This window comes from Zeus faber (genome assembly GCF_960531495.2).
Source record: "Zeus faber genome assembly, chromosome: 14".
NCBI lineage: Eukaryota > Metazoa > Chordata > Actinopteri > Zeiformes > Zeidae > Zeus > Zeus faber.
The window spans coordinates 4,018,459-4,090,076 of record NC_137200.1 but is presented as its reverse complement, the minus strand read 5'-3'; the positions used below and the strand labels follow the sequence as shown (position 1 = coordinate 4,090,076).

The following is a 71,618-nucleotide window of genomic DNA, read 5'->3' as shown; positions in this document are numbered from 1 at the left end:
AAAGCTATGGACTGTACGCCAGGCTCTATTGGTTCATGAAAAAACAGTCTGTCTTGTCACAATATGCTGTTTGTACTAAATACAAAGTAGTCGTTGAGAAAAACGAAAATTATGGGAGTATAGAGTTAACAATTCTAATTGTAATACTAATGCAACATGACAAAGCATTCTTAAAAAAAAAAAAATTACAAAAATCCCAAATAACACAACTGTTTTTATTTTCAAAAGTTAATTTTCAATGTTATATTCTACATTCTATATTCATATTTCAGTTCAGCAAGACTGTGCTGTACAGGTGTTTGACTAACTTAATAGTTAACCTAAAAGTTGACATTACTTTGAGGGAAAATGCACTGACTTAGGTTTTACTATTTAAAGTTGCAATTCTTAGTTGTTCGATCGTCACAACAAATGAACATGAATATTGAATTAAGCAAAAGATATGGGGGGAAAAAGTCTGCCGATTTGGAAAACTATCAATAACAGCAGCTCCCCCCAACCACTCCCTGTGAACTATAGAAATCGTGGGTTACCTGTTATATTTACAGTCTTAAACTAGTTGCAGCCTGCCAGATCCACATATGTAAACAAAACAAAAAAAAACTGGCAATAAAGACCTAAAGTGAAAGAAAATAAAGTGTAAGATATTAAAAAAATAAAATAGGAAATGTGACCACTACTGCTCTATTTTTTCTTTTTCTTCTTCTTTGGTGGCCCTTGGTCTGAACGGCTGCTGCTTCCTGAGTCTGAGTCAGAGCTCCCTGAAGATGAAGAGGACGAGGAAGAGCTGTCATCGTCACTGTCGCTGCTGCTGTCGCTGTCACTGTCATCTGAGGAGGAGCTTGAGGAGTCGCTGCTGTCAGACGATGAGCCATTTGAGGAGCTGTCTGAGTCACTGCTGCTGTCACTGGAGTCTCTGGACCTGGGAGCAAACAGGAGATAACCCGAAATGAAGAGGAAAGAAATATATTACCACCAACACCTTTGCTTCCTACTTCAAAGAACTGTCCACAATCTATGTAAAATATGTTATAGATTGTTGAAAAATAAAAGGCTCCATAGTTTGTTTGAGTATTGAGTTGCGACCACTGCTCTTCTTCGTCACTGCAGTTTGTCAAAGAATGTATATTAGTTTGTCATAAAATGACATTGTGGTCTTCGTGTCCAAAGCACCTACAATTTGGGCACCAAACTATTGGCATCTTTGGGACTGTTGAGCTTCCAGAGTTACATTGTACTGATTGTCAGACTCTTTTATAGCCAACAAATACACTTAATTTAAGTTGACAATTAAAAAAATTGAGTTTGACTAAGATAAAACTTCCTATTAACTTTATTTGACGTATTAATCCCCAAAGGTAAATAAGGCTTCTGTCTGAATTCTGAATAACCTGTATTACTGTCTTCTTTGATAAGGATAAGGGGATCACACTGAAATACTGTTACTTCGAAGTCATTTTTAGTTATGTTGTTTTCAATATGTCCACCTCTATCACACCATAATGCTTATCTTTCTACAGTCTACAAATATCTTGAATAGCATTGTAAATTTAAATTTTAAACACAGTTTAACCACATTCAAACAATCAACCATTATATATCCAATTTTCAAAAGCATTAAAACAAAACAACAAAGATAATTCAGGTCACTGTATTTGTTACCTACTTCTTTTTTGTTTTCTTCTCAGTGGGGCCTTCTTTATCTGACCTGGGAATAAACAAAAATAAAGGCATGGTCATTGGTTCAATTATTTGCACAGAAAAGCTTGTTTAGACATGGCCAGGAGGGTCAGAGGATTTTTTTTCCTGTGAAAATTTTAAAACCATTGTGTTTTACAAATTACAAAATACATAATTACATGAGTCTCGTGGATAATTAAATTATACTGTACAATGAAATAATGTTCAATAATGATAAAGGTCTCAACTTTTTTGTAGAGGAAAACACGTTTTCCTACAGTTGAGCATTTGACATGGACCTAAAAATTACCCATGAGCCACACCGGTCCTTACTGTTCAAACTTTCTACAGTGTGACTGTCATAATAATAATAATAATAATAATGATAAATTCATTAAATTCATGAAATACATGTTAAATAGTAAATAGAAAGGGAGATGTTAGAATGCAGTGCACCTGGCCCTTTAACTTTATACTAAGACCAGGGGTCTCATTTCAGGAAAAGAAAGTGAATGTATTTAATAAAAAAAAAAATAGAAAATAACTCCCTCCATTGAACCTCCAGAAATAGCTGGTCCAGGATTTTTCTCGGAAAGACACGTGTCGGAATGACAGATTGAGATTGGCTTAAAACATAAAGAACGGCTTTGTGATAAATATGCCTTACCCAGCAAGGACATTCTGTTTGTTCTCATTATCCTTCAGTCTCTTTTTCATCTCAACTGTTCTTGATGGTCGGTGAAGATATTTCCGTTTCCCCGTGCATTCATAAGTCCAGTGACCAAATTCCAAACACTTCTGGCAACGGACATTTTGTTTGTTTGCCTCCCTGAATTATAACAAAAAGGAAAATACATTAGAAATGTTTACCAACTATATATTTTTTCTGGACCTATCTACTTGTGAACAAAACACCTGGTTTAACGCCACTTGATATCTTAAAAAAAAATCTGAAAACGAGACTGGATCTATCAAACTGCTAAATTAGGATGCAGATGATTTAGTGCTCATCACTGGTTCATTGGGTCTACCTCCTTTTAATTTACTATGACACAGCAGTATTATTTTATTGTACATTTTTATCAGGATGCATGATCCGTCTGCAGAAACAAAGGTACAGTACAACAGGCTCTGTAATATCGGGGAATCGAGTACTTTTAATTCAACACTTTAAGTACATCGATCAGACAGTATTTGAATACCTTTACTTAAGTATAACGGTCAATGTGGTACTTTCATTGGAATCATTTTGTGTCATGGAATTTTTACTTTTACTTAAGTAAAATTTGAGTACCTCTTCCATCACAACTTTAATCGCAATCATGGTGCAGTATCATAACAACATTGACTGTTCCATTTTTTTTTGCCTAATTAAACGAACATTTTTCCGACACACTGAAGTTAAAGCCATGTTCCCCTCTCTGGCAACAGAGCTGAGCGGCACCACACTGCTGTTGCTGGTCCCCACCATGGAACTAAACGCGCCTGAAGCTCTAAGAGCGCAACATAGTAGGTCTGTCACCGAAACATTCTGTTCAGTAGATCATCTAGAGTGTCAACAACACAACAAAATAAATACAGGACTTTAAAATAAATAAGGGCCACTTACGCCTGCCGTCGGGCTATGATTCTGTGCATGGGAGTCGCCATGTTAGCGTCTATTTTTCCTCCCTCGTTGGTGATGTGTATTTCCGGTAGCACTACTTCCGGGAGCGCCCTCTGCTGTCGAGGAGGAGATCCGCACAGACGGAACAGTTATTGGTCGCTACATATCTCACAAGTCTGATTTTAATGTCAAAAGTGTGACTTCATTCTCCTAATTCTGACTTTCCCCCCCTTTAGATTAACCTCCAAACTACATTTATAAAAGGCTGGAACGGCTCACATATACAATAATAATGACATAATCATTACACTGTATTATCGTCGCTCCACTTATTTGTATGCACTTGATAGGGATACGTTTTTTTTTTCCCCGAAATACCTGGAAAACATCTTCCAGATGTCACTGCAGGTGCGTGCGGAGAGGATCTCCCATGCGAGCTGTAGAAGGGAGGAGGTCCTTGAGGAGGTCCTTGAGGAGGTCCTTGGCAGGAGACCACGCAGACGGACGACGGTAGAGGGAAGCAGTGTTGCCAGGTCCGCGGAAGCGTTGCCACGGGTTGAATTTGTTGTCGGCGGGTTGCGTAGACCTATTTTGTATGCAAATTACATGATTAACATGTGTAAATGAAAAAAAAATAACAATAAAATGGGGCTGGGGATGATGGAACGGTATGGAACGAAACCGTGCGTAATGGGGACACGCTCTCCGTGAGTGTGCCCCCAACCCCGTGCTGTCTTTCCGCTGGTTCTGTCACAAAGACCTGGCAACCCTGGAGCAAAGTGACGGATCAGGAAGTGGGGAGGGAGCGACAAGTACATGGCGGGAATTATGAAGTATGGTTAGAAAAACAATAAAGGCAAAAGGAAGCAAATGGATGACAGCGATCGCGGCGGGGGATAAGCTGAAGTAGTAAGAAGAAGAGGATTACAAGGTAATTGTAATAATTGCGCAAGAGGAACCATCTCTAACCCTATACCTAAACTTAACCATCTCTAACCTTATACCTAAACTTAACCATCTCTAACCTTATACCCAAACTTAACCATCTCTAACTGTATACCTAAACTTAACCATCTCTAACCTTATACCTAAACTTAACCATCTCTAACCTTATACCTAAACTTAACCATCTCTAACCTTATACCTAAACTTAACCATCTCTAACCTTATACCCAAACTTAACCATCTCTAACTGTATACCTAAACTTAACCATCTCTAACCTTATACCTAAACTTAACCATCTCTAACCTTATACCTAAACTTAACCATCTCTAACCTTATACCCAAACTTAACCATCTCTAACCTTATACCTAAACTTGACCATCTCTAACCTTATACCTAAACTTAACCATCTCTAACTGTATACCTAAACTTAACCATCTCTAACTGTATACCTAAACTTAACCATCTCTAACCTTATACCTAAACTTAACCATCTCTAACCTTATACCTAAACTTAACCATCTCTAACCTTATACCCAAACTTAACCATCTCAAACCTTATACCTAAACGTAACCATCTCTAACCTTATACCTAAACTTAACCATCTCTAACATTATACCTAAACTTAACCATCTCTAACCTTATACCTAAACTTAACCATCTCTAACCTTATACCTAAACTTAACCATCTCTAACCTTATACCTAAACTTAACCATCTCTAACCTTATACCCAAACTTAACCATCTCTAACCTTATACCTAAACTTAACCATCTCTAACCTTATACCTAAACTTAACCATCTCTAACTGTATACCTAAACTTAACCATCTCTAACCTTATACCTAAACTTAACCATCTCTAACCTTATACCTAAACTTAACCATCTCTAACCTTATACCCAAACTTAACCATCTCTAACCTTATACCTAAACTTGACCATCTCTAACCTTATACCTAAACTTAACCATCTCTAACTGTATACCTAAACTTAACCATCTCTAACTGTATACCTAAACTTAACCATCTCTAACCTTATACCTAAACTTAACCATCTCTAACCTTATACCCAAACTTAACCATCTCAAACCTTATACCTAAACGTAACCATCTCTAACCTTATACCTAAACTTAACCATCTCTAACATTATACCTAAACTTAACCATCTCTAACCTTATACCTAAACTTAACCATCTCTAACCTTATACCTAAACTTAACCATCTCTAACCTTATACCTAAACTTAACCATCTCTAACCTTATACCCAAACTTAACCATCTCTAACCTTATACCTAAACTTAACCATCTCTAACCTTATACCTAAACTTAACCATCTCTAACCTTATACCTAAACTTAACCATCTCTAACTGTATACCTAAACTTAACCATCTCTAACTGTATACCTAAACTTAACCATCTCTAACTGTATACCTAAACTTAACCATCTTTAACCTTATACCTAAACTTAACCATCTCTAACCTTATACCCAAACTTAACCATCTCAAACCTTATACCTAAACGTAACCATCTCTAACCTTATACCCAAACTTAACCATCTCTAACATTATACCTAAACTTAACCATCTCTAACATTATACCTAAACTTAACCATCTCTAACCTTATACCTAAACGTAACCATCTCTAACCTTATACCTAAACTTAACCATCTCTAACATTATACCTAAACTTAACCATCTCTAACCTTATACCTAAACTTAACGATCTCTAACCTTATACCTAAACTTAACCATCTCTAACTGTATACCTAAACTTAACCATCTCTAACCTTATACCCAAACTTAACCATCTCTAACCTTATACCCAAACTTAACCATCTCTAACCTTATACCTAAACTTAACCATCTCTAACCTTATACCTAAACTTAACCATCTCTAACCTTATACCTTACCTTAACCATCTCTAACCTTATACCTAAACTTAACCATCTCTAACTGTATACCTAAACTTAACCATCTCTAACCTTATACCCAAACTTAACCATCTCTAACCTTATACCTAAACGTAACCATCTCTAACTGTATACCTAAACTTAACCATCTCTAACCTTATACCTAAACTTAACCATCTCTAACCTTATACCTAAACTTAACCATCTCTAACCTTATACCTAAACTTAACCATCTCAAACCTTATACCTAAACTTAACCATCTCTAACCTTATACCTAAACTTAACCATCTCTAACATTATACCTAAACATAACCATCTCTAACCTTATACCTAAACTTAACCATTTCTAACATTATACCTAAACTTAACCATCTCTAACCTTATACCTAAACTTAACCATCTCTAACTTTATACCTAAACTTAACCATCTCTAACCTTATACCTAAACTTAACCATCTCTAACATTATACCTAAACTTAACCATCTCTAACCTTATACCTAAACTTAACCATCTCTAACTTTATACCTAAACTTAACCATCTCTAACCTTATACCTAAACTTAACCATCTCTAACATTATACCTAAACTTAACCATCTCTAACCTTATACCTAAACTTAACCATCTCTAACATTATACCTAAACTTAACCATCTCTAACATTATACCTAAACTTAACCATCTCTAACATTATACCTAAACTTAACCATCTCTAACATTATACCTAAACATCACCATCTCTAACCTTATACCTAAACATCACCATCTCTAACATGATCCCTAAACATCACCATCTCTAACCTTATACCTAAACTTTACCATCTCTAACATTATACCTAAACATCACCATCTCTAACCTTATACCTAAACTTAACCATCTCTAACATTATACCTAAACGTAACCATCTCTAACCTTATACCTAAACTTAACCATCTCTAACTTTATACCTAAACTTAACCATCTCTAACTTTATACCTAAACTAAACCATCTCTAACATTATACCTAAACGTAACCATCTCTAACATTATACCTAAACTAAACCATCTCTAACATTATACCTAAACGTAACCATCTCTAACATTATACCTAAACGTAACCATCTCTAACATTATACCTAAACTTAACCATCTCTAACATTATACCTAAACTTAACCATCTCTAACATTATACCTAAACTTAACCATCTCTAACCTTATACCTAAACTTAACCATCTCTAACTGTATACCTAAACTTAACCATCTCTAACCTTATACCTAAACTTAACCATCTCTAACCTTATACCTAAACGTAACCATCTCTAACCTTATACCTAAACGTAACCATCTCTAACCGTATACCCAAACGTAACCATCTCTAACCTTATACCTAAACGTAACCATCTCTAACATTATACCTAAACTTAACCATCTCTAACCTTATACCTAAACTTAACCATCTCTAACCTTATACCTAAACTTAACCATCTCTAACTGTATACCTAAACTTAACCATCTCTAACCTTATACCCAAACTTAACCATCTCTAACATTATACCTAAACTTAACCATCTCTAACATTATACCTAAACATCACCATCTCTAACCTTATACCTAAACATCACCATCTCTAACATGATCCCTAAACATCACCATCTCTAACCTTATACCTAAACGTAACCATCTCTAACATTATACCTAAACATCACCATCTCTAACCTTATACCTAAACGTAACCATCTCTAACATTATACCTAAACATCACCATCTCTAACATTATACCTAAACTTAACCATCTCTAACATTATACCTAAACATAACCATCTCTAACCTTATACCTAAACTTAACCATCTCTAACATTATACCTAAACTTAACCATCTCTAACCTTATACCTAAACATAACCATCTCTGACATTATACCTAAACTTAACCATCTCTAACATTATACCTAAACATAACCATCTCTGACAGTATACCTAAACGCAACCATCTCAAACCTTATACCTAAACTTAACCATCTCTCACATTATACCTAAACTTAACCATCTCTTAACGTCCCTCAGACATGGGCTGGGTCCACTTAATGGTCTTAATTCCACTGCAATGGAATGCAGGAAGCTTAATTGCAAATGGACAAGAATTAAAGAAGTATATTGATGATTTGGGAGAGAAACACAGTGTTATTTGTATACAGGAGAAATGGTTGAAACCACAGGTGGGCTTGATTATAAAGGGATATGCTGCATTTAGAAGACACTGGGAGTCTGGCAAAGGAGGAGTTGCAACATTTGTACGGAATTTAATGAGTTATAAGGTTACACATGTAAGCACAGATCACAAATCAATTGTCATTACTGTATTGACTGACAGAGGTACTTTGATTATAACTTACTATTATTATTCATGTGGGACACTAAGTCAAGATATATAAGAGGATATTGGGGGACCACTGCAAGATAGTGCAGTATGGTGTGGGGATTTCAATTCACATAATTCGTTATGGGGGAGCAAAAGTACAGATGCAAACAGTCTAGTTGTTGAAGAATATATAGATGACCACTGTTGTATTAATAATTGGGAAGGGAATTAGTTAATGAAATAATAGTGTGCTAAGGAAACAATCCCTAAAAGTACAGGAGCTAGACTTACCAAAATGTACCCTGTTGGAATAGCAACTGTAACAAAGCCATAAAAGCTAGAAATAAAGCATTCAGGCAACTCAAAAAACATCATTCTCAAGATGCTTTGATCCAGTATAAAAGGGCCCAGGCAATAGTAAGGAGAACAATAAGCACACAAATACTTACTGTAGCAGTATTGGAAGAGAAGTTCAGCTGAGCGATGTCTGGAGCATGATCAGAAGTGTGTGTGTGGGGGGGGGGGGTGGTCAGAAGAAATTATGACATACCAGTGATGAACAACAGGGGCACAATGGCTGTCAACAATTTAGAAAAGGCTGAACTTCTGACACAAACATTCAGGAAAATTCACTGTTGAGACACTCTTGTGGGGTGTTCAAGATTCATGATTCAAGAGGTTTATTCGTCACATACAAATACATACTTTCATACATATATGCAGTGAAATGTCAATGCAACACACCCGGTGATTACACACAATGTGACTGAACACAGTAACTATCTAAGAATTTCTACTTGACTAACTAACTGATTCCTAAAACGTAATGCAGTTAGTCGAATACTATATAATAAAATAAAAATATATAGAAAAAAATAAAATCAAATAAGAACTCAAGGGTAATGCAGGGTGGGGGTACAAAATAGATAAAGGGAATAGGCTTATGTATATGGGATAGACTTATGTATATGGGATAGGCTATTTATGTATATACAGATATGTGCATTAAACTGGCATGTGAATAAAGTGAGGTAGTGTGTGTGAGAGATATACAGCACAGTATACAACAGTACGGCGCAGGAATACGGTAACACCGAACAACCCAGAACAGTGACACAGTATGCGGTACAGTATGCTACATACAGTACAGTGAGGTAGTGGAGCCTATGTGTGTGGCTCAGTGAGGACCCCTGGTGAGGTCAGCATTGACAGCTCTTATGGCTTGCGGGAAGAAACTCAGAGGCGCTTGCCTGACCATGGCAGCTGGAACAGTCCATTGTTGGGGTGATGAGGATCCTTCATGATCCTGTGGGCTCTCCTACTACACCTCCTGGTGTATAAGTCCGGCAGGGAGGGGAGTGTAGTTCCAGTGGTACATTCAGCTGAACGCACCACCCTCTGCAGGACCCGCCTGTCCTGAGCAGTACAGTTCCCAAATCAGGCATTGATTCATTGCCTGTCAGGATGCTCTCTACTGCTCCACAGTAGAAGGACTTGATCCTCACCGAGACCCGGAATTTCCTCAGCTGCCTGAGGTGGTAAAGACGCTGCCTCGCCTTTCTCACCAGAGTGTCTGTTTGTAAAGTCCATGTTAAATCCTCTGTGATGTGGACTCCCAGGTACTTGAAGTTGCTCACCTTGTCGACAGAAGTTTCATTAATCACCAAGGGCACGTGCGTCCTCGGTTGTAATCCACGCCTAAAGTCCACAATCAGCTCCTTAGATTTGCTGACGTTCAGGTGGAGGCTGTTGTCCTGGCACCAGAGTGACAGGTCAGTCACCTCCTCGCGGTAAGCCTTCTCATCGCCGTCGGTGATCAGGCCCACAACAACGGTGTCGTCAGCAAACTTGATGATGGTGTTGGAGCTGGACCTGGGAGTACAGTCGAGGGCTAAAGACGCAGCCCTGGGGGGGATCCTGTGTCCAGAGTGAGGGAGCTGAGAGGAAGTCCAGGATCCAGGCACACAGCGGAGTATTCAGTCCGAGCTCCTTCAGCTTGACAGCCAGTCTGGTGGGGACTATTGTATGGAAAGCTGAGACAGGTCTTGTGGGGTGTTCCCATTATGCAGTGGTTAGTACCTACTAAAAGCGGTCCATAGAAGGACAACCGGTGACAGGACCATGGGCACCCAAGACTCATTGATGCGCATGGGGAGCGAAGTCTAGCACGTCTGGTCCAAACCCGTAGAAGACATATTGTGCCTAATCACCGGGTGCGTTGCATTGACATTTCACTGCATGTATGTATGAATGTATGTATATATATATGTGACAAATAAACCTCTTGAATCTTGAATCAATAAACCATCAACATTCAAATTAATGTGCTGCCATTAATGAACTAAAAATAAGCCAAAATAAATTTCTGTAATGTGACAGAAAAAACATTACTCCAGGCTCCACATAACTTCAACAATAGGTTAAGCAACTGGAGAGGGTAAGGAAAAAATGAGATTCACATACCAAAACATTTTAAAATTTAGCTTTCAATACTATATTCCTAATTTATTTATTTCGTTTTTACTTATACCCGTAAAGGTACAACTAATAACTGAAAACAATAAGTCTGAGATCTCAGCAGTCATCAAGCTCACTACAAGGCTGACTGGTGTTGATCAATAACATTTGATCAACTATCCATTATCAATTATCATCATGGTCAATTTGTTTCACCTAAAAAATCACATGAATTATGTGTTAAACTGTGACCTGCTCATTTTACCTTTTGGCCAGGGAGTATTCAACTATAAGTCACATCATTCTGCCGTCTGATTTGAGAAATTGATAGGTTATTTGGCATTTCCAATCAAGTTAACACTTTACTTAAAATATATGTGTGTGTGTGTGTGTGTGTGTGTGTGTGTGTGTGTGTGTGTGTGTGTGTGTGTGTGTGTGTGTGTGTGTGTGTGTGTGTGTGTGTGTGTGTGTGTGTGTGTATATATATATATATATATATATATATATATATATATATATATATATATATATATATATATATATATATATATATGACAAAAACATAGCCATCGTTCAAATTGAGACCATCTAAAACCTAATTATTAACATAGTAAACACAATGAAGCAATCACTTTCGTCTATAATCTGTGCCTAATTCTGTTTCTACTTAATCATTTAATTTACAAACTATTCAAACCATTTCCTAAAATTCGGAAAATTATTTCATTGAAATTCGCCAATACTCATACTACAACATAGTTTTTCTACAAGAACATTTAAAAATCTGTGTACTATAAGGATAGATAGATTGATAAAACAACAGCTGCCAACAAACACAAAAGCAACCCCCCTGAGATCACAAAGATATCTTTTCCAGCAGGACTTGAGGCGATCAATCACCCCACAGCTCCCAGTTGGAGCAGAAAAACATTCAGATTGTAGTCATTCAGTTTGATGTTTTGTCTGATGCAGTGACATCACCGATTGTGGGACCAGAGGAGCATAGTTGATTAGGGTTCTTAACTGTGCGCAACACCTTTTTCAATTGTGCGTTTGCGGTACGTGGTGGCCAAACACTTCATGTTCGTCGGTGGAGTGGAGGAGCAGCAGAAGTCAATGCTTGCATTTCATTTCATCATCATCCAATTTAATTTTATCAATTTGGAATGCTTTGCAACAATCTATTAACAAAGCACAAACTACAGTTTTGAAAATGAACACTCATCATACTCCTCACCCTTACCAAAGTTGCATTAATGAAGCAACGGACACTTTTCCAGCAACTTAATATCTGCTTCAACTCACAGTACCACTATGATCAATATCACAATCAAATCTCTGAACACAATCCAACGGTTCAAACTGTTCAATATCTATTCAAACTACCTCAGCATAGACTTCTGTTGTTATCTAGCACTTAAATTCAGTTAGATTTTCATTTAGTCGGTCTATCAACTCACTTTACAGCTCTCTCTCGCCTTGCTTTGCTGTTTTCAAACTAATTTAAAGCCTTGCAATATCGTTTCCAGCAATCCCACCAGATATTTTAGATTATAACGCAACTGTTACACCAAGGACTCCTGTTTGAAGCTAGTTTGAAATGTTATATACAACACACATACCACGCACATCTCGTGTTTATTGACACACACGCACACACATACTACGCTTATCTTGCATTTATGCGTTCGCTCCTTTCATCGAGATTTTTATCAGTCAATAAAATTCATCCATACGTGTTCCAGTGTGATCTATTGGCCAGACGGTCACACACCCCAGACATCAATAAGATCACCCAGGATTCATGTGAACTGTATCACTGTAAACACAAAAGCCAACCACACAATGGGCCTTTGAACTCTGTCCTCTCCCTAACTATTAAAAACTTGCTAAAAACCAGTTAGAAAGTTACTAGACTACCAGTACGATAAAAATATAAATAAAACAATGAAATAAATTAAAAAATGTTAAAAAGACGTATATATGTATGTATGTATGTCTGTATTTTATTAGTATTTTTGTTTTTAATCACATGAAAGTGTTATCTTTATTTCCAAACCTGTGTCCCAATACACCGCACAACCATCGGTGGCTTTATTCATTATTATTATCAATTTTACTTAGTTATGAATTGATTTTCTTTTATTCCGACAACACCAGAAATTCCTCACCTACCCTCAACACTTTGCCACAGAAGGAAAAGCGTAGTATTGTGCTTTCTTGGCCTCAACGCTTTGCTACAGAGGGGTCAAGAGTAATATTCTGCTTTCTTGCCCTCAACGCTTTGCGACATAGGGGTCAAGAGTAATCTATATACCGATAGTTTAACAATTATGTATTCAATAACATCGACTTTATATTTGATTAACATAAAAAACAAACAAACAAAACCACAATCTCTCTTGGTCGATGTAAAATTGGCCACTTTATCCACGGTCCTCCAGGCCGATATATCCATTGCCCTTCCTAGCCTCTGCTGTCTTAAATCATCAAGAACTGCCGCAATAACTCTGTCCTGTGGATGACCTGTAGAATGACAAGAGCACAGTTTTTGGTTAAAGACAACCACCACCAACCCCCCTCTTTGGAGAACTATTTATTATGTTTGGGTCTATAAACCACTGATCACTACTCCAAGAGGGGGTGAATCACCACAGGTGAGATAAATAAACATAGAAACAAACAACATTTACACAAAAACATAAACATTGGGTGAGAACATGTATTGAAAAACAGTGAATTAGGTCCAGGAAAACTGGAACTACAACTGGTCACGTGGCCTCTTCCTGTCATAATTATGGCAGCAAATGAGGGAGGAAAGGAGAGGAATGCAACCAGGAGGGTATACAGGCCCTGCGCCACCCCCAGCACCCGGGGCACCCACCGCAGAGAAGCCGCGCTGCAGAAGTAAAAGGCCAACAGCTGCCCCCCACTCCCAACCCACACCCACACCCACAACGGCAAGCAGTCCCCCCCAGGGGCCCCGGAAGGCACCCGGCGGCGCTCTCCGTAGCCCCGCCAAGTCACAGCACATCCCAAGCCACCAGGCGCAAGCCGTCAGGACTCCAGCCAGGCCAGGAGGGGGGCCGACCCACCAGCGACCGGCCACCCCAGAAAACTCCAGTGCTCAATGTGTGCTGTTGGTAATTGCAGTTAAAATTGCGGGGTTGGGGGTGTGAGTCCTTTAGGCAAGTTGAACCTGAATCACTCGCACCCCTTCTGCCCCGCAGACCCGGGTTTAATAGAGTGTTGTTCGGAGTAGGGTTGGTGTGCGAGTGTATGTGTTCTAAGATAATGTGAGTGGGATTAAAATTTCGGGACAGACGAGAAGTACGCTTGGTCAGGAGCGTGACAGGCAAGATGGCAGCTGCCCGCCACATCCCCACCCACATAGCCTGCACCCAGACCATCCCGCAAGCCCTCAGTCTATTGTGTGGTGTATGTGCTGAGTATGAGCACTGGGAGAGATAGGCGAATCGCGACCGGATCAATCCAGGGGTGCAGCAGGCCGGGGAGCAACCACGCAGACCCCCTCCCCCGCAGACCCAACCGTGCCCCAGTGCGCCCACCTCCCGTACCTTGTGACAGCCAACCCACAGCAATCAGCCAAGGGCGCAGAGCAGTCCGCTAAGCGACTCCGCCATGTCGGGCAGCTCCACTCCCCCATCAGGCCCCTGGTCAACCCCCAGCCGCCGGGCATGCGGACTACAGAACAGAGGGCGGCAGACGGCACCCCCACCCACAGCCCGACCCCCCAGCGACAAGTGCCCCACGCACCGAGGCGCCAAAAAAAGCTTCTTCAAGGATCCTCTGGATCAATGCAATCTTTAAGCTTATTCAAAGCTATTTCCTTCAATCTTCCCTGATCGGATCAATATCTAAGCTTACTCAAAGCTTTTTTCCTACAATCATGCCTGATGGATACAATATCTCAGGAAGTCCTCACCTTTAATTTGTTCGGGATATTGTGTTGTCCCTTCTGGATCTGCTGTCTACAGGAAACAAACAGTATGAAAGATATTTATTCTGCAGAATAAAGAGAAAGATACAGAGTACCTCAAAATAATGATCTTGTCAGTCCGCCCCTGATCCTTTTGAAGAGGCCTTTATACTGATGAGAGGTTGTGTACCATTGGTCAGCTTGTCTACCTAAACATTGTTTAGGCAGGTCAGAGCTGTTTTGGCAGCACGAGGGGGACCTACACAATATTAGGCAGGTTGTTTTAATGCTGTGGTTCATAGGCGTATGCACAATAGCAGGAGTATTGGGATTATAGTGAAACTGTAAGACATTTATATAATATACACGGACATGTTGGTTCTGGGAGGATGGTGGGCTGGAAACGAAGGGAAGAAAATGTCATCACTCATCTGAGAATAGGTCACACAGGTCTCAACCATATAAAAAGTAAAATAGGCAAGCGCCCAACTGGAAAATGCTCACACCGTAACTTATGGAATGCCATTTGAGTCGATATTAAATAAATAAATAAATATGCCTATGAAAATAAATGTCTATACAATAAATCCTTAAATAAATCAATGACGCTATAAATATATAAATACATGTCTATTTAAATATGTAAATAAGTAAATATAGTTAAATAAACTGTTTTTCATTTAAAAAAGGATGTTTTTCAAAAGACTATTTTTATTAATTTCAGGGGACAGAAGCCGGCCTAAGACTCCCACTGGCGAGGACCGAACTTTGCAGACCCAGGTGTGGGTCTGCTCCCGGAGAAAAAGAGGAGCCTCTCAAAGCTGTCGAGCCAGTGGGCTGGAACAGCTGTAGGACGTGGTGTACAGGGTGCGGCTGGTCAAGCGGAACCGGGTGGTGGCCCTCCACCGTGACCGGTTCGCTGCCTCCCGGCGAGGTTGAGGACCAGCTCCGAGCCACCAGTCCTACCACTGTTGCGTAGGAGAGCACCAACAGCAGCATGGTGTTCCCACTTCCCGTCTCTCCGCCGTCTCTGAATCTATGAGATAACCACGGCCCATTGATTTGCATATAACAGATTGTCAAACAAATGATTAGATTAGATCAGAGTAGGAGTTCTGCATTTTACCCATCGTAGTAACTGACGTATCTAGGAGCCTTGGTGGTCTAGTGGTTAGGATTCGGCGCTCTCACCGCCGCGGCCCGGGTTCCATTCCATTCAGGGAACAAGTCTTTGTGCAAGAAGGTCCTGGGTCTGATTCCCGCCTGGGGCGCTGTTGGCACCGTGCTCCGGCGGGTTATCTCCCAAATAGGAGCCTTTCTGTGTGGAGTTTGCATGTTCTCCCTGTGCTCACATGGGGGTTTCCTCCACCTCACGTCAGGTGCACACAACACTTATCGGTCCCCGGGCGCCTCCACATATGCTGCCCACTGCTCCTGGCTGTGCCCCCAGAGGAAGGACAAGCCAGGATGGGTCAAAAGCAGAGAATCCATTTCACCGGCCACCATCAAAGCATGTGCATGTGTGTGTGTGCAAGCATGTGTTGTAGTGTGGTGTGTTGCGTGACTGTTTCTTTCTTTCTGCCATAAAGCGGCGCCCGGGTAGCACTTGTGGAATAATGAAATGAAAGTGCCCTGAATTAAATAAATGTGGGATTATAAAACAAAAGTGTAATGAATAATAAGTATTTTGAAAAACGTCCCTTTTAAAATAAAAGGCTTGATTTACTGAACTAAAGTTAGTCATTTCTATATTGACATTCATTTATATATGTATTGCCTCATTTATTTGTTTATTTAAGGATTTATTCCATAGGCATGTTTGTTTATGTATGTATTTAATATTGACTCAGATGGCGTTCCATAGCTTTGGACACCACGCTCTGGACTCCTCTGGAAGAACGAACCAGAAGAGGCGGAGGGAGCGCCTGCCGGCGCGTTCCAGCCCAGTTGGTGGTGGTAACCCACCTCCAAGCTGGTTTGCCAACCGCAATTAAACACTGGAGAAGAAGAAGATGATGACGATGCCGCTGGAAAGATCCAGAGCGATCTAGAGCGGCGCAAGCCCCGCGATACTTCACGGGAATCTGCGATATTTCGGTAGACCACCTTTCAGCTGCCTGCCAGTCCTGGTCAGACGCCGGTCAGTAGTCCGTGTGGATTATGAGCAGAGGCAGTCCATCCGAAAACTATAGAATACGGTAGTAGTGGGAAAGATGTCGGTGGTGGGGTTTGACCTGGGCTTCCAGAGCTGCTATGTGGCTGTTGCCCGAGCCGGGGGGATCGAGACCGCTGCTAACGAGTACAGCGACCGAAGCACACCGTAAGTAACCACGTCCGATGGAGGTATCTTCTGCGTTAAATTACACGTATAAAGAAGATAAAGTAAATCATATGATTGAACACATTTTTTGCTTGTTTTATTATTATTTCATGAATGGCAATTTTCTTGTGAATTTTTTTTTTCTCGCATCGGTATCTAGTAAGAAATAGGATAGCTCCCAGCTAAGACGTCTGATCGTATGCTGCGTTCAAAGCGACCTCTGAAATCGGTAATTCCGTCTTTGTTTGTCCCCCGTTAAATGGTTTCTATCGTCTCTGTTCCGGGAATACATGGAAGCTTGGCAATAAATATGCGTTTGTTTGGTAAAATGTGCATTGTCAATCATGTTCACGTAACACTAAAGCTTGCAGAGTACGCGAGATCGAAGTTAAGACTTTTTTTTGTTTGTTTGTTTTTGTTTTTTTTTCAATTAAAACCCAAGCGAAGGCAACTGTGACGTCATGTTGAAATGACGTGTGTCATCCTTATAAACTTGGGTCCGGACGGTCTGCCGTGAAATTCAGTCTGAAATGGTCGTTCCTTTGCATTTTCTCTTGCAGGTTGATTTTTTTTTTCCGAGTTTCCGAGTTTGGAATTGGGTGGAACGCAGCATTTCATACTGTGCGCTACGAAACGGGTACATTTCCTGATCTCGAGTGAGCCGCTCGGGCAGGCTGTGCTTCCGCTCAGATGGTGTAAACGAACCCGCAGGGCGTGAGCTCCTCACACCTGGGACAAGCTGCACTGCAAAACGAACATTTAACGTTGTGTTCTAGCAATTTTGCAATGTGTTCACTGTATGTTCTTATATCGTTTATTTTATATGCCATTTCATTTTCAACAAGGGGATACTTTTTAAAAAGACCACTTGATTCATCCTGAGTAAATCATATTTAACATATCACATTCTTCATCCAAGATTTAAAGTTAAGTGATCTACTTATTAATTGCCAAATGCTACCCATCCCATTACAGAAACGGAGTCTCAACGTGTGGCCCGGTGCCCCTCAGGAGGCTCCATTGCGAAGCAAATCAAGGGTCCTTGATATTAAAGAGAGAATCAATGCATTACTTTGTAAGAGATAGCTGAAGATTTAGTAAAAGTAACAACTGATGTGTACATCAGTAGAGGCCAAAACGTTACTGACAACTTAATCTGTCATGAAAAATAAATGATTGAAACATGAGAAACTTAAATACAAAATGATGTCCCAAGTTTACCACAGCGTGCAAAACCGTTCCACAAATCAGCGCCTCAGTTTGTAGCACTCATTTTTATTTTGGTGTCTTCTAGATCGTTTGTGTCGTTTGGACCACGAAATCGAGCCATAGGAGCAGCAGCAAAAAGCCAGGTAACATAGTCAAGCATCATTCCACTGTCTGCCTTTCTGCATGTTGTTCCCATTCCCTTAAATGTGAAAGACGTGCCAAAACCCACTCCTATGTTTCTCTCCTCGTCCCACTCATTGCTGCCGGCCAGGTGGTGACCAACTGTAAGAACACGGTGCAGGGCTTCAAGCGCTTCCATGGCAGGGCCTTCTCCGACCCATACATTCAGTCAACAAAGTCCAGTCTGGTTTACGACCTGGCAGAGATGCCTTCGGGATCCACCGGTATAAAGGTACGATCAACAAGTCGGTTTTGAGACGGATCCACTCAGAGCGGATCGTTTGTTACATGGATATAAACACTGATTGTTGACCTTGAAGTTCTTTATGCTGCTGTATGCTAACATCACCTTATAAACACCGTCCGTGATACGTTATCGAAGTCATCCACCACAGAAGTAATCTTTATTTATATTTTTTTTGTTTTCCCATCTGTAATCATTACTAGGTGATGTACACAGAGGAAGAGAAAGTCTTCAGTATTGAGCAGATCAGCGGTATGCTGCTGACCAAGCTGAAGGAAACTGCTGAGAGTGCTTTGAAGAAACCTGTGGCAGACTGTGTCATCTCTGTGAGTATTCCCACTTTCACCGCTAGCCTGTGTAGTTTCAACAGAGTGTACGCAAGTTACACTCTCCGATGAGAAATTAGATGTTGTAGATCCGATAGATTGAATTGTTTTATGTCTTTGTATCTCAATTTGCCTCAAATCTTTATCCAACTGGCATCAAAATGTCTTTGCGTATTATCTTCAAAGGAAAACTTTCTGAAACCAGCGGACCCCCTCTGTCTTAAGATGTGTTGGAACAAGTACTGTTCAAGAGACTTATGAGTTCAAGAGACTTATGAGTTAAGTGGAAAGAGGATGGTAATGACAATGCAGGAGTGCGGACTGTGACAACCGACGCCGACTTGAGTATCTATCCCACAGGCATATTCAGGCGATGCGGTTAAAAATGTTCAATAAATCAAATAACTTTATGTTATGTAATTCAAATAAAGATGAGCTTTCAACTTAGTCAGTTGGTTTACCTTCAGCAATCAAAGGGACGCTTTTAGAAAATAAGTGGAAATCTTTGTACCCTTGTTTAGTGGCCATCGCAGAAACATGCAGCAATTTTTGACCCTCTTAAAGATCAACTTGAGTATTTTTTTCTCTTTGGAGTGCCACTCCTTGCTGCAGGTCCTTGCCGTCACAGCCTTACATCTTTGACAGATAAAGATTTTAGCGCCATAAGTTTGACATTTCAAGCTCCTGTTCAAACTGTACATTGCTAAAAGTTTAATATGATCATCCAAACTGCCACGCTTGAGGTGGTCTGTCTTGTGTCAGAGCACACATGATAACCCAATACATGACAATAAAAGTGAAACAGTTCTTCAATAATTGGTTAGTCAATCAGCAGAAAATTATTCAAATCATATTTTAAGGGTAAATGATTGTATTTTTTGTGTACAAAGATTTTGATCTGTGCTATTTAGAATTCAAAACCAACATGACCAAACCCAACATAGTATGTCTCTTTTGATCAACACTTTTTTCCGTATTTCTTATTAATGTCTTTATTGCTGGTAATGTTTCACCACGTTGAGGAAAAATAGCCTGATGTCTGCTGTTCTTCCTCCATTAATGCATACTGGAGTAATGTGTAAACATGTTCCTCCCAGGTCCCCATCTATTTCACCGATGCGGAGAGGCGGTCCATCATAGATGCTTCTCAGATTGCAGGTCTCAACTGCCTACGACTAATGAATGAGACCACTGCAGGTAAAGAACAAACACAATTTGGTGAACTGGTGATAATTTGAGTTTATTTAGTTAAGTAGTAATTTAACAACTAATTTAGGCTTGCTTATTTTCATTTGATTTTGTCTTTGTCCTAATATTCTGGTATAAAACTTGATTTGTTGATGGTCAGTATTCTCTGTTTGTCCTCTGTGCCTTGAGAAAAGTGTTACCAGTAGATCTATGTAAATATGGCATAATGTTGTCACAGAATACTATGACATGCATGATGAAATGCCTACTTTTATTTTCCATTCTTGTTCCCCTTGTCAATAGTAGGAGTTAAATCAGACTACCTTTTAAACTCACCTTGTCCTTGCTGTTTATATTCTGTGATTATACTGAACAGGTACAGTTCAATTTAAAGACATGGTGAAGGTTTAGCTTGGGATGGGCAATTGGGCTCACAAAGCCTGCAATTAAAAAGTTATATAAATAAAAAAAGTGGGGTTTTTTTTTTGTATTATGTTACACAATCTAACCAGTAGGGCTGTCCAGGGCCGGCTCTTCCTATAGGTGAGATAGGCGGTCGCCTAGCGCACCATCCTAGGGGGGAGATGGGGGCACGGAGAGGGAGCGCACCTGTCTCCCTCTACGACGGCACCAACGATGAGGTGCCCGCGATCGCTCCTAATGGAACGAAACAACACCTATAGAGATTGTTTTAACCCTCCACGCGGTGAGATCCTGTGCTCCGGCCGAGGTGCGCTGTGCTCCGGCCGAGGTGCGCTGTGCTCCGGCCGAGGTGCGCTGTGCTCCGGCCGAGGTGCGCTGTGCTCCGGCCGAGGTGCGCTGCACTGTGCTGTGCGTGTTCTGCTGGCAGAGCCCAGAACACCTGTAGAGTCTGGATGGAGCCTCTTCCAGAACAAAGCGGCTGTTCTTTGTTTTGTATTTTTACCTTTTTATTTATTTATTTATTAATGGCCGTAAAGCTGTCCCTGAGCACATGGAGCGGTGCTCGGTGTATGTGGACGTATGCGTGCAACATTATTATTAAAAATAATAATCTCTACTGGTACACTGCATATTTTTTGAATATAAATTTTCTGATTCGAACAATAACAAGGCTTGAAGGTAAATCATTGGGTCAATGTTCTACTGTGAAGGAAGATTTTTCTTTTTACAATTCAATAGTTAAATAAAGATATATTATTCATATAAATTTATCATAACACGTAGGCCTCGCCTACAGGAAAGAGCAATTTATATGTTGACCATCCATTTGTGCTGGTCATACCATAGAATGATTTATTGCTTGTGATTAGTGCAATAATACAGAAGATAAGGAACTTGAAACTACTAAATCACAATATTGGTCCAAAAAAATCGATATTTGATTATCTTTCCAGATCATTCAGCCCTAATGGGCTATAGAATTGTAAATTAAGCATTAACATGACTCACAAAATGGAATTGTGTGAGTTAGTTTTGATTTTGACCTAAAATAATGGTGGTCGCCATTGTTGACATAACTTCCAAAGCAACTCAAATACATGTAAAGCACAGCAGAACTTGCGAGTGAGGCATGGGCTTCGTTTAAAAGTGAGGTGCTCTAAACACTCTCTGAATATTAAGAAATTAAAATCATTCCAAAATCAACACAACACATATCATTGTCACATCAATGAGAAGGTTTTTACTAATACTCATCTAAAGGCTTAACTAAGCGACAACTCAAATTTACACAAGAGTATGTCCATGTGTTTTTAGGTTTTTCCCCTTTCTCTTTCAGTGACCCTCGCCTACGGTATCTACAAACAGGACCTTCCCGCCCCAGAAGAGAAGCCCAGGACTGTGGTGTTTGTGGATTTGGGGCACTCTGGCTACCAGGTGTCAGTATGCGCGTTCAACAAGGGAAAGCTCAAGGTAAGCCTCACCTGTCCGATGAACATTTATTTTGGACACTTTTATATCTTAATTATCGCTCTGTTTATTGTTGTGTGTTTTGCCTAGTATTGCTTATTGCCAGAATACCACTGGGGCTGCCCCCTTTGTCAGTCAGTGTGCATTACAATAACAAGATAAAACAGAAGCTTACAAAATGCACAGGGATAATATTTAAATGAGGAATTATAAATAAGGGGAATCATAAATATATTTTTACATGTGTGAATCGTCCGTACATGGAAGCAAACACTGTGTGCCCCGATGGCGGAGAGCAACACAGAGAGCTAAATCCCATTCCTCCAAATAAAACAACTAAAAACAGTGTAAGGATGGTGCACGGAGGAAGGGGCAGGACTCGCAGACTTGTTAGATTATTTTCTGCGCATTACGCATGAGGAGGGGGTGATCCGGGAGAGAGTCAGAGAAAGTGTCCCTATTACACAGGGTTTCGTTCCATACTGTTCCACATGCACTTGTTTTGTTTCATAAGGAGATGTAAAATAAAATAGATAAAATAACCTACATCTAACAACTAAAATAAAAACACTGTTTTGGCGTGCCAATCATAGGTACCCCATCGCTGGCGCGTATCGCTAGCGTGCATCATCTGTACCATCAGAGAGGGAGAAAGGTGCACAAAATGCGCCCCAATCGCTCCCTCTCCGCACCCCTCCTCGGGATGGTCCCTAGGCGGCTGCCTACGGCGTGCGCAGCCGCACGCAGTTGAGAAAAAAAAATTAAATTGACCTCTCGCCAAAATAGAGAAATCCTGTGCAGCTCGACGCGGACCCCGCACAACTGACGCGGTCAGTGGAGCGCCAACAGTGGATTCAATATGAAGCAGCACTTGCGGCACGCATGCGGTGGACTTCTGCCGTGATACCATAATACTGCAGTTCACGTGTGCATATTGAACTGAAGGGGGTGTACCGAACAGCTGGATAACATACCGTGTATTGTTGCATCACTAATTATTATGGTATTACATTATCATTATCAGTGGCAAAAAATTGTCTTCAAATGACAATAATATCGCTTATCGCAATTATTCCTCGGAAAATATATCGTCCAACAAAATAACTTATCATGACAGGCCTACAAAGACACAGTCAACAATTAAGCATTGATTGTCTGAAAAAAAATTGGAATGAACTGTCAGTAGCTCATGCCACCTATTTGAAAAAGGACAGCACAAAATAAAAGGGGGGGGGGGGGGTGTGGGAATGGTGCTCCTCTTGTACTACTGTCGTGTGGAGACAGAAAATAACTCCTCCTCATCTGTGGTCAACGCCATTTTGTTATTGACAACAAACGAAACAAAGATTGTGGGAAATGTGGGTTTTACTGCGGGCTGCAATATGAACAGTCTGTCTCTGTACTGAATATAAAGCCTGTATTTAGAGACCATGTGAGGGCCCTGATGTAGTAATCCTGTTTGGTTTGTGGAAAATAAAAGAAGGCTGTATTGGCACTGTGATCACACAAACACACACTAATGAAATGGAAACGTAAATTATGATGAACACATTGAGTATTTTACAGGTAGAAAAAACATAATCAAATAAAACCTCCTACTGACCTTTTCTTTTTTTAACCTGTGCTGTCAGCATGCTGGGAAAACAACACAGAGTATTTGTATGGTATTGCATCTAGGACAGAGTTAGTCTGCAAGTGGAGTTCAAGTTCTCAACCTGCAATGCAACTCTTTATTTATTCCTGATGACCTGTAGGATGACAAGAGCACAGTTTTGGGTCTATAAACAACTAATCACTCCTCCAAGAGGGGGAGATTCACCATGGGTGAGACAATTCAACATAGAACCAAACAACATTTACACGGAAACATAAACATTGGACGACAATATGTATTGAAAGTTAATCAGGTCCAGGAAAACTGGAACTACAACTGGTCACATGGCCTCTTCCTGTCATAGTTATGGCATTAAATGAGGGAGGAAAGGAGAGGAATACAACCGGGGGGGGGGGGGGGTGTACTGGTGTGTGTACTGGTGTGTGTACTGGTGAGTGTACATGACTTATCCCCATTGGTTCTTGTGTATAAGGTCGGTATTATGTCGTGTTGCCGCCAAACAGCGGGAGGGCCCCGTAGCTTCATAGACACTCCAGCAACCACAGAAGACCCCCGGGCCCCCAGAGAATCCGGAAGCCCGCAGAGCAAGCCCCACGCCCAGCCACGAGGAGCATAACCCAGAACCAGGGAGCACGAGGAGACCCCACACCCCAGGGGCACACACACATAACCAACCCCCAAGTGCAGACACCAGATGCAGCTGCAGGCGCAGAACCCAGGCCGCCGGCGCCCGGCACAGACCGCAGGCCCGGAGCCGACAGACTGACACCCGAACCGTCCGCCCCGCAGGCGAGCCAGTGGGACCCCCACGCCACGCCCCACCCGGCCGCAAGCGCCCATCCACGCTGAGTGTGCTCAGCGCGGGGCACCGGGATGTCGAACCAAAATCACTCGCACCCCTCCTGCACGGCAGACCATGGTCTGGTGGAGTGTTGTTCCAAGTAGGATTGGTGTGCGAGTGTATATGTTCTCAGCTAATATGAGTGGGATTAATATTTTGGGATGGACGAGAAGCACGCTGGGGCAAGAGCGTGACTGGCAAGATGGCAGCCGCCCGCTACATCTTCCCCTGCATAGCTCGCACCCCACCCATCCCGCAAGCCCTAGGCCTATTGTGTGGTGTATGTACTGAGTATGAGTTTTGGCAGTGAGAGAGAGAGGCGAAGCGCGACCAGGTCAATGCAGGGGCGCAGCAGGCCGGGGAGCGGCCATGCGGACCCCTCCCCCGGACCCGACCACGCCCAAGCACGCCCACCTCCCGTACCTGGAAGCACCCAACCTACAGCAACCAGCCATGGCGCAGAACAAAAGGTGGCAGACGGCCCCCCCACCCACAGCCCCCCCCCACCAGCGATGAGCGCCCTGCACACCGAGAGCGCAAGAGGACAGGTACCGTGGCAGGAGTCCGCCCCCCCACCAGAAGGACACGCAACCCCCTATGGGCGGCAACCCCAGCGGCGCGCAGACCACAGAGCGAAGACCCCAACCCACAACCCACACCCCCAGCCCCAACCCGAGCCCCAAACCCGCAACCACGCCTCAAACCGACACACGGACGCCAGCTGCAGGCACTCCCTAGGAGCATCCCCCAAGCCGGGAGACAAGCCGGCTCATTGCCCATATTTCATTAAAAAAATCAACCTTGTTTTTGGATATCGCCAATAGTATTTACATTGAGATGTATCCTATTAATAAATGTAACCATTGGGATGTGGTAAGATGTTCTATGTTTTTCCAATTGAGTAATATTTTATTGGCAATTGTTAAGGCATTCAAAATGGGTTGGTGGTGGGTCAACTGAGGAGAGGTCAGCGAGACATAGTCGGGTATTCTGGAATGCTGCGACCCAGAAGGGTTGATAGCTTCTTGGTGATGTTGGTCTCGAATGCTAGGATAGGTGGACAGAGCCAGAAGGCATGAAAGTAGTCATCTCTGGTATCAAGGGAAAAGTGAGAGCTAACGTCTTTATCCACAAAACCCAATTTTAAACATTTTGTGTTCCGTGATATTAGCTCTGTGCAGTATCTTATCTTGGATGGGTTACATTTTGGAGTTGCTGGTCATAGAAAAGGTGTTGTGCAAATAAACTTACACAGGTTCATATCGGTGGGAACAGCAAGGTCTCTTTTCCCCATTCCATTGGAGGTAAAGATAAAGTGTCATCTGTTTTCAATAAAACTTTGTATGTCTGACCTTTTCATAAACTTGCCACTTTATCTTCCCCACATTATCTCACCACAAACATGTGATAAAAGCTTGACAACATGCTCAAACAATAGCCTATCATGTACTGCATGCACTAACATTTATTTGCATGTTGCCCCTTGACCTGAGGTAAAATGGACCTTACACAAGAAACCCCAAGAAAAGGTTTTTTTTTTGTACCCCCGTTGAGGCGAAATATTTTTCTCTTGTCACTCAGGATTTTTTTTTTTTTTTGTTTTCTCTCCATCAGATCTTAGGTACAGCATTTGATTCTGAGCTTGGCGGCAAAGACTTTGACCAGGTGCTTGTCAACCACTTCTGCGAGCAGTTTGCCAAAAAATATAAGCTGGACGTCCGGTCGAAGCCCCGGGCGTTGGTGCGGCTCTACCAGGAGTGCGAGAAGCTCAAGAAGTTGATGAGTGCAAACTCATCAAACCTTCCTCTCAACATCGAGTGTTTCATGAACGATATTGATGTCAGTGGCACACTCAACAGGTCAGTAGGGCCGTGTTGGGCTGGGCGATAAATCAGTATTATGATTTATTTTTATTCTATTGTAAGTCTGAATTGAAGTTCATACATTAGCACTTTTGTGGGGAATGAAGATTTTAAAAAATTCTCCCTCTCCATTCAGCTTATTTATTACAGGCTTATTTATTACAGGCAAAAACAACTTGGAAAGAGTTTAAAAAGAAAAGGAAGCATGGCACATAAGCGTTATATTTTATATATTTAGGATATATTACTTATCAAATTAAATGGGGCAAAATCAAAATAAAATCTGAGACAAACAGCCATATCTAAAGTCAGATATGAAAGAAAGTATGTTCAAAGCATTCAAAATAATTGATAAGGTGTGTGTGTGTGTGTGTGTGTGTGTGTGTGTGTGTGTGTGTGTGTGTGTGTGTGTGTGTGTGTGTGTGTGTGTGTGTGTGTGTGTGTGTGTGTGTGTGTGTGTGTGTGTGTGTGTGTGTGTGCGTGCGTGCGTGCGTGCGCGCGCGCGCGCGCGCGCGCGCCCATATTAATAATTCCTGACTGTGTTTCCCCAGAGGTCAGTTTGAGGAGATGAGTGCAGCGCTGCTGGCCAAAGTGGAGGCCCCCCTGCGCAGTGTCATGGAACAAGCCAGTAAGTCTCTCAATCTGTAACAGCAGCTGGAGTATCAGTACATCTCTACACACACACTATACTGCATACAATCAGATGGAATGAACCTTCCCTCTGGCTGAGGCAGCGAGTAGGCTTTGTCCCCTAAGGCCCTAAGCACATAATGGGAAAAGCTTCACGTTTGCATTCACTTCAACAACCTTTTGCCTGCTCTGACTCCATGCTCATCCTGCTTCCTGCTTCCCTCATCCAGAGCTGAAGAAGGAAGACATCTATGCAGTGGAAATTGTAGGCGGAGCCTCCAGAATTCCCAGCATCAAAGAGCGGATCAGTAAATTCTTTGGCAAGGAGCTGAGCACCACTCTGAACGCAGATGAGGCCGTAGCACGGGGCTGTGCTCTGCAGGTATACTTCCAAGCTCACACACTGACCGGGGTTTGAATTGAACTTGAATTCCATAAAATGTACAGTCGGAAAACATTTTTCAAAGGCCAAAGGTTTGTGTTATGTTTTGGTTCATTACAAATTACAATACTTTTTTGTATCATTATCATGAAAATGTTATCCTGAATTACATTTTGAATACCATATAATGACAAACTATTGCAAAGAGACCTCATTGAACTATACCTATTGTTGTCTTTTATGTAACTTAATTCTTAATAACTGACTTAATTGTTTTCTCTTGACAAATGAATTACTGGCGTTTAAGCAGAAACACCCTCTTCCATGTTCATGTTTTTGTTGCCTTTGTCTTCCATTTTTCTTTTTGGTGACCTGACACCAGCAATGTCTCATCCTAAGAGACTTCAGACGTAGTTTTGACAAACTAGATATTTTTGGATAAATGTAAGAGTTTTAGCCTTGTAGAACAACAAATCACATCCATATAGTAATGTTTTCCATTGATTTGCCACCGGTCATTGAGAACAAACTGTGGACAGGAAGGACTAAATATTCATATCAAAAACAAAACAAAACTTTTGCAGGTGAGCCCCATCCCCTCATTATTGTATCCACCAAAACAACATTTTCAGCTACATTTGGAAGGTTTTCAATCACTGGACAAACTGACTTCCTCTGTGGAAATGTCCCATGTACATTCCTCGTTGTTTTACACCACATCTCTGCTCAGTTGCGTGCCTTGTTGTTGTTCGCTGTTTCTGTTTCTCGGCCACGACTAAACAAGCCTGATGAACCAGCAAAGACCATTTTTATCCTGTCACCATTTGGAACAGGGTTAACCTTAAATACACTCGTAACACAATGTAGTTTACATTTAGGTGACCAACCTTGCTGACTGATCCTCTCCGCCCTCCTTTTTTGTTTTTCCCCAGTGTGCTATCCTGTCACCAGCATTCAAGGTCCGGGAATTCTCCATTACAGATGTTGTCCCCTACCCCATCTCCCTAAAGTGGAGCTCTGCGACAGAGGAAGTACTGAGGTGGGTTCCCATGTTGGCATCCCCCTGGGGCGGGGCTTTAGGATACAATGATGTGTTTCATATTGTTTCTCTTCCACCCACATATTGACACTGATATTAACATACAAATGGTAATTAACGTTTTCACCACATTTTATTAGAATTTGATGTACTCCCACATTTTGGTTGAATGGGCAAATGTACTCATATATTATAATATACTCGTAAAGTTTATATAATTTTTGGGGTAATTGAACTTTTAATACTCTTACTTTTAATTTATATTTGCTTTTTATTACCATGGTATGTCTGTCTTTAACTTGATTCCATCCAGAGCTTGTGTGTCAGTGATTTTTTCAGAAAAAAGAAAATTGTGGCAATACCACAATAGAGCCCAGGTTATGCTCAAGCCTCTGTCTTTGTCTCTTCCTATGCTTGTGTTGGGCGATTAATGTGTCAATTTAAGGCAATAGTCAAGCTATTTCACATGCTCTTATTTTTTACTTTGCCCACATTGACATGTCTTGTTGTTTTTTGCAGTGAATGTGAGGTTTTCCCAAAGAACCACGCAGCACCTTTCTCAAAAGTGTTGACATTTTATCGGAAGGAGGCCTTCTCTCTGGACGCCTTCTACAATACCCCCAAAGAGCTGCCATATCCCAACCCCACCATAGGTACTGCTAGACCTTCAGTTCTGTCTTCTGTTCTGTCTAAATGGTCTATATAAATCAGAATATGTTATTGACTTAAACGATTTCTTTATAAACAATAATGATCGAAATTTAAGTAAACCTTTCCGCATGTGAGTTCTCCATACCTTATCGGCATTTTTTAGTCATTCACAATGAATATATGTATACAGCAATCAGTTTCAAGGATTCTAATATGTACATGTAAACATATTAGATAAGAAGAAGAAGAGAGAGAGAGAGGGGAGGCAGGTGGATGTAAAACAGCACCGTTTGGCATGTATTTATTACAGTCTTTTAACAAAAGGTGACACGTGGGCCAAAGGCAAAATCATAGGATCGCTGGCCAACAGGGGGAGAGTCCAGAACGTCCGTGCATATGTGCGCTGCCGCAGTAGGATGCCCAGTCTACTGCGCTTAGACTCCATGGTTCTGGGTCTGGTTCCGTCTCGAAGCCACGCACGCCTCCCTATTGCGGGGAAAAACAAAACCTAAGTTGCTTCCTGGTCCAGGATCAGACGAATCAGCGGAGCCCCTCCGTTGATTCACCCGATCCCCAGCAGCTGAGCAGCCCTGGCCTGTCTGCAGCGGCGGCTTGACCATGCCCCCACACATTTAATATAAAGAAGAAGACTGACCATATTGTTTTAGTTTTCCGCCCCATTTAAATATAATCCACCTGACATTTGCATCGATGTTCTTAAGTATTTCTTACCCACTCATCCCTAACCATTGTTTCCTCTCTGCCCTCCCCAACAGGCCAGTTCCAGATCCAGAATGTCGTCCCACAGGTGTCTGGCGAAAGTTCAAAGGTCAAGGTGAAGGTACGGATCAACATCCATGGTGTGTTCGGTGTGTCCAGCGCCTCACTAGTTGAAGTCCTCAAACCCACGGAGGGGGAGGAGCCAATGGAGACGGACCAGAATGGAAAGGAGGAGGAGGTAGGGGTCTGCATTGCATGGTTGATGGGGTCTTCTGCCTGCAGATTTGATATGTATTGTATTGGGATTTGTGGGATTGCGATTTTACAGTATTACATTTTTATTATTGACTGATTTTTAAATATTCTGCTGCAATTCATCAGTGTCCTTCATTACAGTAGCTTTGGATGTTGTCCCCCTTTCATTGTGGGTGGTCATCTTTAGTAAATCTTCATCTTTATTTAAACTGTTACAAGCAAGCTTAGATTATTTCCTCTCCAAAAAGTCAGCTGTTCTAGTTATAATACCATAATTCTCAAATATTTCAAGTATATAATATCATTTGAAAGCACCAATAGTGACCTCCAAAATATCGTCACATTTTTGATATTGAGGTATGTGCAGAACTGCCAACCTGCACACATTTTGTGTACCAACTACACAATTCTTTGTGAAAATACGCAGGTATGAAATGCCAGCTGAAACTACGCAAAAAGAAAAAAAAGTGTGTGCGTGTGCGCGTGCGCGTGTGTGTGTGTAAATTGCAATTAAATGATGGAAATCAAACAATACCGTTCTGAACAATACTATTGTTCCATAGTGAAATATAAACAATAATAAACAGTGTCAAAATCAGAAATCTCACTATTGTGGTAACTGAAAATTGCAGTGGTAGTTTGTATGTGCAGCTGTCCAATCACGTGAGCGTGATCAGATCACGCAACGTATTGGTCATCGATGTACAGTAGACCGAAATCGGAAACTACAGACAGAAAAAAAAATCGGAAATAGGAATCTAGCTGGTAAACATGTTCGGTAACTTTACGAGGTGATGCATTTCAAGGGGTATATCCTAATAAGATAAATTATATACTATATATACTTAGCCGTAGTATCTTTTAGTAGTAGTATATTTTAAATATTTTCCCAAGGTTGGCAAGTCTGTTATTGTCAAAACATATTGTGATATTCGATTTTTGTCAATATCACCCAGCCCAAGATAAAAATTCTCAGAACAGAAAACCCAGATTATTCTGTTATAAAACTCAAATAAAAATATGTGTATGTGTCTTTTCATGGTGGTGCATCTTGGTTTGTGTGATGCATGTAGCATTCCCTTGGAAAGCTCAAACTAAACACAAGCCACACCTCATTTCTTGTGGTTGATTAGTCATGTTGCAAATATGAGGCTAAGAGGATGATGGATGTCATGCCTCAACAAGCTTAAAAACAACTTGGTTCTTCTCTTTAATGCCTGTGTTTGGCTCTTTGTTGTGTTCATCACCCTATCTTCTACAGAGAGAACTGTGTGAACACGAGAAATGTGTTTACGCCTTTCTACTTTTAAAGTGCTTAAACTGGTTTTAAAGTGCTAGCAGAATGATTGTGACTCCAAAAAATGATGTGACACATATTGTGCAAAACATCAGTTTAAACCTAGATTGCATCACATCAGTAAATTTATTCAGAACATCACCAGAGGTCCATCAAAAGTAAATTAGTACTAAAGTGTGTGTTACCAATGATGCTACAACTGGTCAATTATTGCTGTTGCAGTCAGCTCTAAAACTACATCGGTCTGTAAAGTGCATTGTTGTTTTTTTTGTCAGAACCAAATACAAGTGGACCAGGAGGAACAGAAGTCCCAGGGCGATGTAAACAGAGACAAGAAATCAGAAATCGAGGAGATGGAGGTGACTGAACAAGATACAGCCAATAGGGCAGGGCAGTTATTTCATAATAATGTTGATTGTCTTTAAGTGAATGACGCAACATTATGAAAACATTATGGGATTTTAAATAAATAGGCAGATTTGTAATATATTGATGGGGTAGAAGTCCCGATGATTATTGTGATTATAAATTCCTCCTTCCATTCCTAAATAAGCAATATAATGTGAGAGGAAGGTCTAATGTATGTATATAGTGTTACCTGTATGACCTTGAGTGTGATATTGCTTTTATGTAAGTCGTTTCGTAATGTATACTATTAACAAGTAAAGGTAATTTGAGACAACAGGTCATTATTATTTATTTATTTGTTTGTTTGTTTGTTTATTTAATTAGTTTAAAAAAAATTGCCTGTGTATTCGACTCCATCAACAAAGATAATTGCTTCAGGATTCTTCTGTTTGTCAACAGACTAACAGACAAAAAGCTGAACAGCACAAGTGGTTTCCTGGCTGCGGTTTTGAGCCATCAATTTATACCAAGACATTGAAGGATCACGATCACTCCTCATTAAACTGTATACCAGTGCTCATAGTATTCCCATTGTTCAATCAAATTACTCGACAGAAACGGTTGTACAATCTCACAGAGACCAACCTAGGTCTCATGGAATGTGGCTGTTTCACACATTTCCACTCCGCTGATGAAGGAGGGGTGCACATAAAATGCTCTGCTCGTCTTCAAAGTGATCCACAAGGTGCCCTCACTCGTCTCACTGACTGGTTCTATTGAGCCATCATCCTGTCAGGGACTCCCACACAAAACTTATCTTTCACTCCATTACCCAACTATTAAATTCTGTCTATGTTGATTCAGACTTGAACTTACCTGAAAGCCTATGAAAGTCCCAAAAGGAAAGTTCAGATTGATGTTACCGTTTAAAATGCTTTAAGATATAAAGAGTCTAGATCTGACACACAGGCAAATATCCGTTGATTAAATACTTGGAGAAAGCCAAGCAGCCTGATGTTGATTTGACCTTGGTTCGTACCTTTTTAGATGAACAGTTTATCTAAACTGTGATTAAGATCTTGTGTGTATGGAGGCAAATAAGGTTTTATCCAAAGCTCTGTATTCATTTAGTACTCAACAACCATTACTTGCTGATGACGCTGATGTGCTTTTTGTCAAATTTATTCACAGTCCTCATCTGCCCAAGAGTCATCCTGGCTTCTACATGCAAACACCAATAGTAGAGCAGGGAACTATTGCAAGTTGCAAGGTTTTCTGCGGTAAGAGCAGCTTGTGCATGTGGCAAATAACATGATTTCTGTCTTCTTCTTCAGACCTTGACAGAGGAAGGAAAGCAGGAGCCCCCGCAGGCCAAAAAGCTCAAAGTGAAAACGAAGACAGTCGAGCTGCCCATAGACAACAATGTTCATTGGCAGCTGTCCAACGATATGCTTAATCTGTTTGTGGAGAATGAGGTAATGCTCCCAGATCAGGAGCCATGAGCAGCCCCTGCCTTGTGTTAGTGAAACATCGCTGTCCTGTATCTGAGTCAAAGCCAAATATACAAGATCATTAATACCATTCAGACACCAGCAGAAAACACACATCTATGTTATGATACATGTACACACATACACCGATCAGCCACAACATTAAAACCACCTGCCTAATATTCTGAAGCTCCCCCTCATACCGTCAAAACAGCTCTGACCCATCGAGGCATGGACTCCACAAAACCTCTGAAGGTGTCCTGTGGTATCTGGCTCCAACACATTAGCAGCAGATCCTTTAAGTCCTGTAAGTTGTGAGGTGGGCCCCCATGCATCGGGCTTGTTGTTCCAGCACATCCCACAGATGCTCCATTGGATTGAGATCTGGGGAATTTGGAGGCCAAGTCAACACCTTGAACTCTTTGTCATGTTCAATCCATTCCTGAACATTTTTTGCAGTGTGGCAGGGCACAATATCCTGCTGAAGGAGGCCGCTGCCATCAGAGAATACCATTGCCATGAAGGGGTGTACTTGGTCTGCAACAATGTTTAGATAGGTGCTACGTGTCAAAGTAACATCCACATGAATTCCAGGGCCCAAGGTTTCCCAGCAGAACATTGCTCAGAGCGTCACACTGCCTCCGTTGGCTTGCCTTCTTTCCATAGTGCATCCTGGTGCCATCTTTTCCTGAAGAGATGGCACACACCCAGCCATCCACATGATGTAAAAGAAAATATTATTCATCAGTCCAGGACACCTTCTTCCATTGCTCCATGGTCCAGTTCTGATGCTCATATGCCCATTTTAGGTGCTTTCAGTGATGGACAGGGGTCAGCATGGGCACTCTGACCAGTCGGCATACACAGCAAGCTGTGATGCATTGTGTGTTCTAAGACCTTTCTATCATAGCTAGCATTAACTCCTAACTCCTTTGTGCTATAGTAGCTCTTCTGTGGGATCGGACTGACTGGTTTGCCTTCGCTCCCCATGCACATCAGTGAGCCATGAGTGCCCATGACCTTGTCACCGGTTCACCGCTTGTCCTTCCTTGGACCATTTTTTGTAGGTACTAACCATTGCATACTGGGAACACCCCACAAGACCTGTTGTTTTGGAGATGCTCTGACACAGTTGTCTAGCCATCACAATTTGGCACTTGTCAAAGTGGCTCAGATCTTTACAGTTGCCCATTTTCATGCTTACACATAAACACAAACTTCGCACTTTCTGCCTCATATATCCCAACCCTTGACACATGCCATTGGAACAAGATTATCAATATGTGGTGTGGGGACAGCTTGAGCAGCCACACCTGACCTGGATATAGGTGATTGGGTCAGTGTGGCTACATACCTGTTGCTCATTGGTTGGGCTAACAAGCAACAGGTTAATTTCTTATACTCACACACACACTCAAGAGCCCTGTCATGACATGTTTGATCCACTCTTGGCTAAGGTTTGAGCAGCCTCATCTGACCTGGATCTAGGTGATTGGGTCAGTGTGGCTGCATACCTGTTGCTCATTTGTTCGGTTAACAAGCAACAGGTTAAAACCCTTATCCTCACACACACTCAAGAGCCCTGTCATGACATGTTCAATCTGCTCCTGACTAATTCCACCTAGCCTACTCTCTACAATAAACTGGTGTCTACAACTCATCGTCATCTGTGTAGACTATCGGAAGGTGAATGCCCCAGGTCGACGAGCTCCTTGACCGGTTAGGCACGACTCCATTTTCAACAACACTGGATTTACCTTAGGGCTACTGGCAGATTCCCTTGTCGCCAGAGTCCAAGGAGAAATTGGCTTTCTCTACTCCGCAGGAGTTGTACCAACTCGTGACGTTTCCGTTTGGGTTGCTCGCCTAGCCACCTTTCAGAGGCTCATGACCGGGTTCTGCGTCCGCACGTGGCATTCGCCGTTGCATACTAAGAGGATTATTCACAGAGACACAAAAGACGATGGGTTGTAGACACCAGTTTATTGTAGAGAGAAGGCTAGGTGGAATTAGCCAGGAGCAGATGGAACATGTCATGACAGGGCTCCTCTTCTGAGTGTATGTGAGGATGAGGTTTTAGCCTGCTGTTGGTTAATTCAACCAATGAGCAACAGGTATGCAGCCACTCTGACCAAATCACCTAGATCCAAACCCTCCCATCCCCACACCACACAATGTTATTCACTTCACCTGTCAGTGGTTTTAATGTTGTGGCTGATCGGTGTATATTACAGTAAAATATTACAGTAATACTGTCATGAATGTTTTGATGTATTCTGAGTGAATCGGCTGCCGGGTCTTTCAGGGTGAGATGATCATGCAGGATAAGCTGGAGAAGGAGAGGAACGATGCCAAGAACAACGTGGAGGAGTACGTCTACGACATGAGGGACAAGCTGCACGGCGTGCTGGAGAAGTTTGTTAGCGCATCTGTATGTATACGCCGCTTTTCAGCTATAAAGGCTCTTCAGGCAAAGTGGTTCAATTTCACATCTAATTAAATGGTCTTGATGGGGAAAGTCTTGCAACAGGGTTAAATGTTTCAATTTTCATGTTATTACATATACAAATGCCATCCCCATGCTCAAATATGTGTTTCCATTTTGGAAATACAGGTACTCCTCACTTAACGACCTACTGTTTAATAACCGTTGGGACTTACGACCAGCTCTCTGACCAGTCTGTATTGTACGCTGCATACAATACCGTGTCATCTCAGTGTCAAGTATCTCATCACGCATCACCATTCTCAGTGTCATTCCCGCAGTCTGTCAGTATTCACTACACTAGTGTTCGCAATGGCCAAGCCCCCTTACCGTGAAATAACACGAGTCCTCGCTTATCGACCAGTTCGCTGAACGACCTGGTCCTAGGAACAAATCTCGGTCATTAAGTGAGGAGTACCTGTACGCTCACAGCGTTTTGTTTTGGCAATCAGGTATTTCTTTTCATCTCTGTTTTCTACTTAAACCTTTTCCAATAAATACAGGACCGAGATGCTTTCTCGTTAAAACTGGAGGACACAGAAAATTGGCTGTATGAGGATGGAGAGGACCAACAGAAACAAGTTTACATTGATAAACTGGCTGAGCTGAAGGTAACTGCTATTACTTTCAGGTCGTTGGATGTCCAAAAAAAGCATCAACGGTGTATCCAAAAGCAAGATTACTGGGGTCTGTAAAGTTATGTTGATTTGATGTATCCGTTGCATATTTGAACCGGGGGGGGGGTAGGCCACAGAGGAAGAAGGGCTCACTGTGGCCCTTGCCTGGCTGGTGGCAGAATAACACTAACTAATAACACGCTCCAGTTGTGGTTGTTTTTTTGGTGGGGGGGTTTTACATGCAAGTCAATTGCGATCCATTTGGTAAAAATCTAGCGTCATCTTTTTTGACTAAAAATCTTTCAATTAAAATCTATACCTTGCTTCATGTTGACTTCTCCCCCCTAGTGCTTGTATACCTGTTCTGTATCCGACATTACTTCTCCAGTATACTGTGTATTTATAAGCTCAACATTTTTGGACGGAAATTCGTCTAGAGCCAAGTTTCCCCGTTGGCGCGTGAGAAGACATTTTTTTATGGACAGTAATTATGCTTAACCTGTGCTGGATCGTCACAGGGAAATCATTCAGTTATCCTCAGTCTGTGGGATGAGTAAATTACTAAACCTGATGTCCCTGCAGAAACTTGGCCAGCCTATAATGCACAGACACATGGAAGCTGAGGAGAGACCGAAAGCCTTTGAGGAGCTCGGCAGACAGATCCAGATGTACATGAAGATCATTGAGGCTCACAAGACAAAGGTTACTTATTCAAGACTCTGTATTTCTTCATTTCTATTTCAAAGAAATACATTCCACAGATTTTGCGAATGTAACAAGAAAAAATGGCTTATCGTTGGTCTTCACTGCTGCTGAGAGGAGGAAAGCAGGTGGTTCTGTCCAAGTAATTGAAAACCAGTTTTGGTTCTTCCTCCGGCCAGGACGAACTGTACGAACACCTGGATGAGCTGGAGGTGATGAAGGTGGACAAGCAGGTGAGTGAGGCTGTGGTCTGGATGAACAGCAAGATGAACCAGCAGAGCAAGCAGGAACTTACTCTGGAGCCTGTGGTCCAAGTCAGCGAGATCCAGGCTAAAATGAAGGTAAATGAGAGTTGGCATTGTCAGTCTTTCAGGATTGGTGTATAAAAAAGGTTGACAAAATAATAAAGTGCACAGTATAAGTACCCCTGCAAAAGAATAATTACACCATGCCACTTTTAGCCTATTTTCAAGTGCCTTTAAAGAACCTTTGGAAATGCAAGCACCATAATTGCGAACGTCACTGTCCCTTCACCCCGCCATCCATTTCCTTTCCCCTCTTCCAGGAGCTTTACTCCACCTGCAACCCTGTGTTATCCAAACCCAAGCCCAAGGTGGAGCCTCCCAAGGGGGAGACGACCGAGAACGGGCCGGTCAACGGCCAGTCCGAAACGGAGGCTCAGCAGGGCAGTCCAGACGAGACTGGGTCAGCGGACACAAACCAGGAAACCACAGAGAACAAGCTCCCCGAGATGAACGTTTGATGACTCTTGTAGCCGCCTCTCCAGCATTTCACGTTCCTCTCTCTCTCTCTTTCCTCCAGCTCTTCTCCATTCCCTTGCATTCTGAGATTGTTATTGATGATACAGTATTTGCACTGAAAGACACCGGCGACAGCATGGCGTCTGATTGCTCTTCATCAGTTGGCCTTCTTGGCATGCTGTTTCTCCATTACTTTGTTGTTAGAGAATTTAAAAATAATGCATATTGATATTCTACAGGCTAGTTTATGGCATAAAAGTTGAGTGCGAGACTGAACTCGCTTTGTGTGTGTCGCTTTGATGGCCATTTTGTTCAGATATTTTTATTCAGCATTGTCGGTGATATCGCACTTCAGCTCAGAATGTCTTGATAATGAGAAATGTAAAGAAACAAGCAATTAGCAGAAAAATTAGGAATAGCGAAAAGAATTGTGAAATTGTTAAATATTTCAGTCTGTTCTAATTGCGAAAGTTGAAAGGTGGTTCTCAGATTTCCACTGCAAGGAACTGCTGGTGATGCAGTGTTTAGTTCAAAGTTAAATGACAATTGAGGAGTTTTAAAATTCCTCAATTTGATATTTTCTTTTGAACTAACTAAATGGTTGGTTTTCACACAACTTTCCTGTACTGTATGTTGAAACTAGATGCTCTGAGTTATAGTATTTCATTGTTTGGCTTTTCTCATTCACTAGCCATGTATTGTTTTCTACTTAAGTGATGTGGATGCTGGTCAAACAAAATACCAGTTAGGCACTACTGTTCGCTGCATCACAAAACAATCTAAATAAAACTTGGAAATGTATTGTCTGATTATTTGTGGATGCGTGGGATCTGGGGGGGGGATCATGGATTTTGTGAACAGAGCATTAGAAATGTTATGGCCTTGTATTTTTTTTGTTTGTTAGTTTGTTTTTTAATACCGCAGAAGACCACAAGCTTATTTTTGTATAGTGGTTATGCTCATATTTTATTTAAAAAGTATTATGAACCTCATATTTGATATGCATTTATACATTTATTTGACACCTCAGATTCGTAATCTTAATTTGCATCTAAATTCTAATGTAAATCTGTAAATGTAAATAAATGTAGGTAAATCGAATGTTTCCTTTTGAGTAAATATTATGCATATCTATGGAAGTCAATTGAGCAATAACAAGCCTCTGTACTCTGAGAGTGATGTTAAATTGTATAAAAGGTTGTTACTTAGTCTGTAAGAGATGCAGATAATTATAATGATAATAGGGTGTTGATAAATAAAAATGTATGAAAGTAGAATAGAAATAGTGAAAATAGAACACTGACACTGTTATAGCAGACTGAACTGTTATAATTTATTGAATGTAAGCACACAGTATAAAGGCAGCATAAGCCATAATAATATAAGCATGGAATGACAGCTTCTACATTGTAGTATTGGCCCTATACAGACTTTGAGTTTAAGCACTTTTACCATGTGAAGTATTTAATCTGAGCTGGGAGCGTCATTGTGTAATGACAAGCAAAACACATCATTCCTTCGGAGGTAAACGTAAAACAGAGCAAAGATATAGAGGGCCATGGGCAGAAGGGATGAACAATTGAATTTGGTTACAGGTTTTTATTTATAAAAAGTATTGGAAAGGGTGTATGATAGAGTGCCTTGTTGGGTGACCCAGTTGTCCAAAGGATCCCTCTTTCCACTTCTGGACTTAATATCCTCTCCACTGTTCTGCTATGTATTATCTACCCTATATCTATTTTCCATCCCTCCATTATACACCGATCAGCCTCAACATTAAAACCACTGACAGGTGAAGTCAATAACATTGATCATCTCGTTCCAATGGCACCTGTCAAGGGGTGGGATATATTAGGCAGCAAGTGAACAGTCAGTTCTTGAAGTTGATGTGTTGGAAGCAGGAAAAATGTGCAAGGGTAAGGATCTGAGCCACTTTAACAAGGACCAAATTGTGATGGCTAGACAACTGGGTCAGAGCATCTCCAAAACGACAGGTCTTGTGGGGTGTTCCTGGTATGCAATGGTTAGTACCAATCAGAAGTGGTCCAAGGAAGGACAACTGGTCAACTGACAACAGGGTCATGGCTGCCCAAGGCTCATTGATACATGTGGGGGTGAAGTCTAGCCCATCTGGTCCGATCCCACAGAAGAGCTACTGTAGCACGAATTGCTGAAAAAGTTCATTCTGGCTATGATAGAAAGATGTAAGAACACACAGTGCATCACAGCTTGCTGCGTATGGGGATGCGTAGCAGCAGACTGGTCAGAGTGCACATGCTGACCCCTGTCCATCACCGAAAGTGCCTACAATGGGCACGTGAGCGTCAGAACTGGACCATGGAGCAATGGAAGAAGGTGGCCTGGTCCGAAGAATCATGTTTTCTTTTACATCATGTGGATGGCCGGGTGTGTGTGTATCGTTTACCTGGGGAAGTGATGCACCAGGATGTACTATGGGAAGAAGGCAAGCCAATGGAGGCAGCATGATGCTCTGGGCAATGTTCTGCTGGGAAACCTTGGGCCCTGGAATTCATGTGGATGTTACTTTGACACGTAGCACCTATCTAAACATTGTTGCAGACCAAGTACACCCCTTCATGGCAACGGTATTCTCTGATGGCAGCGGCCTCCTTCAGCAGGATATTGTGCCCTGCCACACTGCAAAAAATTTTCAGGAATGGATTGAACATGACAAAGAGTTCAAGGTGTCGACTTGGCCTTCAAAGTCCCCAGATCTCAATCCAATGGAGCATCTGTGGGTACATTATACTTGGAAGGTGGTTTAATGTTGTGACCGATCGGTGTGTACTGTATATCGTGCGTTGATCGGACTCTACCGACTCCAATTCTTCGGTAGCTTGCAAGGGAAACGTAGTTTTTGTCCCTCTTGGCTTACCGTAGTCTTCTCGCGTCACTGGCTGTGTTAAGCCGGTGTGCTGCACTGTTGAACCCTGGTCGTCACCCTCCCGCTGACTGCTAGAGGTGTCTCTTTTCGGTCGTAGACAAGGTAAATTCCCCTTCTGAAATGCATTTCTGATTGACTTACTATCTGTTCAACTGGACACGACGTTTGGCAGTAATGATACCTCACTGTCACAACGCTCAGTGGGTGTCTATCAGCTGCAAAACATAAAAGTTCGTTGTCACCTAGCTAGCTAGTTGCTACCTAGCTGTAACTAAACCAGATACCACCAAGAGGAGCCTAACCGTAGGTAAATAAACAAACAAAATATATATATGTGTGTGTGTGTGTGTGTGTGTGTGTGTACGATATTACAAGTAAATAGTAAGAGGGGAAATGTGCAACAGCAGCACACATCAAAACAAAAAGCAATCATAATTAACAATATTTCAAATTGGCGAAATACAACAAACCTTAAAAATGACAATCTACAATAACCCTAAAAATTAACTGACACACACATGTTGCCTACTTACAAAGAATGACACGGAATAATAAAGCCTCTGTCAATGATTTGCATTCAATCGCCTGATGGTTTAATAAAGTATTTCGATTCCACAATTACATGTTTCCATGCAATTTTAAAGGGAATTTTAGACAAATGTTGGAAATGCCACAATAAATAGAATGTCAATTAGGTGAGTTTCCATCAGTTGGGTTGAGGAATATTAACTCAGCCTGGAATTGTCAATAGAAAACTCTTCAGCAACAAATATACATGCATTATGACCCTAGTAGTGGGAGGTAGAGCTGGTCGTCTAGTAATCCAAAGGTCGCTGGTTCGATCCCAGGCTCCTCCTGCTAGCATGCTGTAGTGTCCTTGAGCAAGACACTTAACCCCTAATTGCTCCTGATGGCTGCGTCCGTCGGTGTTTGAATAATTGTAAGTCGCTTTGGATAAAAGCGTCTGCTAAATGACTAAATGTAATGTAGTATCAGCTTATATGCGCAATTATTTGTATGGCAATTAATCGTCATCTAAAATGTTGTGATCGTTACAGCTCTATTTGGCACCCCCCCCCCCCCCCCCCCCCATGCAAAATTGTCACATTTAAGTCAAAATTGAAATCCAAACGAAAGAAACTTGTTACTGTGATGGATTTCGGCTACTGACTGATGGCATCAATTGCCTATTAAGTCAATAATATTGACTCCTTGCAAAATATTAGTTTTGCAAGGAGTTAGCCTAGTGTGTCATTGTCCTTACCAGCACTGTGGTTGTGTTGATGCTATTTCTAAAAATGAATCACAAGCAGAGATGAAGCACAGAATGTGATATTGGGATAATGAGTCTGTGTGATTCCTTCAATCTGTTGGGACTTACTGTGCTGTTGCTGTAGGAATGTAAATGTCTGAGAATCGGGAGGCCCAGGAGGACGAGCTGCTTGCCTTAAGAAGTATCTACAATGAGGAGGAGTTTCACAGGGCAGAGTCTGCCCAGGGAGGGGAGATCCAACTCTGTCTGGAGCTCCCATCTGATTTCAAAGTTGTTGTCAAAGGTACAAAATGTCTGCGGTAAAAAACACATGTTCATTGTGAAAGTATTACCTAAGTATTACTTTTGCAGTATCTGAAAGCCAGATTTTTCATGACTGTTCATTGAGCCAGCTGACCCTGTGCCACAACCACAGGATGAACACTACCTCTAGTCCTGCTCTAAATGTCAAATAAAATAAATGATGCATACCAGCCTCATGGATGAAGAATTAACAAATTTACTGGTGATTTTAAATACATCAACTTTTAAACTGAATGGAAATTAGAAGAGATTGATTGAACAACTTTGGTCACCTTCCTTCATGAGAGGTAGAGCTGTGGTCTTATTTTCCTTTGTTATGGGCTTGGGTAACCATTGCAATAGGTCACCTCGATTTGGTGGTCTCTATTAGGGCCTGAGATTCAAAGATTACTCATATTATGGACTGCCCTGCAACAGAACAGGTTATCGTAACTTGCATAAACACGGCTCCTTAAATTAGCTTGGCACCTCTGCACAATGAGGCATGGAGCATTTGTCAAGCATGAAAATATGCTACCACGGCTTTCCTAGTGTAATGTATGTATTTGTGTTGCAGGAGAGAAGACGACAGAGTATGACATCAACTTCCTCCCTCCTCTGGTTCTAAACTTTGAGCTTCCTGTAGACTATCCCTCCACCTCTGCGCCAATGTTTACCCTCAGCTCCAAATGGCTCACCCGAGCACAGGTGAAGCCTTGCACCATCTACTCCACTTCCATCCATTTTCCACTGCTTATCCGGGGCCGGGTCACGGTCTCAGCAGCCTGAGCAAGGAGCTCCAGGCCCCCTTCTCCCCGGCAACATTTTCCAGTTCCTCCTGGGGGACCCCGAGGCATTCTGGGTCTACCCCGTGGTCTCCTACCAGTTGGTCGTGCTTGGAAAACCTCCAAGGGAAGGCCCAGGAGGCATCCTGATCAGATGCCCGAACCACCTCAACCGGCTCCTTTCGACGTGAAGGAGCAGCGGCTCTACCCTGAGCTCCCTCCGGATGTCCGAGCTCCTCACCCTATCTAAGGCTGAGCCCAGCCACCCAAGGGAGGAAACTCATTTCGGCCGCTTGTATTCGCGATCTTGTTCTTTCGGTCACTACCCAAAGCTCCTGACCATAGGTGAGGGTTGGGACGTAGATGGACTGGTAAATTGAGAGCTTTGCCTTCCGGCTCAGCTCCCTCTTCACCACAACTGTCCGGTACAACGCCTGCATCACTGCTGATGCCGCAGCGATCCGCCTGTCCATCTCATGCTCTATTTTCCCCTCACTCGTGAACAAGATCCCGAGATAGAAATCCTTCACTTGGCGCAGCAACTCGCTCCCAACCCGGAGGGAGCAATCCTCTGTTTTCCAGTAGAGAACCATGGCCTCAGACTTTGAGGTGCTGACTCTCATCCCAGCCGCTTCATACTCGGCTGCAAACCGTCCCAGTGCGTGCTGGAGGTCACGGTCTGGTGAATCCAACAAAACCACATCAACTGCAAAAACCAAAGACTACAAAGTCGATCATCGATCTTTGACTTAAGGTGGTCTGGTACCACGTACACTTATGAGCTATGCTCGAACATGGTGTTCGTTATGGCCAATCCATGACTAGCACAGAAGTAATAATAATAACAAAGCACCGCTCGGATTCAGATCAGGCAGGCCGTTCCTCCCAATCGTTCCCTTCCAGGTTTCTCCAGTAGAACTATAGAGTCCCTAGGCGCTCCGCCTTGGCCGCCTAGGCCGAATACTCTGACCTGGTGTTAGGTGCATAAGCACACACTACAGTCAGAGCTTTTCCCCGAGCAACTTGTAGTCGCATAGAGGCGACCCTCTCGTTCACTGGGGAGAACTCCAACACAGCAGCACTCAGCCGGGGGCTTGTGAGTATCCCCACACCCACCCGGCGCCTCTCACCCTGGGTAACTCCGGAAAAGGAGAGTCTAGCCCCTCTCCAGGAGTTTGGTTCCAGAGCCAGTGCTGTGTGAAGAGGTGAGCCCAACTATATCTAGTTGGTACCGCTCCACCTCCCGCACCAGCTCTGGCTTCTTCCCTGCCAGAGAGGTGACATTCCACGTCCCTAGACAAATGATGCTGAGGATCAGCAGGCCCAGGCCCCCGGCTTTGCCTGCCGCTCGGCTGTCATTGCACCCGACCCCAGCACATATCCCTGCAGGTGGTGGGTCCACAGGGTGGTGGCTCCATGGTATTTTTTCAGGCTGTGTCCGGCCGAGCCCCATGGGCCACCAGACGCTCGCGGGCGAGCTCCCCCCCCCCCCCCCAGGTCTGGCTCCAGGAAGGGCCCCCGGTTTCCCTATTCCGGGGGAGGTACCATGTTGCCTTGATTGTTGTTGCATTAGGGTCCTTTGAAACACTCTTTGTCTGGTCCCTCCCCTGGGACCACTCTGCCTTGGGGAGACCCTACCAGGTGCTAATGCCCCCGATAACACAGCTCCCAGGGTCACAGGGCCACACAAACACCACCACCGCGGTAAGGTGGCGATTCCTCCACTTCCTCTCTAAATATTTATGTAAAAGGGCAGCCCTGCAGATTTTACTCTGTAGATTAAGAGGAAGCTTTATGACCTGCTACTCAGACGTGGTTTCACAATCCCTGCTCAGTAAGTATATAGCATTGGTGGGGATTGGACCACCTTTCCTTTTGTTTTAATTTGTGACATAGAGAGAAGGTTCTAACCTACGTCAGCATCCCCCCTGCATGCTTTGTGCTGAATTCAAGTACATTGTGTGCTGAGTCACCCGTACTTTCTAAAATGGCGATTTCATCACGTTTAATACATGTACATGTTAATATTACGAGTCGAATTGGTGTTTCTTTAGAGAACAGACATATATTTCTGTTTACTGCTCAAAAAACATGTTTTAGGGAACAGTACCTCTTTTAAGAATCCTCAGATACACTACTCACAAAGTTAGGGATATTTGGCTTTTGGGTGAAATTTATGGAAAATGTAAAAAGTTCACGCTACAGTGATATTCTATCATGAAAGTAGGGCATTTAAGTAGAAGCATGCAATGGTGATTTCCTCATCTCAAGCAATTGATTGAAACAAAAGCCAACAACAGTGGTGGGTTTACCACAACAAAAAATGTCAGTCAATAACTTGTCATGTGCCCTTGAGCATGAATTACAGCTTGACAACTACGTCTCATGCTGTTCACAAGTTGACTTATTGTCTGCTGAGGCATGGCCCCCCACTCTTCTTGAAGGGCGGCTCAGCTGATCCCATAGGTTTTCTATGGGATTCAGGTCTGGAGAAAGTGCAGGCCACTCCATTTGAGGTACCCCAGTCTCCAGCAGCCGTTCCCTAATGATATGACCTTGATGAGCTGGAGCATTGTTGTCTATGAAGATGAAATGAGGCCTGTGTTGTTCATGCAGGGGCACAATGACTGGATTAATGATGTTATTCAGGTAGTATGGGCTTGTCACTGTACCATTCATAAAGTGTAGGGCAGTTCTGTATTGACTAGACACACCTGCCCACACTGTAACACCACCACCACCAAAGGCTCGTCTGGTGACAACAGTGGCTGATGCATAGCTCTCTCCTTGACGTCTCCAACATCGTTGGTGGCCATCATTTCTGCTCAACGTGAATCGACTTTCATCAGAGAACAGCACTGAGGCCACTGGTCCCTCGTCCAGCCTAAATGCTCCTTGGCCCATGCAAGACGATGATGCCTGTGCCTGGTGATGTGGTCAGGTACCCTTGCAGGTCGTCTAGCACGCAGACCACGCTGATGTAAACGGTTTCGAATGGTCTGACGTGACACTTGGTGCCTCTCACCTCCCTTAAATGTGCCTGGAGTTGAGTGGTATCATCATCCGGTTCCGCAGGGCGCTGTTCACAATGAAGCGGTCATCAGTGTGGGATGTGGCCAAAGGACGTCCACTTCTATGCCTTTCTGTGACTCTTCCAGTCTTTCTGTGACTCTTCCAGTCTCTCTGTATCTCTGTTGCAACCTGCTGATGACACTGTGACACTCTAAGCTCAGTGGCCACTTCCCTCTTAGAACATCCTGTTTGAAGCCTCACAATGGCGAGGTACTGTTGATCAATTGTTAGGTGTTGTCTTGGTCTCATGATGTCAAAATGTGATCAGCATGATGAAGAGGACTGTTTAAATACCAATTCTAATTGAACCAGGAAATGTATTGGTCCATTCATGTATCAAACACCTGTTATGAATTTTGCTGTTCAGGTCCTTGTTAGAGAACAGAAAGTTGTGCAAAAAGTACTGAAAAATTTAACAGTTGGACATGTCCATTCAAAAGTTGAGAGAAGGTCAAATTAAGTTCACCTGTAAAGGGTATAGTGCATTTTAGGTTCATCCTGAAATTTTACCCAAAAGCCGAATATCCCTAACTTTTTGTGAGTAGTGTATGTCAGCACAAATGTTTGGAGACTTCTATGTTTTTAAAGGGAAAAGAGTCTCACCGCTTTTCGACTTCAGTTTGAAAGTGACTGTATTCTCCTTTCTTGATTTTGAACTTCTCATGAAGCTCTTTGATTTTACTGACTGATTTCGCTGACTGACTGACTCATTCAGTCTCCGTAGTTTAAGGCACACCGCCACAGACCCTTTGAAAGCAATGCCTTATTCCTATCTTAACTACCCGAGTGCCGCCTTTCCTTCTGTGTCCCCAGATGAGCACTCTGTGCTTCCGCCTGGACAAGTTGTGGGAGGAGAACCAGAGTTGTGTGGTTCTCTTCACCTGGGTCCAGTTTCTGAAGGAGGAGGCGCTGGACTTCCTGGGTGTCAAATCACCTCTGGAAATAGTGCAGATGGGAAGTAAGGCATCTGCGGAACGCAGCAGGAGTGAACCTTCAGGTACCGGTGGTGGTGTTTGTGCTGAGCTGGTTGCATAATGGCATGACTCTGGGGATGTGTCCAATATCAGTGAGGATCATGCATAATAACCTGTCATGTTAAGCGAGGAGATACGATATCGCACAAAACTGTTATTTAAACATCAGTATCTTTTCTGTGTCTTGTTCCCACTACCAAACTTTTTTGTGTAATTAGATGTTAGACTCCAGTGTTTCCCACACAGACATTACTTTGGGTGGCTGCCCAAGTATCTTAACGGCCACCAAAGTATATTTGGCGACGGAGCAATTTTAGCATTTTATATATATATATTTTCATCCATCAGAGAACGACGCCATACAAGATAGATTAACTAGTGGCCTCGTTCTCTGTTTCACGTTAGATGTGGACACGGTACTCTGGGTAGAAAGTTTGTAGTGGATCGAGAGACAAGGGTGACGATGGCTCAGGAGGTAGACAGAGTCCAGTAATCAGAGGTTTCTGCCGTCATTGATGTATGAACGTGTGTGAATGTGAGGCATGTACTGTAAAGAGCTTTGGGTAGTCGCAAGACTAGAAAAGTGCTATATAAATGCAGTCTATTTACAGCAGGAAAAGGTGCTGTGTTCACAGGTCGGGAACTCGGAAAACTTTAAGTGATGGTGCGTTCATGGAATCTCGGAAAACTGTAACTCCTCCTCTTGTTTATTTCTTTAAAATTTCAATGGATTGTTTTGATTTATTTGATTGATGGGAACCTGCTGTAGTATTGTTAAATTTCTTTGCTAAGATTCTACTTTGCTTATCCTTGGTTTTTAATTTTGACAGAAAAATGGATATTGGAATTTTAATTTGCCCTTTGTATCAGTAAGCAAGTTCATTAAAATAGGTATTTTTTTCTAATAAAGATCTTCGGACAATGGCACATGCTTTGCTGAGAAACAGAGTTTTTCTGGTATTACGCTACATAAGATGGGGACACGGTGGATATTTCACAAGCCATCGTAAATGTTGCTGCCTCTCTGCTTCAGGTAGAGAAAGAAAACTCCCAAGTTTGTATTGTGTCGAGAGACGGCAGGAAGTGATGCTGCGTTTCACAGGAACTAAGAAAACTGAAAACCGTAATTTGTGCCAGCTACCACCACAAGCATATTTTAGACCTGTGGGAAACACTGGACTCTCTCCATAAGCCAACTTGTTTTCTTACACACTAGCAGTACCATGGAGTTGAAGCAGTAGGAGAATAGCGTCAAACATCAAAATCTTTACAAAAAATTAAGTAATTTTTACAAAATTTCTTTACCGTCATTTTTGATAGGTTTCTCACCATATGGTTTGAACTTTCCAAAACTTGAAATAGACACCTTGATCAAATTGTGTTCGTACTTCCATAGCTAGCACATTGCTTATACACAAGGAATCATTTCCACACACAAACGCATGTTTTCCATGCTTGAAAAGCATTAACGACAAAGCTGATCAGTGTCCTGAACAGTTTTCTGACCGAGAAGGGCACCTTGTGGTCGTTCCCCTTTATTGAATTTCAAATAATACTTAATAAATCATCCTTCTCATCTGACTTCCCAGCTGTGACGTGCCCGGGGAGTGCCTCCCAAAACAAAGAAGAAAAGGAGGGGAGAAGGAAACCGACAAAGGGCAAACCCAAGTCGCCCCAGCTGGACCCCCGTGCTGTCCTGCTGATGGACCCTTGTGCCGATGCTCTGCCTCAGTTGCTAGAGTTCGACGAGGCGCAGCGGCAAAAGGTGTTTGACGGCACAGTCTTCTGCTGCAGCATTTGCTTCCAGGAGAAGCTGGGCTCGGTCTGCCTCCGCTTCAAGGAGTGCCAGCACGTCTACTGTAACGCGTGTATGAGCGAGTACTTTCAGATCCAGATCAGCGAAGGAAACGTCCAGTGCCTTATCTGCCCCGAGCCAAAATGCAGTTCTGTGGCCACACCTAGGCAGGTGAGCTGATAGCTCGAGGAGGTGAGCTCATATAGATGCATCACTTCATCCAGTTCATAACTTTTACTGAGCAGTAAAAACTTTACCTGTTACTTTGGAAATTTTTATCTCATATATATATATATATTTTATTTTTTTTTTTATTGTTTTCTACACACAGAAGCTTCTATGGGTATGATAAGGCAGAAGGGTTTTTTTTGGGATCTGACATGCTAAATAAGACTTTTGGTAACAGATAGGGCTGGGTTAAAATGAAATCAATGCTCTTGATACGATCAAATTCACTTTCTGGAACAAATTGTAATATCGATTCTTTGTTTGAAAGCCATACAACCATTTCCTGCTTAATTTAAACTCCATCATAGTCACAAATTCATTCAAATATTTAATTTCTGTATAAGCCTGAATTTTGTGCCATGAAATATTTTTGTAATGCACATCATTATACTGAAAAGGTTATCATTATATTGATGGTACACTGAAAAGTTGGTAATGATGTCAATAAATCCATACCTTGAGCCATCTCATCAATATAGGACTGAATCAATATTGAAATCAAATTGATAGATCCTGTCCAATACCCAGCCCTAGTATAGGTACATATGTACTTTAACTTCTCTTTTTTTCTCCCTCCCTCCCTCCAGGTGAAGCAGCTGGTGGACGAGGAGCTATTTGCCCGCTATGACCGGCTTTTGCTTCAGTCCAGTTTGGATCTCATGGCCGACGTAGTGTACTGTCCCCGTCATTCCTGCGGCAGCGCTGTCATGGTGGAGCCGGACACAACCATAGGCATCTGTCCAGCCTGCCAGTACGCCTTCTGCACCCTCTGCAAGATGGGCTACCATGGGATCTCGCACTGCAAAATCACCTCAGGTAGCCCATGACGACGAGAGCCACTGATGGGTTGTGACATGGAGGCGACATTTGACATGAACGACTAGTCGCAGGGATCTTGTTCCCTTTTCAGCTATCTGAATATTCCACTTGCGACAGCTGTTCCTAATTTAAAATAGTGTGTTCTTTCCTGTGCCCTCTTCTGTTGCCAAGACGACCTGCGTGGCCTTAGAGATGAATACCTGTCAGCCAGCACGGTGGGCAAAAAGTTCATGGAGCAGCGCTTTGGGAAGAGGGTGATCCAGAAAGCGGTGGAAGAGTCCTTTAGTAGAGAGTGGCTCCAGGAGAACTGCAAGTGCTGCCCTCGCTGTGGAACTAACATCCAGGTAGGCTGCACCACTTTATGAACCTAAAGCATTTTGGAAGTTGAGACGTACCTGCTCCTTGTTTAACTCCAAATCCCACAATTTCAGCACAAATGACGTAAATTAATTTACTTGGTAATTTAATGGTTTCAATCTCAAGTACTTTGTAAGGCCAGTTCCAATACCAACAGCCAAGAAGTGCTGTCAGCATGCTGGGCATACAACAAAGAGTATTTGTATGCCATTGCATTCAGGACAGACTTAGTCTGCAAGTGGAGTTCAAGTTCTCAACCTGCAATGCAACTCTTTATTAATTCTTAAATTGTCAAGAACTGTTGCAACAACTCTGTCCTGTGGACCACCTGTAGGATGGCAAGAGCACAGTTTTTTTTTTTTTATACAGAACCACCACCAATCCCTCTCTTTGGACTATTTTACCATGTTTTGATCTATAAACAACTAATCCCTACTCCAAGAGGGGGAGAATCACCACGGGTGAGACAAATAAAAATAGAACCAAACAACAACATGTACATGGAAAAACATAAAGAAAATAAACAAACATGTACACAGAAAAGCATAAACATCAGAGGATAACATGTATTGAAAGAACAGAGTTAATTAAGTCCAGGAAAACTGGAACAGCAATTGGGGCAGGTGGTCTCTTCCTGTCATAGTTATGGCAGTAAATGAGGAAGAAAAGGAGACCGACCGGGCTCCCCATCCAGCCCCGAGCACCCATCCACATACAGAGTGTGCTCAGTGCAGGGCACCCAGATGTCAGACCCCTACCCCCACCCCTCGACCACCTAGGGCATCCGCCACACAGCGGGACCAAAAGCCCAACAGCTGCCCCCCGCACCCAAACCCACACCCACAACAGCAAGGCACCCGGTGGTGTTCTCTGCAGCCCCGCCAGGTTGAGGCATGCAAGAAACCACCAGGCGCAAAACCCAGCCCTCTGAGCCCAGCCGGCAGGGGGCCCACCCGGTTGCCCTCCGGCCAACCACATCCCCACACCAACCCACCAGCGCCCAGCCACCTTGGAAAACCCCAGTGCTCAATGTGTACTGTTGGCAATTGCAGTTAATATTGCGGGGTGTGGGGGTGGGAGTCCTCCAAGCAATTGCACCCCTCCTGTGCCCGGACCCTGGTCTGGTGGAGTGTTCTTCGGAGTAGGATTTGTGTTCGAGTGTATGTGTTCTAAGCTCATATGAGTGGTATTAAAATTTCGGGACAAATGAGAAGCGCCTATTTCTTCCATGTTTGCTGTACGTTGTGGTTCACTAAATGTGACACTGCTCCCCAGTGGACACGTGATACACAAAATCTGTACAAGTGTAAAAGCCAACATCCACGCCGAACAACACCTGCGCACCGTTTGCTTACGTGCAGATGGGGACACAGAATCCAGCCTTAAATGGTGCTTTTTAGATCAAAGATCATTTGCTGACTTAATAAATGAGTAATTCTTCTCATTCATAATATTCCTTTGTATACGTGAAAGGATTTTCAAGTTTTGAAGTGTAGTGTTTGTTTTTAGTGTAGTGTTTGGTAGTTTTTAAAGTTCATTTATTTTGTAAATTCTGTTTTTAAGCATTCTTATATGAATGTACTGGTATATATTTGCATCCTTTATTGTAATAATGCTGCTAACAGAATGTTGTTGTTGTCTTTTACCCACTTAATTGTAAAATCCCCATTGCTAAATGAATATCAATACCAATTCATTTAAAATGTAGTTGGTGACAAAACATTGTCTCTCATCTATTGAAATAACAGAGCTAATTAAGTCCAGGGAAAACTGGAACAGCAGTTGAGCAGGTGGTCTCTTCCTGTCATAGTTATGGCAGTAAATGAGGAAGAAAATGAGAGGGATGTAACCAGGAGGGTGTTGGGGTGTGTTCAGAGCAGGTGCTGCTGGTGTGTGTGATGTGCTTTTAGTGTCATGTATGTCATTGTATTTCAAGTCAACTCAAATAATATTATGTATTATGAAATAATCTTAAACTACCGTGCCTTGAGGTGTGACAGTTTCAAAATAATAGTCACCATGCTTTCACCCCTAGAAAGTGGACGGCTGCAACAAGATGACGTGCACGTCGTGCAGGCAGTACTTCTGCTGGCTGTGCCTTGGACAACTCGGCAAAGTGAACCCCTACAGTCACTTCAACAACCCATCGTTACCTTGCTACAACCAGTTAGTTTGTTGCTATCTATTCATGACTTTTTTCTGGTGTTTGTAGGTTATTAAATAATCAGTTTTGTTTTTTGCATTCAAACCATTTTTCTTACTTCTGTTTTAATTGATACGTGCAAATGTATGCAAATTAGGTCTCATGTAGTGGATTGACAACAGAAACGTGCAATTTTGATTTATAATTAAATATTAGGGGTCATTTGATGAATACATCAAAACAAAATAGCCAGTACAATTTCTTTGCATAGTATTAGTCGGCTTAAATCTGTATATTTTCAAAATGCAGTTACTGAAGTAAAGCAAATGTTTAAAAAAGCATCTCATAAACTTGGCTTGTATTTAAACAGGCTTGCATGTGTTATTGTGCATATATACAGGTTTTAAATTTTTCTTCTATTCATTTTCAGAGAATACCCTTAAATCAGTGATACCCAATGCGCGAGCCGCATGCGACTCTTTTATGACTAGTTGCAGCTCTTTTATAAAAAATTACATTAAAAAAAATTCTAAGAGTATTTTGATAAATTTAACTAAAGACATTTGCAGTATTCATAACTGAACTTTCCATTCCCAGACATCAACCTATGACAGCTTCGAGAGAGCGGATCTATAGAGACCTGTTTCCTGGAAGTGATCAGTGATCTGTTAACTGGGTGATCAATGGCTGATCACCTGGTGTAGCAATTTTATTATTAATTATTCCTATTTAATTATATAATTATCGTATATAAGTAAGAACCTGGAGCCACAACTTATCACCGAACCAACCGAGCCATGCGAGACCGTGTCCAAATCCTCCATCAGCTTCCACGCTACAAGCACCACAACAGCCTCTATGCAATTAATTAACAGAAAAAACAACTTTTACATCAATGCACGGTTTTAATTAAGCCATTATGGTTAATGGTTTAATGGAGGAGAGGGACATTTCAGAAAAAAATGTATTTTTTGCCAATGTGGCTCCAGAGCTGGGAAAGGCTGAGTGTTAATGCCTTAAAGAAAATAGGACTTCTGTTTCCTGCTTTTATTGTTCACTACAATTATTTGATGGGATCTATCAACTCTGTACTCTATCAATACTGTTTGGGATTTAGAATGTGTATCTGTAGTGACCAAGTGGTGTTGGTCCATCCTAACCCCAGATTCTACTTTATTATTCAGAAAGTCACAACACACACAACATACAGTATATGTAACTAAGTTGCAATATGACGTACTTCCCTTTCTGTCTTTCCCAGACTGTTCCAAGGTGCACAGATGGACGAAGAGGAGGGCTTCTGGAGCGATGAAGAGGACTGACAACAAGGGCAATAACTGCCTGTGCCCCCCTGCCCACTTGTTTGTTTTGTTTTGTTTGGAATACTTACCTCTGTACCAAATACATTGCACTTACCTGCAATGCTTGAGATAGTATTTTCCCCAAGAAACACTCTAAAATGTGTCTTTTAAAGTTATTAAAGTACATGCCAAGTACATGCCTGCAGACACCCTGATCCCTGAGATTCTCTAGTTCTCCCAACACACATCTGATATGTCCAAGCGCATTCAGGTCTTTACCGCAGATCAGTGCTTCATGCTCTCTGTCTCAGGAGATCCATTTAGATACAACAATCGCGTCCTGAGGTTTGACATTTCCTTGCCCTAACTTTCCCTCTGGTGTTGTTTCGGTCTGTGCTGACTGTGTTAAATTGCTAACGAGGTAGTTCGGTTCAGTCAAAGGTTAGCCGCTCTTTTCAGTCACTTTTCAATACCGCCGCACAACAAACACTCACATACTGTACTGCTTAGTCATCCAGGTATCAGAGGAGAGACCAAGGATCAGTCGCAGAAAAAATGAATTTTTACACCCTCTATAGAGGATCAGAAAGATATTTCACTTAAGCAACAGCGGCATTCCTCCATCGCAATTCTCTTATATTTATTTTTTATTTTTTCCATAACAGTTCTCTGTATGGGCCATATGTCATGGCTCATGACATTTCTAGCCCAATATATATATATGTGTAAAAAGATACAACTGAATAAATAAACTTAAATGTGTTTCTTAAATCACCTCCTCCACCAAAATAGTTTTTTTTTGTGCCTGTGATCGATATTTATTTCATCCCCAGAGGGAAATTGCAGTGTTACATCGAATCACATAAAAAAGAAAATCAATATTAATGAAGTAAAAGAAATTAAAAAAATATATAAATACACAATAAACCTGAAAATGTATTATAAAAACTGAAGAATTTGGAAATGTACAATAAACCTAAACATTAACAATGAAAATATAACCGATAACTAAATGAAATGGAAGATAAATAATCCTAAAATAAACCAGACAAGAAAAATTGGACAATATACAATAAACCTAAAAAAAAAAAGGAATGAGAAAAACAAACAGTAAACTTAAAAGGCAAGCAATTCACTTAGACTATCAACATTAACTCATCCATCTTCTAAACCTTCAAAGTCTGTAATCACTTTGAAATCCAGACGTTATCCTATGGCTCAGTTAAGAGAGGGAGAGAGAGAAACAATACAGCACCAAAAGCAACAAAGAGACCTCATGTTTGAGCGTGAGACTGAAAGGCACGACAACATGGCATAAGCCCTTTGGCTAGAGTTGCTGACGGCGGATAACCCTTTAAAAACGTCCCCCCTCTCTCCCGTCCTGTCCCGTCTCTCGACGCCCCCGTTGTCTTTCTGCCTCCCCTACCGAACGACCAAACGACTGATTGACTTGGCGGAACGTTAACTATGCCCCAAAGAGTACCTGCTCTCCAAAACAGACAGGCCAACACCATCATCACTAGAACCAGCACGTAACCAGGAGTCCCTCCAGGAGACATCTCACCAACTTTTGAAAATAAATAATTCAACGTTTAGTTTTTTTGGCCAGGACGAGCTGAGCAGTAAAAAGAAAAAAGGTCAGTGTGTTTTTTGGGACCTGACAGGTATGATTGGTTGTGTATGTTTTGACCCTGGGATATGGACAGTCGTTTACTCCAGGCCTCAGTTGTCATGGAGGTTGAACGGCCGTGTGTGTGTATGCTTTGTAGTGATCAGAAAGCTGGATAAGCCCTGTCTGAGAGGCTCAGCTTTTTGTTTACCCAGGACTATAATAGGCCTTGTGTTACTTTCAATTTGACTCCACCGCTGGCGTGTGCCAGCACTTATAGAATTTTTCTATATTAATATTAATTATTAATTACTTTGTATTAGGGCCAGGCGGAATTGCCGAAATCTAATACCACAATATTTTTAGATCAATACCTCGATAACTTAATATGTCTCGGATGACTTGTTGCTTTTATGAGATAGTCACACACGAGAAATACCTGAAAAACAATGATTAGTAATGTGGATATTCTAACCAAGAAGGCAGAGGCATTGATTAGAACAGCTAGAAAATTACATTTCTTTACAGAAACGCAGCCTTTAAAACAACATTTTAACTATATCTCGATATTCCGATAACAAAAATCCTAGATGATATCTCTTTTCATATTGTAATAGCATTATTATTTAGATATATTGCCCAGCCCTACTTTGTATATATTTGGATAAAATGGCAATACCATGCAAGTTTATTCGTATACCACATGCAATACACATGGGCAATTGAAAGTGCTTTACACAAGGCATAAAATACATTATATAAAAGCAAAGAGGGCTAAAAGAATAGAAATGAAAAGCTCAGATCACAGAATACATGCTAAAGTTACAGATCACAGGTTAAAGTGCAATTGAAACCATTTTTAAACAATTTTCAACGGGCCTAACATGGATCACAATCCTCTCTCTATGGATCGCGTGGGAATGCCTTTAAGAATTTACCTTCTTACTATTTGAACTACTGTACCCTGTGCAGACACCAGGCTTTAACTCGCCACAGTAAAAACCTTTCTTTGAAACTGTTTCTTCTGTGTTGCCAGAAACTTGAGCGAGTCCAAGCCGTAAACGGTTTCAACCGCCGAACACTGAGGGACCGGGAAGCTTAGTACGAGGCGGCAGGATGATGGTGGAAAGCGACAGAGAACTATCCACCATGGTGCAGGAGTTGTGGGACAACGATGTCAACAGGCTGCAACCTGGGAAGGACTACAGGATCTCGCTCCAGGTGCCAGGGCAACAAAACCGCCATTAACGTTTATTTTCCAGGTTCAGAAAGTAAAAACCCCTGCCGTATTTTTGCTCCAGCCCTGCGCCGATCCGGCTGGTTCCACTCAGTGGGACCTCTGGGGTGCTGCTTTTCACCAAAAGGCACACGGTTGACTCAAACTCCTGGAATGGAATTGTGACTTTCTGAACCCGGATTTTCCACCTCTGCTTTATCATTATCAAATCAAGATGTCGCCATATGAATCACATCATATCGCATCTCTATATTTCCTTACCATCTGGTTCGATATAATGAAGCATAGTTCAATTCTCTTGGATAGAGTATATATATATATATATATATATATATATATATGCAGGCATTGTGATGTATATCAGTTTTGTGTAAAATGATCTGAATAATAAATTCTTCCATCCCCATATACACTACACTACACACACACACACACACACACATTGAGGAATGTGTAGATAATCAGAGATGCCATTATTATTATTAATATCATTATTATTTATTATTATTATTATTATTAATAAGATGAGGGTAAGAATTTTGATTTGTCAGGATTCGACAAACCAAATATAATTTTTTCTGTCTTTAATGTATACTACCGGACATTGATGGGACACATGCAAGCATACACACAAATAGCAGCATTTTTGGCCCGTTGTCCTTTCGTGTCCTTTTTAAAGGGAACAATGGGCCAGGCAACACTGTCTCAGTAAAGCAGCTCTATTCTGTTTGTGCTTGTCCCCAAATCACACCGCCTGCCAGAGACAGAGAGAGACAGAGACAGAGACAGAGACAGGGACAGGGACAGGGACAGAGACAAAGAGACAGAGACAGGGAAAGACACGAGAACACTATAAGAAATAATAAGGCACTTTGGGAGGACTGCAGCCTCTGTGGATAACGTAGTGGAAACCTGACAGCTTGGACCATGCAGCCTCTCATCACTTCTCTCTCCAGTGGCGCTCCTTCCATCTCTCCTCTTTGCTTCTTTTCCAAGCCATTCCTGCTATCAAGGGGAAGCTAATGTATTTTCACTTTTATATACACTTAAAGTCAATGGAACTCCACCATGATGTTGTTTCCCTTTTAAATTAAATATAAAAACAACAACAAAAATAAATAACCTTTTGTGTCTCTCACCTCCTGGGGCTGGGGGGGGGGGGGGTGACGCAGGGAAAAGCTGGTGACGTGATGGCCCTGAACGACGACAACGACGGAGCCGGATACCCCCTCTTCACCTTTGTGGATGAGAACATTTTCAAAAAGGAGACTTTTTTAGGTAAATGCGAGAAAGAAAATCAGAAATTACGAATAAGGAAATATTCAAAAGTGATTTTACATTTGGCCCAGTTAGAGAAAAGAAGAAGAAAAAAGAATCAGAATTAGAATTTACAAAGGCGAGGGAATAGTGTATGAATGATCATTTATCAATTTAATATGACAGAAATGACGACCTAAATTCAGTTGAGTTCGGGAGCCGTTTCCTAAAAAGGACTCCTCTGAAATGGGCCCTGGTCTCAACCAGTTATCTTTTCCTCTTTGATAACACCAATCTCATCATCTCCCTCCAGTGACAGAGCAGCAGCGCCTCCATCATAATCTCCTTATGACCAGCACTCGTGTCTTGCATAAACACAGCGTCAGAGGATCACTGTGTGTGTGTGTGTGTGTGTGTGTGTGTGTGTGTGTGTGTGTGTGTGTGTGTGTGTGTGTTACAATACTTGTGAGGACCGGTCTTCGCATTGATTATTTTTTGGTTTAGAAGTGCACCAGAATCATGGGCCGTCATTTACCAGGTACAGTATATTTACTCGGACCTCACTACAAGTACAACTGTGTGTGTGTGTGTGTGTGTGTGTGTGTGTGTGTGTGTGTGTGTGTGTGTGTGTGTGTGTGTGTGTGTGTGTGTGTGTGTGTGGGGGGTGGGTGGGTGGGTGGGTGGGTGGGTGTGTGTGTGTCATTTTTTTAAACCATCTTCACAAGGAAATACGTTTCGCCATCCCATCTTGCACTACTTATCCCATCATGCTCTGCGACGGGGGTTTGTGTACTAAAGAGCACTGTTATGTAACCCACTGTCCCATTGTGACCTCTCAGCTTTAAGATATTTTTTCATTGTTTCCCCCTTTCATGACCCCTGCGGTATGAGACAAAATATCATGAGAAAAAAAACAACAACAGCATAATATTGGTTTCAATGACATAGAGCCGGTCTTTATCCACACAAACAAAAGTCGTTAACACGCAACAAAACATTCCTTTAATTAAAAGGCTTTTAATAGACGTGAATTTACACTTTTTTGTAAGATCCATGACGATGTAGTTACTACAATCCAATAACTCCAATCTATGAAAATGTGAAATCTTGTTTTTTTCCCTGTTTAAATATTCGATCTTTAAAGAGGAAGTCGAGCTGGATCTATAAATGATGATGGTGATGCAGTGTTATTTGTGTTTTAAAGCCTTCATCTCACTACTGGATAACTACGTGAGTGACACTGGCGAACCAGAGATCGTGACCCCCGAGGAGGAAGCAGAGAACCACAAGTTCCTGGACTCCATCGTTCAGACTCCCACCATGAAGGTACTGTGTGGAATCCGAAAGCTTAAAAACACCTACTGCTTATCATAATGTATGTGAGAATAAGTTTGATCCTAACTCGGCCGACAAGAATAACTTGATAGAACTGTATCACAACAGGCAACAGATACCTTTAAATGTCTGACAACTCTTTATTTGGATAAAATGTACATTTTGGCTGAAACCCTAAAATAAAAGACAGACAGACAGACAGACAGACAGACAGATAGATAGATAGATAGATAGATAGATAGATAGATAGATAGATAGATAGATAGATAGATAGATAGATAGATAGATAGATAGATAGATAGATAGATAGATAGATAAAGTAATACAAATAAGATTTTTGGCAATATACAAAATCATCAACAAATAAATAAAACAAACAAAACAAAAGTGACAATGAGTAAATAAAGTGACAATAAAGTTAACAGCACTGACATTTTGGCAATCTGTATGGATTTCTATTGGTATGTTGATCTTGTTTTCCAGATCGCTCACGAGTACCTGGTGGAGAAGCACCTCTCCCCCAAGAACGAGAAGGACTTTAAGCAGCAGCTCTACAGGATCTGGTTCGAGCTCTACGCCAGGAGAGGATCCAGCAAGTGGGTGGAACGGGATTGAAATGAACTGAACTTCGAATTGGCCTGAAATGTTCACTGCCGCTGTGTGGTCCCTGTCCCACGCCAGGCCAGATTCCTCGGGGTTCGAGCACGTATTCGTGGGGGAGACTAGGGGTGGACACACCGTCATTGGATTCCACAACTGGATCCAGCTGTACCTGCAGGAGAAGCTGGGACACATTGATTACAAAGGCTACAGCGTCAATGCCAATTCTCCCCAGGTAGGTTCTCTGTGCTCTCCCCCGGGTTTAGTAGGGCAGGAACCACACGGTCGCACTCGCTGGTATCGGAAACCCTAACCCTAACCTCGTTGCTTTAGGGCTTGCCACACAGGCCCGATCCTTCCCTACCCCCCCTATCCCTAGTTCATCCCTCTAGTCTAATCTGTTGCTCTCCCTTTGTATTCATCTTCCTCTCGCCTCCAGCCGGACGAGAACAAGCACATCCTGGCACTGCAGTTCAGCTGGAAGAACGGCATAAAGCCCAAAGGCAGCATCTTCATCGGCGTCAGTCCCGAGTTTGAGTTTGCCCTCTACACTCTCTGTTTCCTGTCCTCGCCCAATGAGCGCGTCAGAGTCCAATTCAGTTTGTACGAGGTGGAGATCGTTTGCCACCACTATAACCAGAAGCACATCGGCACTACCTACCCCATGCTGGTCAAGTACCAGAACCTTCATTAACCGCAGCCGCAGAACAGTCAATTTGATACGAGGCCTCTGGGCAAAAAAAAAAAACCCATTCAACTCTATTATGCAAAGTGTCATGGGGATTGTTGATGTCCTTTATTTTAGGTTAAGATACAATAAAACCTTACAAGACCCAAACGTGTCTTTATTTTATTGCACATTATAAAGTTGCTTTTGAGATGGAAAATTCATTCATTTCACTCGCAAGAAAGTTTGACTGTGCAAAAAGTATGCACGTGTCTGCAATGTGCAGGTGAATTACAGTCCACTGCCCGTATCAATGACATTCACAGTAGTGATGTTATTTTATATAGCAATCACATTTAAGAAGAGGAATAATAAACAAGTGAACTGTCCTGAGTAACTAAATAAACAAGATAAAAAATGCATTATTTCGCTATAGGAGTATGTTTTTATCAATGTCGGAGTAGAAAATCAGCAGCAAATAGAACAGCGAACAGGTGAGGCTCCGGTAAGAACAGTAACTATAGCTTTGTGATTACCGTATCCTAACATTATTACAACAGTTATTGAATTAAACTTAACATAGAAAGAGAAATAAATTGGGTGTATAAAGAAAGAAAAAAAACATCCCGACAGTAACTCAATTAAACGTAAGGTAAATACGAAAAAAAAAAAAAAAAAAAGTACAAAGTAAAGAAAAGAAAGATTAAAAAAAAAAACAACTTGATGGATAGAAACGATCATCGTTCTTTACGGTCGTTTTTCGAACAGTCGTCGCTTTTCCTCCCAATCTCGATCGGTGGCGGTGGCGAGTCGCTGTGGCTATTGACGTCATCGGCGCGGAAGAGGCTTTAGGCGGCGTGACGCGGCCGGAGAAGTAGGTCTCGCCACTCCTCCGAGGACTTCAGCCGCGACGCACAAGCCTTCGGCGGGCCCGGCTGCTTTTGAGCCCGTTATCCACCCGCCGCCGCCGAGCGCCCTTCCCAGCGGGATGTCCGAGCCGGGCGCCAGATACCAGCAGGTAACGGCGGAGCGAGGCTGGGAAGGCAGGGTCGCGGCGAGCGCTGACCTTTGAGAGTCGCTTCGCGGCGACTCACTCGGGCGGGGAAGAAAAAAAGAGTCGTTCGACCTTTTCCCCCCCGTCCTTCCTTCGATGCGGCTGACGCGACGTACGGCGAGCGCGGGAGGACTGGGGATTCCAACCGGCGCCATTCATGTCGAAAATAATGCAAACTGCGGGTCCCAGAAAATATTAGCCTTAAAATAATAATGATGATGATAATAATAATAATAACCGAATCCTTTCTGAGGTGTTTATTTTTGCGGAGAAATGCGAAAGTGTTCAATCACAAACTTGTCATTCGCGCCACATCAGTTACTGTGGTGGGATGTGAAAGTAAATCGCTCACAGTCAGTATGAATAATTCCCAGTGCCTTGGGCCTTGTCGCCTTGGACATGGATTCAGCCTTCAGTCATTGTTTTTAGTTTTTTTACTTTCTACGTCTATGTCGATTCCCCTTTCTGCCCGAGTTGTCGTCTTTACCCCCGACTCCCGAGTCATTTAAAGGACTGGGTTCGCTACAGACGAGTCGTTCTCGAGCCTTGCAGCGCTGGCTATGTTACTGCGCGTCATCGCAGCAATGTCAACGTTGGAAAAACAACAAAATGAAGTTTATGAAGCCGTCACTGTCCCATTGAATGTGTAGTTAAATGACCCGCAGCTCAGAGGTGAATGAAAGAGCGCCCACCGATGTTCTTCCACTGGGTTAGCTTCTGGCCGTCCATTGTTTTTGGTGGGTGGCTAACATTTAGTCATTTAGCAGACGCCTGCTAAGGCTAGCAGAGCGTTATGCTAACCTACCTGTATATACTGTGATTTGAATGGAAGGGCTAATAGATTAGCGCTTAAATAATATGCATATATATATATATATATATATATATATATATATATATATATATATGTGTGTGTGTGTGTGTGTGTGTGTGTGTGTGTGTGTGTGTGTGTGTGTGTGTGTGTGTGTGTGTGTATATATGTATATGTGTGTGTGAGAGAGAGAGACTAGCAATGTGCGGGAGACATCTAATAACGCCTTTCAGATATGTAGTCACAAAAAGTACACCTTGCACTCTACTGGCTTATAAGCACCATTATCTGTTTAAGATACAACAAGGTAAAAAGAAACATAAGAAATAGAGTCTTAAAAATAGGCACTCGTGATCCTTTTAGGGACTGCGTGTGTGTGTGTGTGTGTGTGTGTGTGTGTGTGTATAAACATTAAAGTGAAGGGAGACATTACTTAGAGCAACTATCAGGTACATTTTTTTTTAATATAATGAATTAACAATCTTTGGTTTATGGAAAAGACGGTTTTGGGGAAAAAAAAAACCACAAAACGTTTTACAGGCAGCAAGGACAAATATTCAGGAACAACTTGGGTGTTTTAAGTTTGCAGGTAAAAAAGGCCAATTTTTTTTTTTTTTTTTTTTAACATCTCGGCGGTGACATCACGTCGGGTAAGCATAGTCTCACTGACAGCAGCAGCAGCAGCAGGAGGGTGGTGCTCAGTCAGCAGGTAGGACAGTTTCACAGCTATTTAGGATGGTGAAGTACTGTGTCTGTGCAGGTTGCACAAACTTTAGCTTTAACAATATAAAATGAACAATACATCAACACAAGTCTCCCTGTTACAGAAGCGCAAAAAGTATTGTTTAGAAGTAAAAAGTATTTACACAAAACAATCCCGCGTTTGCAAAATAAAGTCCCGTACCAACGATAAAATTAAAGAGAACAACGGAGAGATGTGCGTGTTGTTTTGGTGCTACATGTGGTGTCACATGAGGTTGCAATTTTTGTTTGAAGTCCAAAAATAAAAATGAATTACTTTCCTTATTAGCAAAGTAAGATAAATGAAAACAGGAAATTTGTTCACCCCAGAAGGGAAATTTGAATCGTAAAGTTAATTTAATCGATGATAAGAGATGTTGATGCTTTCCACTACAGCTTGATTTTTAATTTCCGTTACCAAAGTGGACGTTGAATTTGCGTTCAAATTAAAGTTTCAAGAAACTACATACAGTTGTCAGGGGCAGTTTAAGAAAAACAAAAGTGATTAAAGCCAAGTGATTGTTCTTTTGTAACTATTATTTATTTATTAGTTTATCAGCTTTTTCTAACTTTGGTGCTTGTTGCAGGTTCTCTTTGCTGGATGATTGCATGGAAAGCGTTGCATCACTCGCGCAGAAAGATAGAGAAAAATAAATCCTTCTCAGAATTGCAGAATTGGCTTAATTTATGCAAAAAGAGAACTTTGGTCGACAGTTTAAGGTGAATCTGAGGGGAAAGTCTTGTTTCTCTCCACTCTCATTGTGGTGTGGGGGTGGTGTGATTTAAGCAGGTTCATCTGTCTTAGGTGTAGGTACAATAACGGTGTGATATGATGAGTCAGTGCTGGGAAAAAAAAATACATACTATGTTTAAATCGAGAATTGAATTGTGACCTTAAAATCTAAAGTCAAATCGAATGGTGGATTTGGAGAATCGTGACACCCCTAGTACCTGAGCAACAAACTGTGTCTTGGTTAGTGCAGGAAGATTTTTTTTAGATTTTTATTTTTATTTTTTTCAATGAATCTCATTTTCCCCTCCTGACAGCTGCCCGATGAGGAGGGACCAGAGGAGGTTCCACAGGTCACGGCCGATGCTCCGCCCCCATACAGCAGCATCGCCGCAGACAACGCCGGTGAGACTGAGTCATAACAACAATGTCCCCCTGGATATATTTATATATTTCAACTTCAGTTCAACTGAACTGAGCCACATGAGAAAAAAAATGGTACCAGCCCCTAGTTGATGAGTTCAGTTTTGGAGAAAAGCTTGCAAATGCCGCACAATCAATAACATTCACATGCAACTGTGGTTTTGTGGGGATCATGTCAGAACAATACCCCATACATGAGAAATATGAAATTATAAGAGAAAATGTGTTTATTACAGAATTGACTGTTGTGAAAAACGTTTAAAATACACTGGGCAGTGATCTCAACTTCAGATTGCCTGTACAGTTTTTCTTCTTTAACACTTACTCTGAAGAAAATCTTTTAAAGATGTGTCTCACCTCAGTCGGAAACTTCTGACTTTCCACTCACAACAGGAAGTTCAGAGCAACACCAAAACCTATTGCTCATAACCCCAAATTAGTGATCCTCTGATTTGATTATTTACTTACGTAGTCATTCTTGTTTTAATGAATATTCCTCAACATAGTGGCAAAAAAGCGTTCCGAGGGTGGCAGTCCACTGCTCCTAGATATGTCAGATACTAGGATGGGAACTAATTTCTCCACAGGGATTAATAAAGTATACATTATTGTGATGATGATGATGATGATTATGATGATTATTATTATTATTATTATTATTATTATTATTAATAATAATAATAATAATAATAATAATAATAATAATAATAATAATAATAATATATCTTCTTATTTAACTTTATCGCCATATCGCCATATCTTCTTATTTAACATTTTAGAAAAGGCTAATCTAGTTTTGCACCTCATATTTTATATATATATATATATATATATACATACACACACACACACACTCGACCGCCACTTTATTAGGTACACCTGTTCAATTGCTTGTTAACACAAATAGCTAATCAGCCAATCACATGGCAGCAACTCATTGCATTTAGGCATATAGACATGGTGATGCACAACCATCTCTAAGGTTTACAGAGACTGGTCCAAAAAAGAGAAAATATCCAGTGAGCAGCAGTTGTGTGGACAAAAATGCCATGTTGATGTCAGAGGTCAGAGGAGAATGGGCAGACTGGTTAGAGACGATAGGCAACAGTAACCACTACTTTACACCACAATAACCACTCGTAACAACTAAGGTATGCAGAATACCATCTCTGAACGCACAACACGTCGAACCTTGAAGCAGATGGACTACAGCAGCAGAAGACCACAACGGGTGCCACTCCTGTCAGCTAAGAACAGGAAACTGAGGCTACAGTTCGTACAGGCTCACCAAAAATGGACAATAGAAGATTGGAAAATTGTTGCCTGATCTGATGAGTCTCGATTTCAGCTGCGACATTCAGATGGTAGGGTCAGAATTTGGCGTAAACAACATGAAAGCATGGATCCATCCTGCCTGTATCAACGGTTCAGGCTGGTGGTGGTGATGTAATGGTGTGGAGGATATTTTCTTGGCACACTTTGGGCCCCTTAGTACCAATTGAGCATGGTTTAAACGCCACAGCATACCTGAGTATTGTTGCTGATCATGTCCATCCCTTTATGAGCACAGTGTACCCATCTTCTGATGGCTACTTCCAGCAGGATAATGCACCATGTCACATTACATTTACATTTAGTCATTTAGCAGACGCTTTTATCCAAAGCGACTTACAAGGGAGAATAACATTCAAGCTACATTGCGACAGAGACATTAGTGTAACAATAAATACTGCTAGGTAGTGCTAAGTAATTGTAGGTTAGGACAGGAGGTACTCACTGAAGAGCTGGGTCTTCAAGTGCTTCTTAAAGACAGAGAGGGAGGTCCCTGCTCTGGTCATTTTTGGCAACTCGTTCCACCAACGTGGAACTACAAATGAGAATAGCCTGGATTGCCGTGGCTGTATGGCCGGCAGAGCCAGGCGACGCTCATTTGACGAGCGCAGCATCCGGAGGGCAACATGTGCTCTTACAAGAGCATTTAAGTAGGCGGGAGCATTCCCAGCGATCACTCTGTAGGCCAGCATAAGAGACTTGAACTTGATGCGAGCGGCTACAGGTAACCAGTGGAGCTCGATGAGCAGCGGAGTGACATCTGCCCTCTTTGGCTGGTTGAACACCAGTCGCGCCGCCGCATTCTGTATCAAAGCTCAAATCATCTCAAACTGGTTTCTTGAACATTACAATGAATTCACTGTACTCCAATGGCCTCCACAGTCACCAGATCTCAGTCCAATAGAGCACCTTTGGGATGTGGTGGAACGGGAGATTAGCATCATGGATGTGCAGCCGACAAATCTGCAGCAACTGCGTGATGTTATCATGTCAATATGGACCAAAGTCTCTGAGGAATGTTTCCAACACCTTGTTGAATCTATGCCACAAAGAATTAAGGCAGTTCTGAAGGCAAAAGGGGGTCCAACCCGGTCTAGCAAGCTGTACCGGTCTAGCAAGCTGTGTCTAATAAAGGTGTGTGTGTGTGTGTGTGTGTGTGTGTGTGTGTGTGTGTGTGTGTGTGTGTGTGTGTGTGTGTGTGTGTGTGTGTGTGTGTGTGTGTGTGTGTGTGTGTGTGTGTGTGTGTGTGTGTGTGTGTGTGTGTGTTCCAGAAAAACAAATCGTTTTTGCCAGCTCCACCCCTACTTTACATGCCTGTCCCAGCAATGGTACTGCTTTCATTCACAGCCGGACCGACATTTTCCCGTAAATGATGCTAGGTCAAGATTGGGGATTGCCAGTGGATTTACGGCTTTCAGTGCAAGGGGGAAAGGGGCTTTTGAATAGCATTTCATACGCCATGGCTCGTCGCAGCACTTCACATGAGGCATACAAGACATTAAATAAAATTAAATAAAAAGCTAAAAGCAGATTAAAAAGACATAATAAAAATGTTTTTTTTCCAATTTGAAACAGGCCTGCCTGGGTACACCCATTTCAGGGGATCAGGCCTCCGTGGACTGCATGGAGGCTTGAAGTGTATTGATACCGTGTCAATACCCCCAACCCGACTTGGTCATGATTTCTGATTAAAAATTCTTCCGTATCTCACAGCTCTACGTGTCTTGGTGTGTGTGTGACTCTCCCTCAGCCTACTTTGACTACAAAGAAGACGGGACGTTCCCAAAACCTCCGTCGTACAACGTGGCAACGACCCTGCCATCCTACGACGAGGTGGAGAGGAGCAAAGCCGAAGCTGCTGTTCCCTTGGTAACTGGAAGAGTGAATGTCTCACTATTTGTCTTATTTTTCTGTTTCTCTTCTTCATGACACTTGCTGTTCTCTGAACACAAACACATCGTTGGTGATGGTGTTGTTCGTGCATCATGGACACAGGACACAGTGAAAAATAAATTCCCTCTCGAGAAAACTACGTAAATAATCTTGCCTTCTGTTAAATGAAAGAATTGTCCTTTTTGTAGAAATTGACGTGTTCCTCATTTTATCGATAGTTTAACAGTTCATTTACCAAGGATCAGCTCCATTGAGAGCGTATCTTCCCTCCTATTGGCTATTGTCCGGCCTTCTGCACTGCTCATTTGCTTAAAATTGAAACCTGCCCAACTTTCCTTGTCGTCATGAAGCTGTGAGCTCGTCGCCGGTCGTCATTCACCCCCTTGCAGCTGAATGAAGCCGAGCTCTGTTGGAAATGCTTTGCAGCCTGTTACTTTGCAGCCTGTCACTTTGCAGCCTGTCGCTTTGGAGCGCACATATGCCTGCAGTGTGACCATACCTTTCGACAGGATTAGGGTTTTTCTTTTGCGGTCTTCATAAGTTCAAAGCTTGAGATGTTACATTCTCAAAGTCAAAAGTTTCAAGTTTGGTAAAATGTGACTATTTGCTTTCCAATCATAGTTTAAGTTATTTTTATAACAGAAAAAGAAAACCATTTCTCCCTTAAACCACCATACTGTTTAAAAAAAGTATGCGATGACTTGTTTGTTGTGACTTTCCATTGATTTGGGATCAATAACTAATGCCCAATGGGAACCGTGGCCCAGACTTCTATCTGTCTTTCATTATATCCTTCTTTGATTCTGTTTTCTTTGTTTCTTTCTTTCAAAAATTCCGTCAAGAAAACATTGGGGAAAAAATTAACAACAAATAAAATTCAAATAACTTTTAACTGAACTTTTTATTTTATTTCTCCTGTCATAACCTTTGTCTGGATAGACTGCAGTCAATTTTTAAAAGAGCAGTGAAATACACAACACAAGATATTAACGTGTTAAAAGGATGGTAGTGTATATGACGGATATTGGCCTGTAACTCACCTCTGCCCTCTCGTGGTGACTGTGTGGCTTTGCACGTGATGCTCTGTCTGATGATGTTTCTCTGCCACGCCGCTCGCCTTGCCCTGTGCTCAGCCTCCCCCGCAGCACAGGGAGCGCCTGGAGACTTTTGATGACGTAATACGCAGTTCGCTGGAGGTAACGGGGCATGGAATCAATGGCCTTGAATGTTTATAGTGCGTCTGTGCTCAGTGTCCCGTCCTGCTTGTACTGTATGTTTGTCCTGTTTTTAGCCTGTTGCATACTGCTAGTGTTGGGCAATAACTCAATATTGTCGTTAGTCGTCATGAAATTAAGACGTTGCATCGTCGCATTGTGATGCACAATTTTTGAGGCAATATGAATGATAAGAAGTTAAGAACTGATATCATACTTCACATTCCCACAACGGTTCAATGTGATGACCATCTCCTGGATTGTTTGATTATGGTGCAAATAATATTTCGGTATTGCCCAGCCCTACCTTGTGCTTTGCTGATCCTTTGGTCTCTACCGATTCAGGTGTTTATTCAATTCAGAAATGTAAACGTAATTTGGGCAGTGGTTGGGGGGGGGGGTCAAATCTGACCACTTTTTGCTATTACTATGCTTAGAAACATATCGTCATAGACTGGTTTAAAGTAACACTTACTGCCGTTCCGTGTTGCCAGTGCTGTGTTGGTTTTCCCTGTAGTGCCTGCTCTGTGTTGGTTCCACCAGAGAAATCGGCGGTGGCTAACCAGGGCTTAGTGCTTCTAAGTTACCTGATAGGGTCCTGAGGATAACGCTGTAAAAATGTGAAATCTGTCTTCATGTTTATGATGCTAAAAAGAAAATCACCATAAGAATATATCATGCCAGATTTGGACCCAGGTCTGACACCGTAGATTCTGGATTAGGGCTAAAATGGTCCTTCACCCAGCATATGGGTCAACCAGACCTCTAGAAGCCATCTATAGAATAGAGATGTGTGCTCGGCTATTGGCTCCGGAATTGTTTTGGATATTATGCAATGCAGAATCTCTGAAGTTTTGTGGAGAAGGAAGCTATGCAATGATGCAATGACCCACTGTATCCCAAATGGCACTTAATACTACTACCAACAAATACAAAAAACCTCTTTAAAAAAATCGTCCGTTCTCGCTATAACTTATGCTGTACACTCACATCCTTCACACCGGTCGCCATAGACGCTGAATTTGGTCATTTATCCAAAATGCTCTGTAGCTCAGAGTAGAGCTTGAACTTTTACTTTACTGATCTGGACATAACTAGTTTGATGATTGGACGATACAGGGCCTTTTGTGACTTCGCCTCATCAACTTTTAACGCACACATTATTTTCCAATCTCTCCACTCTATGGCTCATGCACCATTGTCGCTTGGCACGACACCAACGTCTGCCTTTGCTGCTTTGGTTCTTTCTAAACTAAGATAGACGACTCCGGCCCCAAGCCAAGATTAATTTCATTTTTTATTGTTTTTCGACTCCTGGCTGGCAAAGGTGATTTGGTGCGTTGGAAGTTGTAGATTTACTCTGTAGTTTTGGCCCTGGAAAGCCCCGCTACTGTGTCTCCACCGTGTAAATAGGTCTCAAAGTGCTTTTCTGATTCTCTTTTTTTTTTTTTTTTTTTTTTGTTTCCCCCCTTTCTGTTCACTCATTCATTGCAGGACGACGACTTTGTGACCAGAGATGATTTTGAAGATGCCGACCAGCTGAGGATAGGCAACGATGGCATTTTCATGCTTACTTTCTTCAGTAAGTCCTATCTATCTATCCGCATAATCCGCTTTATCTCTGAGATGCAACACTTTTCACCTCTCAATCTGATTATTTCCAGTGGCCTTGTCTTTGTCCTATTCTCTCTCTCTCTCCCTGATGTCCTCATGTGCATTCTTGTCTCAGAAATCTAACATTACTAACTTACTTAGTGAGTTGGTAAGTAAATAAAGCTTAATTAATACAGCACTTTTTGAAACTCACTGTTACAAAGTGCATGAAAAACAGACTGAAAATAGAAACAATGACAATGAATATGAACAAAGGAACACAACATAATTCAAAAAAGGGCTATAAGGAAAAAGTATATAATAGTTTACGTTCATTTTATATATATTTTTATAGTGTAAAGATATAAAAATCTTGAAAACAGACACACACACACACACACACACACACACACACACACACACACAGACACACACACAATGGAAAAAAACAAAAAACAAAACAAAAAACATTAAAAACAAAATAGACAAGTAAAAATGGCGAAAGTTGTCTCTTAACACAATCAAAACAAACTAAGAATGTCAAACCAGGATCCAAATGGAATACCTCTTTGAATTCAATTCATTTAAATTCAAAAAGATTTTATTGGCATGGGGGAATCATGTTTCCATTGCCAAAGCAAAAGGTAAACAAAAAATAAATACAAAAAATATGTACAAATAAGTGAAGGTTAGCTAAAATAAAAATAGAAAATGTTGGACAAAAATGTTTTCAGATGGAAATAAGAATACAGATAAATGAAGATTTATTAGAACATTTCTCAAAAATATATAAAAAAAATCTCTCCTTCCCTCCAGTGGCGTTCCTGTTCAACTGGATCGGGTTCTTCTTGTCCTTCTGTTTGACCACCTCGGCAGCCGGACGCTACGGAGCCATCTCTGGTTTTGGCCTCTCGCTCGTTAAATGGATCCTCATCGTCCGGGTGAGACCACACACACACACACACACACACACACACACACACACACCCTGTAAATGTGCCCGAAGCTTTGACCATTCTCAGTCAAACAATTTGAATAAGCTGCATTGAACTAGTTGAGTACATATTGTCATTTGTTGAGGTGATGATTTGGTCCCTTCCTAAATTTTTTATTGTTAAAAATCGTATCTTATCTCATCTTATCTTTCCTTCCAGTTCTCCACATACTTCCCCGGGTACTTTGATGGACAGTACTGGCTGTGGTGGGCGTTCCTAGTGCTGGGTAAGTGTCGGGAAGAGAAGGAAAGGCCGTGCAGGGTC

The 71,618-nt window shown here is 42.0% G+C and overlaps 5 protein-coding genes across 7 annotated transcripts in view; 4 read left to right on the top strand and 1 right to left on the bottom strand.

Annotated features, from left to right (window-relative positions):
- Positions 1–201: 201 nt before the first annotated feature.
- zcchc10 (zinc finger, CCHC domain containing 10) lies at positions 202–3,994 on the bottom strand. The gene is made up of 5 exons (XM_080014433.1): positions 3,665–3,994; positions 3,290–3,402; positions 2,348–2,509; positions 1,667–1,708; positions 202–922 (listed from the first exon to the last, which is right to left on the bottom strand). Exons 2-5 carry the CDS (start codon positions 3,328–3,330, stop codon positions 685–687), a joined length of 483 nt encoding a protein of 160 aa, XP_079870559.1. The 5' UTR covers positions 3,331–3,402; positions 3,665–3,994; the 3' UTR covers positions 202–684.
- A 12,990-nt stretch (positions 3,995–16,984) lies between these two features.
- Positions 16,985–38,721, top strand: hspa4a (heat shock protein 4a). Its single transcript, XM_080014383.1, has 19 exons — positions 16,985–17,197; positions 18,492–18,549; positions 18,678–18,818; positions 19,034–19,156; positions 20,254–20,353; positions 22,104–22,237; positions 26,305–26,549; positions 27,104–27,180; positions 27,413–27,564; positions 28,497–28,603; positions 29,123–29,256; positions 30,031–30,212; positions 31,802–31,885; positions 33,209–33,349; positions 35,670–35,795; positions 36,353–36,460; positions 37,049–37,168; positions 37,348–37,509; positions 37,734–38,721. The coding sequence occupies exons 1-19, from the start codon at positions 17,091–17,093 to the stop codon at positions 37,929–37,931; spliced, it is 2,499 nt and encodes an 832-aa protein (XP_079870509.1). The 5' UTR covers positions 16,985–17,090; the 3' UTR covers positions 37,932–38,721.
- Positions 38,722–40,862: 2,141 nt separating this feature from the next.
- rnf14 (ring finger protein 14) lies at positions 40,863–54,072 on the top strand. Of its 2 annotated transcripts, none has more exons than XM_080013210.1 (9): positions 40,863–40,936; positions 42,232–42,390; positions 42,967–43,097; positions 47,060–47,243; positions 48,810–49,186; positions 49,831–50,059; positions 50,234–50,406; positions 52,455–52,585; positions 53,824–54,072. In XM_080013210.1, the coding sequence occupies exons 2-9, from the start codon at positions 42,240–42,242 to the stop codon at positions 53,882–53,884; spliced, it is 1,437 nt and encodes a 478-aa protein (XP_079869336.1). In that variant the 5' UTR covers positions 40,863–40,936; positions 42,232–42,239; the 3' UTR covers positions 53,885–54,072. The 2 variants fall into 2 exon arrangements, with proteins under 2 accessions (XP_079869336.1, XP_079869337.1); XM_080013211.1 differs by lacking the exon at positions 40,863–40,936 and adding an exon at positions 41,042–41,141.
- A 2,516-nt stretch (positions 54,073–56,588) lies between these two features.
- On the top strand, positions 56,589–60,595 carry endou2 (endonuclease, polyU-specific 2; the record flags this gene model as incomplete). Its single annotated transcript, XM_080014311.1, has 6 exons — positions 56,589–56,693; positions 57,882–57,987; positions 59,171–59,292; positions 59,785–59,897; positions 59,983–60,136; positions 60,341–60,595. The coding sequence occupies 6 exons, from the start codon at positions 56,589–56,591 to the stop codon at positions 60,593–60,595; spliced, it is 855 nt and encodes a 284-aa protein (XP_079870437.1).
- Positions 60,596–61,435: 840 nt separating this feature from the next.
- Positions 61,436–71,618, top strand: part of ndfip1l (Nedd4 family interacting protein 1, like) — a 12,254-nt gene continuing 2,071 nt past the window's right edge. The window contains exons 1-7 of one of the 2 annotated variants that reach the window (XM_080013692.1): positions 61,436–61,586; positions 64,222–64,309; positions 67,410–67,528; positions 68,686–68,748; positions 70,261–70,348; positions 71,176–71,300; positions 71,514–71,580. In XM_080013692.1, coding sequence (XP_079869818.1) covers positions 61,557–61,586; positions 64,222–64,309; positions 67,410–67,528; positions 68,686–68,748; positions 70,261–70,348; positions 71,176–71,300; positions 71,514–71,580 — 580 coding nt within the window. In that variant the 5' untranslated portion in view covers positions 61,436–61,556. The remainder of the gene's footprint in view (positions 61,587–64,221; positions 64,310–67,409; positions 67,529–68,685; positions 68,749–70,260; positions 70,349–71,175; positions 71,301–71,513; positions 71,581–71,618) is intronic. The other variant, XM_080013693.1, reaches the window with a different exon arrangement.

Bases quoted from the DNA above. Each gene is read 5' to 3' on its own strand.
- hspa4a (XM_080014383.1), top strand. From the start codon at position 17,091: ATGTCGGTGGTGGGGTTTGACCTGGGCTTCCAGAGCTGCTATGTGGCT. The intron at 17,198-18,491 runs GTAAGTAACCAC...GGTGTCTTCTAG, and splicing joins TACAGCGACCGAAGCACACC to ATCGTTTGTGTCGTTTGGAC. The intron at 30,213-31,801 runs GTAGGGGTCTGC...TTTTTTTGTCAG, and splicing joins AGAATGGAAAGGAGGAGGAG to AACCAAATACAAGTGGACCA.
- rnf14 (XM_080013210.1), top strand. From the start codon at position 42,240: ATGTCTGAGAATCGGGAGGCCCAGGAGGACGAGCTGCTTGCCTTAAGA. The intron at 47,244-48,809 runs GTACCGGTGGTG...CTGACTTCCCAG, and splicing joins CAGCAGGAGTGAACCTTCAG to CTGTGACGTGCCCGGGGAGT. The intron at 52,586-53,823 runs GTTAGTTTGTTG...TGTCTTTCCCAG, and splicing joins TCGTTACCTTGCTACAACCA to ACTGTTCCAAGGTGCACAGA.
- zcchc10 (XM_080014433.1), bottom strand. From the start codon at position 3,330: ATGGCGACTCCCATGCACAGAATCATAGCCCGACGGCAGGC. The intron at 2,510-3,289 runs GTAAGTGGCCCT...GTTATAATTCAG, and splicing joins ATCATAGCCCGACGGCAGGC to GGAGGCAAACAAACAAAATG. The intron at 923-1,666 runs GTAGGTAACAAA...GTTTGCTCCCAG, and splicing joins GAGAAGAAAACAAAAAAGAA to GTCCAGAGACTCCAGTGACA.